The following is a 65,530-nucleotide window of genomic DNA, read 5'->3' on the forward strand; positions in this document are numbered from 1 at the left end:
TGAAGCTATATTTTAAACACTGAGGGTCCTGGGTGATCAGTGGTCAGTCCTGTGATGGTGTGTACTGTCAGAGTTGGTCAAGCAAATCCTGTGTGGCATACTTCTATGCTAGCAGCATTCCTGGGGTGCTGTAAGGAACATCAACCTTTGGGGACAGAGAACCTGACTGATCTTTATTGTTCTTTTAAGGAGTGTGAAAGCCAGCCATATCCTCATTTCTGTAGATGGGAAGGTGTACCTCTCTGGTCTGAGAAGTAACCTGAGTATGATTAACCATGGGCAGCGCCTCAAAGTCGTTCATGACTTTCCCAAATACAGCATCAAAGTCCTACCTTGGCTCAGCCCTGAAGTCTTGCAGCAGGTGTGTTTAAAAACCAACTACTGCTTATGCTCAGTAATACATCTTATCTCTGCGTAACTTCCTGAGGTTGTAGGGTATGTTCTGGGAAAAGTAAAACCAACAGCCACGGGGTTGCTTTTGCTCATGATGAGCATCTTGACTCTGTACTTTTTACCTTAAAACTACCCACAACAACAGACCAATCCTATATGTGGGTTGTCTAATTTCTGCTGGAATCGTTTCTGTTTGTTCTACACAGCGAATCATGGGCATCACCTGTCTGCATTGCAGGCCTACAGTTTTTATTTGCCTTGTCTTCTAGAATCTTCAGGGATATGATGCAAAATCTGACATCTACAGCATAGGGATAACAGCTTGTGAGCTGGCAAATGGACATGTACCATTTAAAGACATGCCTTCCACTCAGGTAAGGTTTAAAGGCACATCTTTCACCCTTTCGTCTCAGCATGCAGAACTGCATTTCAGCTCTGGGTTGTGGAGACAGGAGGGTCCCTGAATTCCCCCCTCATTGCTGCTTTTTCTAGAGAACTGCAGTGCTTCTGTACTGAGGCTTTGGTTAGAATGGTAACATCCAAATGCTGAGGACATGAGAAATTTTAATTGACTGCTGAGAATTTTTAATTGTTGTTTGTGTGTATGTGGGATGTTGATGTCCTGCGCTTCCAGATGCTCTTGGAAAAGCTGAATGGAACTGTTCCCTGCCTGCTAGACACCACCACAATTCCTGCTGATGAGCTGACTATGAAAACCTCTCGTTCAAGTGCAAACTATGGGCTGGGTGAGAGCATGGCTGTTAGCAATGTGAGAGCAGCCAACGGAGAGTCAGCCCTGCACCCTTATCTTCGGACCTTCTCCAACTGCTTCCATAACTTCGTAGCGCAGTGCCTTCAGCGGAATCCAGACTTCAGGTAAAGCCAGGCCAAAGCTGCTCTTCACAAGCCTGCTACAAGCACAGTTTTTGTGCTGAATAAACCATGAGAACCAGTGAAGGTTGTTTGCAGTTTTTCCAAAGCCGTGAGTGAGGATGTGCTTTGTGTGTTGAGAGCAGCACGTCAAGTGTGTGCAACAAAAGCAGCGTTAATGTCGTGAGGCTCTTTCCTTGAGAGTTCGTAGCCACAGTTTGCAGCCTCCTTTGGGAAGGTGGGGGTCCTGCCCTGTCCTTCCGCTGCCCCTTGTGCTCGTCAGGTCACCCCATCAGCTGCTAAGGGCGTGTTTTCTGCTGGGTTGGTGTGTTGAATCTTCACAGAGTCTGGGTGCCAGAGCTGGTGCGAGGGAGGGGATGGGTGGGACGGGGTTGTGATGATGCACTGCTGATCTGAGTGACGTGGGCATCTTGAATCTTGAAAGGTCAAAGTGCACTGACTCGTTTTCTTCTCTTGTTCTATTTGAACTTCCTTCTGCAGGCCAAGTGCGGGTGCTCTGCTTAATCATCCCTTTTTCAAACAGGTAAGGAGATCACTTAATGCACAGGTACAGAACAGTGGCTTTTCTGCAGTCATTACCTTACAGTGTCACCAAAGCTGAGGGTGGGAATTTTGAGCTGCTGAATTTTCTGGGACCTGAAATGATTAATTTAGCTTGGTTGATTAGCAGCAGTGCAGGTTAGGGAGCCTTGCATTCTCTAGGAAGGTGGCAGGGCTGTTCTCTGGGAGCACGATGTGGCTCTTCCAGCAGCTCCCTCTCCTGTGACACTTCAGCTTCTCTTACCCTCAGAATCACACAAGTGTTACTGCAACGACTGTGCGAAGCGCTGTTACAAGATGCAGGTTGTGCATCTCAGTGCAGACAGGAGGATGCTTGTCTTACTCGCTGCCTTCCTATGTGAAGAAGCATTTCAGAGCTGAGCTTTTTCTTCCACGCAGATCAAGCGCCGTGCTTCTGAAGCGCTCCCTGAGCTGCTGCGCCCCGTCACACCCATCACTAACTTTGAAGGAACTCGGCCCCAGGATCCCAGTGGCATTTTTGGGCTGGTGTCAAACCTGGAGCAGCTGGATGTGGATGACTGGGAATTCTAAAAAAACAGACTATTTTTTGGTTCTGGAGGAGCTTTCTGGACGCTGTAATTTATTGTTCCTGTTCATAAAAGGTGATGAATGTTACACGTAGAAGAGTTTACAGGTCCTTGGGAAGGAACTTCAGCTGCCTGTTTACTTGGAAAGAAGCCTGGAAACAAACGGACAGACCAGAGCTGTGGAGTGTTCTGGTTGGTGCAGTGCCCCATATCCCAGTTCTTTCAGCTGAGCACCAGGAGAACACTACAGTGGATGGAGTGAATCTGTTCAGTTATGGTCTCTTTCCCTGTGTTTCTAAAAATGAGTGGCTTCCTTGTATTGCAGGTGAAGGCTGCATGATTCTATTTTTTTTTTATTTTTATTTTTTTAAAGGGTGCCTTAGAGTTAAGAAGGGGAGGAAAGCAGTTCTTAGTTTGGGGCATTTTCTTAGAGCTAGTCAGATTTATGTTACAGTGTTGTTACTGGGTAACTTCTGAGGGTGGGGAAAGGAGTGCATTCTTAAGCTTGGTCACTTCTTTATGGGGAAAACAAGAAACAGGAGATAACCTGATGCTGGCCTGGGCACATTCACTGCACTGGGCATTCCTCTGCAGTCCTGAGCTGTGCTCCAGTTCTGGAGAGAGCTTTTAAGACTCCTCTCAGCTGATGCTGTGTGCTCTGAGCTCCAGGTTGGATGGCATCCCCACCTCTCCTCCCATGGCTGCCTGGGTCATCAAATTCTAGTGCATGTAGTTCTGTGCATGTACCAGCTTTCCTAACCTCCCAGAGCACATCCAGCTCAGCCCTCTGTTAGCTGGGCTGCTTTCACAGCATGAAATATTCATACCAGCCTGTTCTCAGTGACTTGGCATGAAGGAAAAGTAATTTTCACACCAACTCCTCTTATTCACAACACCTCTTTGAATGTTATGTACAGAATGATCTTAAGCCCTCTTACTATTGCTGTACCATCATCCCTGAATGAATGACAGATTTGAAAAAAATCCTCTGCTTGCTTTTCACAGCTTCCCTTGATCCCTGGCTGTGGCAGCTCTCCCCCAGCCCACAGCATTTGGTTTTGGAGGTGTGTTTAAGGCTTTCACTTTGACCTTTCCAAGGACCGTGGGTGCTGGAGCTCTTTCCATTCTCAAATGAAGCACTGAGACTCCAATCCTGTATGTGTGGTTGATGGGAGAGTGGTGCTGACAACAGGTCCTTCTTGTGTTTGTAAACTACTTGAACCCAGATAAAGTTTGTTACTCTAGTTTTTTGCCAAAACAAATAAAATATTTCTGAAGTTTGTAAGCCTGCTGTTTCTGCAGAGTGACAGAGGAGTGATGGCAGCAGTGATGCCACAAGCTTTGCAAGCTTATACTCTTCTCAATTCCAGACTTAGGAGATTGCATTTTGCAGTCCAGCCCACTATGAAGTGGGCTGCAAAAATTTGCTTGCAAAAATTCTCATCCCCATTCCACAGGCCTGGACAGAGATGGTTGCTGGTACTTGCAGCAAGGGAAAAATAATAAAGTACCAGTGACAGCATAAGACCTTGGGGACCATGTTTGGGATCTGCTGCAGCTGCTGGCTTCGTCCCCAAGGGATGATTCCACATCACCCACTTAAGTTCTAAACCCTGATTGATGTGACTTTTAGCTCTTGACTTCTAGAAACCAAGAGGCAGCAGAACAGACAGGAGGGAATACGCTCCTCTGAGCTGTAATAAATCACAACTAACTGCAGAAGTCTGGCTTACTTCCCAAACAGCATTTCCAGAGTGACAGATGAACTTGGTGCAAGCAACTAGTTTTCTAGTTTTCATTTCTCTCCCTGCTTTCTGCGTTCGACACGATCATATTTTATGGACTTAAATTTTGGGATAGAGATTACTCCCTGTAACTTCAGGATAGTTTTTCATGCTTCCAGAGCTAACTGGAAGGACACAAGCAGGATAATTGCCACAGCAGGAGTAAAATAAATGGCAACACCTCGTCAAAAGTAACTGAACAGAGTCCCACCCCTCCCTCCCCTGGCCCTCGTGTGGTCCCACTGCTGGCACAGAGGACAACTCTCTGCTCCCCCCTTCTGTCCTGTACCTTCACAGAGCAGCAAATGAAGGCTGGCACCACTTGTGCCCCCATTTTAACGACCCCTGGTTGGATGAGCGACCAATGGCTGCAGCTGCTGCCCAAGGGTGCTGTGATCAGTGCTTTGTTCCCATGAAAACTTTATTTGGCTCCATACAAAACAGTGCTCTGCTAGTGCGGGTCTTCTCCATGGTCTGAGTGGTCTGACTCCTCCTCCTCTTCCTCCTCCCCTTTGTGTTTTTCCAATTTTGCCATGAGCTCTGAAAAGCAGGAAGAGGCACAATGAGACTCCAGGTCTGAGGGATGTGCAACAGCAAAGCTGGCTGTCCAAGACCTGCCAACACAGCTCTCCAAGAACTGAAGCACCTACCAAAAATCACCTTCCTACACAAAGACTAAACCAGGATGTACCACCGTGTGCTGAGCCCGGGGCTTCAGATGCTACAGCACCAGGCTCTGTCAGCGGATTACTGACCTGCAAACAACAGTATCAGAAAAGCTACTGTCTGCACTCCCAACACCCCCATCAGAAATCAGTCTCCCCACGTTCCTCATCTGGGCAAACACAAATGCTCTTTTTACACCTGTGGAGGCACCCAGGCCCTGATGTGGTGCCTCCAGGCACTGAGAGAAGTTCTGCCTGTGAGCTCCAACTTGCAGCCAGGCCAAAAGCTGTGAGCATACATCAGCAGCCCTCTTTCCCACAGCTGGCTGTTACCTTTTGCTGGGTTGAAGACTCCATTGGTCTGCTTGTCACACACGTAGCAGCGCTGGGATTTGCGATAGTGCTGGAGGGCACAGCTCTCACAGAAGTAATGCCTACATCTGTATGGAGAAACAGAAGGCAGTGCCTGTCACCACATACAACTGCTGCATCCAGGAGTCAGAAATAATTGACCACTGAGCCCTGAGGAATGCAAAAGCAAGCTGGGTGCACAGCTTCCTATGCAGCATCAGCCCTGTGTTCTCTGCCGTACTCATAAAAGCTATTTCAGCATTGCTTCACTGCTGCTGAATGTCTGCACGCAGCCATCAGCCAGCTCTCCCAGAGACAGCACGGGTACAAGTGCTATAGTGGACGGGCTGTGGTATTCCCTGGAGGAAGCATGGAGGTAGCAGGCACCTGTCAGGACAGCCAGCAGTGTGGCTGCTGCAAGGTGATGCCATCAGGCAGCATCTGTGGAAATCTAAAAGGTGCTTGGACAACAAAGGCTTGAGATCCCTCAAGGAGATGCTTGAGATGTAGTTAGGAGACTCCCTGCATAGCAGAGGCTTTCCCCACCCCCCAGAGAAGCAAACAAGCATACTCCACCCACCAGCATGTAGGCAATGACAGTGTTTGCAACCATGGCGAATGGCTGACTGACCAGAGGACTCAACCCACCACAGATGTTTGGCTCCCTCACTTACTTGGTGACCACGGGGTTCTTGAAGGAACTTCTGCAGATGAAGCATTTGAAAGGCATATCCTCCTCATCACTGCTCACCTCATAGTTTTCTTCATCTGCACAAGAGAAAGTTAACCAGACTGGATCAAGAGAGGAAGCAGCCAGGCCAGCAGATGCACGGGGCATGAAATATGGAACATAGAGAAAGTACAGCAGGTGGGATTGAATCTCTGCTGGAAACAACAGAGTTCTAGCATCTGGGTGTCGCTGATGTCAGTAACATGTGTGGGACTGAGATATAATTAGGTCTAATGAGCCAACGTGCTTGTTGCTCAGCTCACAGGAGCATATTTTCTGACACCCGCTTGCTGCTATAAACAGACAGATCCTCCAATTTTTCACATTTCTTTCCAAAACAGCTGCTATTAAACTCTTCAACTCCAACTCACAGAACATCCCCTTTCCTGGAACTGCACAGGGGTTCATAAGCAACACTCAGCTGCATCCTTGGGCCACAGATGTGGATTCTGAGTGAGAAATAGGGATGTGACGAGGCATGAAAGCATTCTAGCTCCTGGGCATTTGTGCTGCAGGAAATGGTTCTATCTACCTCCCCAGCTCCACGCTGCTTGCTGCTGGGATTCATACAATAGCAGACTGCTATATTCTGTATAGACAGAGCAAATAGTCCTCCCTGGTAGCAGTCAGTGGAAATCTGAAAGCAGCAGATTTGCTCAGCACTGGCAGTGGTTACTGGTGCTAAGGTAATTCCACAGCAGGGAGTTCCATAGCTTTGTGGAATGAGGAATTCCTTCCATCTAATCGACCCATTGCTTGTGCAGTTTGAGACAGCAAAGTCTGTAAGTCACATTCACTTTCCAACATGAGAGAAGGCAGGACCTTGTGGCCTCGTGCACCATTAGCTCAGGGAGCAGGAGAGCAGAGGGGCTGTGCTGTACCATTGACTCCATAGCGGCCTTCATCCAGTTCCCGTTCTATCTGCCAGCCGTGTTTGTAGTCTGAGCGGTCGTGGAGGAATTTGCAGCTGTCTGAAAAGCACAAAGGAGGGGGGATGAACAATCTTCCCCCATTGCCCAGCTGTTCACAGGTCACCTCATGCAGGGGCAGCCTGAGATTTGCCAGCACAAGGTGAAACCTGATTGCTTCTCCACGCACCTACATTCCAGGGCAGGACCGAGCAGGCCACACTGCCCTCTCAGGATCAACAGGCCACGAGCATCACGGTCTGGATGCCACAGCAAGAGCTCCAGCATTCACCCACGTGGGAAGTGGGATAAGGACGAGGAAATCCCACCCCCACATAACCTCAGGTGAGGAAACACGAACTCTGCCCGTGAATCAGTAACTTAGTGCCACAAACCTGGGGTCACCCAACTGGGTTGGATCCCTCTGCAGGTCAGGGGCAGCACGTGCTCACCTGCAGGCAATGTCCACTCACCTCCAAAGCCGCAGAACCCCGTTTCTTTGTAGTCCTTACAGATGTCTGGCTGGTAATCCCACCGCACCGTGGCCCGCAGGTGCTCTGGAGCACGGATGGGTCCTTTTCTGAAAGGGTGGGAGAAGGCTCAGGCCAGCTGTGTCACTGCAGTGGAGAAGGGCCCTGGGGGCCCAGCCAAAACCAGACACTGCACTCATTAGATAGGAACAAGTTGGCAAAAACAGCAACATTTCGGCCCCAGAAAAATGCCTTTGGGGACAATGCCTGAAATTCTCTGTGGTTCCCCCCATCCCAGGCTCGTCCCAACCTACCTGACCATTCCTGAAGAGGCATTTCCCATTGATGTGTCTTTGGGCTTCACATACTTCTGGTAGTTGTTAATACCACGGTAAATTTTATCATCTTCTTTTCCTCTCAGTTCCTAGAAAAGAAAAAAGGAAAGGCAATTAAGGGTCAGAAGAGCTTCATGTCACAAACCAGCTTTCACCTCTCCAATACCAATCTCCCTTTCTGGCCATGCCTCCCTTAATACCAGGAAATTGATAATGCCAGAAGTTCCCCCATTTACACAGGCAACACTTTTGGCCTCTCAAATTAGCAGGGAAGAAAAGACTCAGACTCTTGGCATGCAAAAGGGGATGAGTTAAGCACACACACTCCCCCTGCACAGCGTTAACTCGTGAAGGTGAGGCTGACTGACCTCCTGGATTTTCTGGCTGCGCTCGAAGATGGCCTGGGCATCTTTATCCTTCTCTGTGTCCAGTTCATACACTGCTGTGGCCCCCATGTCTTCTGGGCCAACAGGTTTCTGAAAAGCAAGAACAACTTGTGACAACAGTAGAAAGAAAGGCTGTACAAGAGAGAAAGCCCCTGGGCTATCAGGTGGGTCAGTGACTGAACAAGTGCTGGGCACGGCCTGCTTCACCCTCCAGCAGTTTCTAACTTCTCTTAGCACCTGCCAGCATGAATCCAGCCTAATGCTTGTGGAAGACAGGATGCTAATTACTGACTACTCCCAGGTTTTAGCTTGCAAAGTCAGGACACACTGGTCCCCACTTTATTCCTTCAAGCTTCATCTTGTGTTAGCTGGAAACTGATCTCAGCTCTCCCATGTTCAATGCTTCAGTCATGAAGCGCCCAGCCCACACACAGCATGTTTCATCTGAACTTTTAACCCAGCAGCCCGCGCTCAGTTTTAATCCAGTGATTTGGTTTTGGTTCCTCTTGAACACAGTGAACAGACACCTCCTCCTAGGTTTTGTCAGCTGCACAGAAACCGAAGAATAATTACTACCAGCCTCAAATTAAAAACAAATCCAACTTACACACCAAAAGCCTCCACCTCCTCCTAAGAACATGCTGCCCTGCCTTGGCTTCCTCCTTACAGCATGAGCCTTCATATTGATCTCTAATGTGATAATGAGACCTCAGTCTGACCTTGCATCTTTGACTGAGGATAGCTGGACGTTATTCCCATTTTACAGAGAAAAAAAAGGAGACACAGAGAATAAGGAAGCAAATCTGGGGAGGAATAAAAAGCATCAACACAGCAAATGCTGGTACTTGCTTTTAGTTCTACACAAATCTCGATGAGACTCTTATAGATGGACACAATTTCACTGGATGAAGAGGAGAGCTTGAGAAAAACCCAATGGGAAGAACATTTTTCCAGCTGTGTCAAAAACTTAAAAATAGTGATTTCTCTCCACTTCAACTGTTAACAAGGCCCTCAGGTTTCCCCATGCCTCAATCCTAAGAAAACAGTGACCTCCCTCTAAAGCTTTTACCCTATTACTACTCACAAAAATAAAGATGGGAGTACATTCTATGTTACGTGAATACCTTATGGAGGAAGGTGCTATAAAACTGAAAATATGGCCCCAATAATCGAGCAAATCTGATTCTGGTGCTCCATCTCCCAAACACTTTGTGTGACTCCAGTCACACCTTGGGGTTTTAATTCCCACTTCTAAGAGGGAAAGACCAACTTTAATTCATAGAATCACAGAATGGCCTGGGTTGAAAAGGACCACAGTGCTCATCTGGTTCCATCACCCTGCTGTGTGCAGGTCACCAACCAGCAGCCCAGGCTGCCCGGAGCCACATCCAGCCTGGCCTTGAATGCCTGCAGGGATGGGCATCCACAGCCTCCTTAGGCAACCTGTTCCAGTGCCTCACCACCCTCTGGGGGAAAAACTTCCTTCTAATATCCAACCTAAACCTCCCCTGTCTCAGTTTAAAGCCATTCCCCCTTGTCCTATCACCATTCACCCTCTTAAACAGCCGTTCCCCTCCTGTTTATATGCTCCACAATGAGGTTTCCCCACAGCCTTCTCTTCTCCAAGCTAAACAATCCCAGTTTCCTCAACCCTTCTTCATAGGAGAGATGCTCCAGCCCTCTGAATTCCTAGTTGAACTCCTGATGATGCAGTACATCAGAAGAATAAACCTAGCACAAAACACTCGTGTGTTAGGAGGGAAGGAACACACATCTATGGATCAAAACCAAGACGAGCTGACTGCACATCTGCAGAAGCAGATTATTGAGATCAGCCAGCCCCCCCCCCCCCTCAGCCCGTGCTCAGTCCTTACCGCCGACCTTGTTGATCTGTAGGTGACTCCGATCTCCTTCGATGGATCATCCTCATCGCTGCTGCTCAGCGCGTACGAGGGCCGCTCCTTCGTGCACCTCCTGGTCTGAAGGGCAAACAGACAGCGGCTGTGAGGGATAAACGGGCCCCACGCAGCCCCCGGCCGGCGCAGTGCCCCGCAGGCTCCTCACCTTCTGGATCATGGGGTTGGGGGCCTCCCGCCGCCGCTCCTTCCGCACCACCGTGCTGCCCTCCTCACCGCTGCTCTCTGCGGGGCACAGCACGGGGCTTAAGGGGCGCCAGGGGGGCCGAACCGCGGGGCAGAGGGGGCGGCGGATCCCCGCGGCTCTGCGGGAGGATAACGAACGGCACCCCGGCACGGAGGCCCGGCCGCCGCAGCGCCCCTCACCCACACGGCCCAGCGGCCCAGGGCCGGGCCTGACTGAGGGGCAGTGCGGCCCAGGGCGCCAGCAGGTCTTCCCTCGCCTCCCTCGGGAACCGTAATGGACCGCCTCAGCGCCTACCGCCCCCGGCAAACCCCACGGCCCTCACCATGCTCCTGGTCGCTGCTGGGCCGCTTCCGCCGGCCTCTACCCGCCGCCAGACCCCGTTTCTTGAAGACGAAGCTGCACACCGAGCCTTCCTCCGCCATCTTGCGCCGTCGCTGCCGGCCAGAGCAGCCCTAGAGCGGCTCAGCGCGGCTCAGCGTCCCCTGCTGGCCGGGAGGACTCGGGCCGCGGGGAGAGCGGCGGCTCCTGGGGGCAGGGCGAGGGAGGGCGCCCCCTGCAGGCGGGGAGGGCGCAGAAAGGAGGAGCCGCTCTCCCTGCCGGAGGGCTGCCGGGCTGCCGGGGAACTCGCGCGTCTCCATAGCAACGGCTTGGAGTGCGCGTGCACCGGTGTGTGTGCGTGAGCGCGCCCCCCACGTGCACGCGCGTGCATGCGTTTGCATGTGCACGAGCACTTCAGCATGCATCCGTGAGTGCGCGAGCATGCGTGTGCACATAGCCAAGCGTGCACGCGTGTGGAGCACACAAGCGTCCAGGCGCACGAGCACGTCGGCATGCACGCACCGTGCACTTTCACGGGAGTGCCGGCACACGAGTGTCAGCGTGCACGCATGTTTCCGTGTGCGTGTGTGCGGATGCCGCTCTCCGCAAGCCAGGCGCGCTGCTGCAGCCCGGCCCGGCGTGTTTCCTTCTTCCATTTGCAGCGAAACCTCTACGCTGCAGGTGCTGCACGGCCACGCAGCGACGGCACCGATACGCCGCACCTCCCCTCCTGGTGAACGCCGCCGCCAGGCAAGGATGCGTTGCACCGAGGTCGATCGCCGCGCACTGCGCGCGCACGCGGCCAACAGGAGCACGGGGCCGCGCTCCCGACCCTGCTCCGCTGCCCCCGCTTTGCCCAGTGCCGCCCTTCGCCCTCTTCAGGCGAAACCCCGACCCCAACAAAACCCCGACCCCAACAAAACCCCATCCACCATCGCCGCTCCGCTCGCTGAGGGGCGGCCGTGCGGAGCCTGGGGGGATCCGCAGCCCGCTGCCTTCGTGGCCTCGAGCTCAGCACCGCATCCACGGCGGGTGGTGGAGGGTGGGGGGGGCGGGGAGTGGGGGGCGGCGGTGCGGTTTTGGGGCCGGGGGGCCGCCGGGTGAGGGAGAGGCGGCTGCACACAAAGGAGCGGCGCTCGGAGCCGCACCGCGCAAGGAACCAATCGCCGCGGCGGCCGCGCGATAAAAGGGGCTGCGGGGCGGCGGGGGGAGCGCGCACGGAGCGCGCCTGAGCGCGGAAGGGACTGAGGCGACCGACCGACCGACCGACCGACCGACCGACCGACCAACCAAGCGTGGTGAGGGCTGAGTCCTTCTCCTCGGCGGCGGAGCCCGGGGGTATGGTGGGTTTGGGTTTGGGTTTGTCGGGAACAATGGGGGAGGGGAACAAAGCGGGGTGGGAGATGGGGAGATGGGGAGAAGGCAGGGCTGCAGGTGGGGAGCCCCGAGAGCAGCGCTGCCAGCCGGGGTCATGCAGCAGGTGGGGGTTTTCCCCCCCCGAAAAATGCATGCGTGACCCCACAGAGAGGAACTTTTGCTTCGGGAAGCGGCTCGGTCGAGGGACTGTAGGGTGGGGGAGCATACGGGGGATGCTGTCTGGGCACTGGGTGCCTTTTGGGGTTGGGATTCTGTTGGGAGGGCAAGGAAGAGGAGAGGGATCTGCACCCGGTGCTGAGTGGGGAAGGGAGTGAATAGGGTCTGGGAGTGCGGTGCTTGGTGGGGGGGGTGCAGCATTTTGGGGCTCCCCAGCTGTGCTGAACTCCCTCTTTGTTGTGTGCTGCATCCCGTGCTCGGGGGTGTGGTGGGGTTGGACAGATCCATCTGCTTAAGCTGAGCAGATTGAGCAAAGATAGAAGAAAACCTGTTAGATCCCTGCTCCCCTATACCCCCCCTTTTACCCCCTGCCTTGGCTGCTGCCTGCTGCCTCTCCATGCTGTGTCTCCCAGCACCCATCCAGCTTTACATCCCTCCAGCCACAGGTCTTCCATCACCCTCTCAGGAGGCTGTTGCATGACTGTGAGATTTGATCCCAACATGAATGCACCCCCAGCCCTGGCATAGCCCTGAGCAGCTGGGGACCCCCTCAGGGCTTCACAAAGGGAAGCAGCTCTGCTTTCAGTAGAGAGAAAGGGAAAGGATTAAAAAAACCAAACCAAGATGTTGTCACCCAAGAACTACAGCCGGGATCAGCCCCAGGTGGCAGCCCTGTGCTGTAACCACTGGGTAAAGGGAAGATCTGATCCTTATAATTCCTTAGGATCTCTTGGACCAGCTAAGATACCACATAGATGATGTTTTTATTGGTTTTCAACTGGTTTCTGTTGATGGGTTGGGCATCTGTTTTGGTACACTGGAGTTGTGTGGCAGCGTGCTTCAGAAATGGGGCTTTGTGCACCGAAAGCATCACACGAGGGCTCTCCCAGCTGAGCTGCTGCGTATTTAGGGCCAGGGACAACATGCCTGCAGCATTATTAATGCTGATTAAAAAATAATGGCAGGGTAACTGATGTAGTATAGTCTGAAACAGCCTCGGTGCTGCTGTCCTCTCCCCATGGGGTCCCGCAGGAAGCAAACTCCCAGCTGAGCAGTCAGGGTCCACCTCAGCACGGGGTGTGCAGTGATTGCGTGCATCTTCGTTTCCGTAAGGCTCACAACAAAAGTGTCTTTTTTTGGTCCCCAAAGTCCCATGAGACTTCTCATTAGGGAAGGGAGTTCCATTGGTGGTTTCCTCCTGCAGGTCTGTGAGCCTGCAAGCAGTCCCTTCAGCCCAGCTGCGAGGGGTTTTCCTTTTCCTTTTTGCCCATCCTCAGCTCTTGCAGCCCATTGTCAGGCAGCTGCCATGTTCCCATCTCTGCCTTTGGCTTTCCATTAAAGTCATCTTTTCATCTGCCATCTGGGAGTGTTGCAGAGCTTACCTAGCTATTAGCAAAGCTCTGGGATGGAAAACGTTAAATCTGGGTGAAGGGATTATTGCAATCATTAAACACACAATATATTTCTCACTCCTCTGGTGTGCCCAAAGCCCACTCCATATGGCCAGCGAGCAGAGGGCACTGCAGGAGAGTGAGCATTTGGGATCAGTGCAGAGGTGACAGAGGAAGAGTGCATCAGCACTGCTGTGTGCTGCCAGGGAAGGGGTCCAAGCGGGACGCAAAGGTCTGAGCCCTCCTCTGGTGTAGGGATGGAGAACCTCTCCTATAGGAACAGATTAAATGGATTGGCTTCTCGTGGCCAAAAAAGAGGAGGCTGATAGGCCATGAGTACTTCTGGGAGGCAAACTGGGAGCAAAATTCCACAATAAGAGTAAAGGGATGAACATGTTGGTAGGAAACTGGGAGGTGGAGTTTCTGGGTAGGACGTGGGGGATGTCTTCTAAGACTAAGGAAGAACTGAGAAGGGGGTGGAAGGGGCATAACTGCTATAACTGTGCTCGTGTGTACTGCACTTAATTAGTACCATGCTGCAGAGCTTCCAAGTCTTCCTTCTTATGAAGCATTTGTGCCTGATGCCCAATCTGAACCTCCCAACCTGTTGTTGCTGCCTGCTCTATCATCTGGCTCTAATGAGAGAGATTTCTCTGCCTGGAAAAGAATCTCCTCTCCCCCACGTAGCAGCTCCCTACTGCATTCGTCCACTCTCTCCGAACGAGATCGCTGAACCCAGGGAGCAGAGATTCCCTTCATGATGCTTAATGGATGCCATAAAACATGGCTTTAGTCCAAGGGATGGGCTGCTCTGTGCTTCAGTTCCCACTGCTGGAAAACAGATGGATCCCAGCAGCATCCTCAGGGCATGGCTGGACCTGGTGCTCCCAGGGCTGAAGGTAGGAGAGCAGAATGGCTGGGCAGGGGCTTCCCTGGCTCGTGTGGGTCCTCCATTGTTGCCCTGACAAAGGCAGCCCTGTTCCTCCCCACAACTATTCCTTGTCAGCATCCCTCAGCATTTCAGCTGCAGATTTCCTGCCCGCTGGCAGCCTTTCAAGAGACGGCACGGAACGTGGATGGAAAGTGGATGAGAGGGGAAGCTGTGCGTGGTGGGGCCAGGTGGGGTCGTGGGGGCTGCGTGAGCGGCCCATCTGCTTCCCTCCAGAGCCCTCTGTCCTGGATTGCAGCAACAAGAACCTGGGTTGGGTCCCAAACACCGGTGTTGGCCTGGAGCCACGCAAGGAGCCCAGATCTGAAGCCAACTTAGAATCATGGAATCATTAAGGCTGGAAAAGACCACTAAGACCATCAGGTCCAACTGCCAGCCCATCACCACCATGACTTGAGGTCTGCCAAGGATGGAACCCTGACCACCACACTTGCTCTGTTGTCCCCCCACGGCTGCAGCTTGCTGCCCCTTTTCCTGAGAAGCTGCAGCAGTGCTGGTGATGTTGTGTTCCTGGCCTGATGCTGGCCTGTTTGATGCTGATTTGTTTCACAGCATGGGCTGGCCATGGCAGGTGTTTGCATAACCCTATATGTGGTCATGGGGACATCAGCAGTACCGAATTTCATGGGGGAGATGCCCGATAGCCCCTCTGAGGAGTGGAAGCCATGCCACGCTGCTGGGGAAAAGGCATCTTCTTGGGATGGAGAGGGAGGGGGCCTGGATCCTTCCCCTCCCTCCCCACCCCCCCCCACACACACTGTGCTTGGTCTTTGGGAAAGCCTCTGGCCATGGCACAGTGATCTCAGCAGTAAACACTGACTTCACAGGGCTGCTAATGGGAACCATATGGCAGAGAGGGGCCTCTCACCCTTTGCAGTCACGCTGCTTTCCTGTGCCGGAAAACCATCATCAGTTTTCAGAGAGGCTCTCAGCCAGCAGTGGGCTGCTTGGGGGCCCAGTGAAATGAGGCTGGTAGGCAGCAAAGGGCCGTGATGCTGAGCAGGAGAAGGGGACAGTGCTGTGTGTTGGAGGCAGGCCATGGTTATGGGGAGATGCCGTCCTCCTGTGAGTCGGGGAATTTCCACAAGGGGCCACTCCAGATGCTTCCCTGTCCTTACATCTGTCCCCAGGGCCAGGCAGGTGACAGGCTGTGAGACAAATGTTTTGTGACTGAGCAGCTTCTGGGCTGAATGCTGCCTTCTTCAGCCCAAAGAGCTCCTTGGTTAGTGCCAAAAGGCAGAGCTGCAGCACTCCTCCTGCTGTATTCCCATGGCAGCAAGTGCATGTGCCCTGCAGGTGACCTCCAGCCCCACTGTCCTGGGTCAAAGACAGCTTGCTGAGGTCACCAAGAAGCCCCCAGAGCCAGGCTGAAGCTGGTGGTTTGGGCACTGAATGCATCCTGCTGAATCCAGTGCCACTGAGATCCAGTTCTGCCACATTGCAGCCACCAGAGCTGCTGTCAGAGGGTGCTCCACCTCCTTGGGCTCAAGCCCAGATCCACTGGAGGACCATCAGATGCTCCAAGGAAGGACAGGAAGAGCAAAAGCTGCAGGGTGAAGGGGTCCTTGTCCCATCCTGAGCTGTATGATAAGAAGCCAATAGTCAGTCCTCCTCCTCCTGGGCTGTGTGAAGGAGCTTAGGAACGGAGGTCTGGAGAAATCAGGGCTAGCAGCTGTGGTGCCAGCATCCACCATGGAGGCCAGGACTGAGCTTCCTTGCTTTGTCACAGACATAACACGTGGTCTTCGTGAAATCAGCAAGCTGTTCCAGCACCAGCAATCTTGGCATCAGTGTGGCAATGTGTCCTGAAGCAAAGCCTGTGCCATGGGGGTTCCTCTGCACACAGAAGCATGTTTACTGCTTTGGGCTCAAATCCCCCCTGTGCAGACCAATGCCTCCTTGAAACAGTGATGACAGCAGCTGGAAGCCTCTTAGAAACACTCCTGCGGTCTCTAGTGTGCTCTGTTTCCTTTATCACTTCAGCACACCCTTCCCCTTTGAGATTTCTACCCCTGTCCTTGGGCAGGAAGGATGTTTAGCAACATCTACTCTTGTCTGGAGGGCAGCTAGACCAAAGGGGCCTCTCTTGAAACAAAGACCGGGGCACGGGGCTGCAGAAGGGTATGTGCATGGAGAGTGGGTCTGGATGGAGAACATCAAGATATGGGTTGGGATAATTGTGATGGTCTTGAAGGGAATGGGATTGGGGAGCTGCTGCATGCAGGAAAAGAGGGGAAGGGGAAAAACAGAAGCAGAGGGAGCCAGGGATCATGGGGAGGAAGGGGCTGGAGGAACAGGGGAAACTGAGGCAGCTGGGGTAGGGGAGGAAGATGGGCTGTGAGGGGAAGAGGAAGGGGTGGAGAGATGTTGGAGGGACGGGCGGCGAGAGGTGAAAAGAGGTGAGGAGATCAAGGGCTGCACATCTGTGCTGGAGGTACATGCAGGGTATGGGCCAGAGGGGCTTTGTGGGTTCTTTGGGTTCCCCATGGGGTCTGTGCACCACGCAGACCCTGGAGGTGTGGGAGGGATGGTGCTGCACCAGGAGGGGGGTGGCAGGAGGAGGGGGGTGTCTGCATGGCCTCCAGCATCATCCGCCTGCGTGCGCTGCATCGTGGCGAGCAGGAAATGACAGACAGACCGCAGAGAGGATGGGAAATGATTTCGGTAAAACTGGAGTTGTGTTCTCAGCTGGGGCTGGGAAACGTCTGCACCGAGGGCTGCCCAGCTCAGGTCTGGAAGCCCGGCTTTGCTGCTCAGGTGGTTGAATTCTGAAAGCAGTCGCTCATTTGGGGTGTTTGGTTGCAGCACCTCGAGCCTGATGGCAGCTGCTGGGTGTTGGGGCTTTCTGGGGATCAAAGAATTCCCCAAAGCCAAACTGTGGTTGCAAACGTCACTGGGAGATTGGATTGGCAGCACATCTCCATCATTGCAGATCTCCTGTTTGCAGCCAGGGCAGCACGGGGGGCTCAGAGGCCACAGCCATGGCTCAGTGTCCCCACTCTGCTCCTCCCTCTGCACCAAGAGCTCAGCTCCCCATCTGTTTCACATGTGCAAAACAGGGCTCATCAACCCTGACCTTTTATGGCTGTTTTGAAGGTAAAGCACAGTTGGGGAAAACCCCGAGGATCTGTCAGTACCTTTTCATCCGACTTTTACCAAAAGAGGTGGTGTTTTTTTTTTAGTGACTTTTTTTTTTCCTGTGCTGCATTAAAGCTGTGCTGGGAGGCATCAAACTCACCCTCACGGGTTGCTCAGCCTAAAGGCAATGTGAGCTCCTGAGAGAAGACAAAGTTTCTGTCACTCGCTCCGCTGAGCTGTGAGCCGCTCTGTTCAGCAAAGCTTCTCTGGGCTAAAATTAGGCTAAAATCCGGCATCACCCATCCTTTGGTGGCTGCACCAGTCTGGGCTCTGGGTTTGCTGCCTCAGCAGGACAGCAGCTCTGGCTGGAGGCTGTACCTGCCTGCTGACAGCTTGCTACCGCCTGCCGACCGCCTTCCACACGTGGTTTGGAGGATGCTTACAGCAGCTGCCACTTTGCTTCCTGTCCCTCTCCCATCCAAGCCCAATATCTTTGTATGGGAAAGCATCAGAGCCGCATGCTGTCCCCACCTCAATTCCTAACATTGAGCCCTATGCCAGATCTGGCGTGCCTGGAAGTCTTGGATCCCCCGAGGAACCCCTGTGCCCCACAAGGAAGCCAATATCACACATCAGCTCCTGCAGAGCTGTGGGGTTGGGGTGATGAAACCGGCCACGCTCCCACTGACATTTCCTTTCCAGGTGTTGCAAGAGGAGAGCTTTCAACACCTCCCCAGAAACATCGGCCCACAGACTCCAAGCTCAGGATTAAACCCACCGAGGAGGGGACAGAACCATGTTCCAGGCCTCGGAAGCCGCCAGCACAACCCCATCTCACGTATGTCGCATCCCCTGCAGTTTGCATGAGAATTCCAGAGCCAGTTGAGTTTGTTCTCAGAGGCTGAAGGCTGTGCATAGAGGACTTGGTGTTTTAGAGTGACTGAAGGCACAGCTGCTGCTCAGACAACAGGACCGGGGGGGTGGGAAGGTTCCAGCAGAAGGTGCTGTTTGCTGAGCACATTGCTGAGCACGTTGTCCAGGCTCTGGTGCATCTCATCCAGCGCTGCTCGCCCCTCTCGGCTCGGGTTGCTTTCTGTTTGTTTGGGTTTCCATGGCTTTCCGTGATCACAATTGCGAGCATGCGAGCTGCTTAGGATCGGGGCGATGGGAGATGGAAAAACATAAAGGCTTGAGAACATCCCCTGCTGGGACAGGATATGGCCCTTCCCCGAGGGAGGATATCTCAGCCATGGAATAGATAGCGTGCCTGGTCGGAGCCAGGAGGCTGCCGAGAAGTGACGAGCAGCAGCAGAGCACTGCAGCCTTGGGAGCAGATAGGAGGCAGGAGCCCTGCTCAGCATCCTCCTTAGCGCTGCTCACCGAGCCTGGAAGGAGCCCGTGAACCCCAACCCCAGCAGAGCACCTGTGGTTGCTTTGCTGGCGCTGAGGGATGCAACTGGTTTTACACAACCTGAGCCTCCTCTCTGCCTGCGCTGCTCTGTTGACTTTGGCTTTCTCTTCAGCCTTGTGCAAAAGTGGGAGGGAGAGGAAAATCATGTCCTCGACCTCAGGCGGTGAGAGCAGCTGGGAAACGTCTGGAGAGGCAGCTTGGTGAAGTGAGAGCTTCCTGTGTGTCTCTTAGACAAACTGTTTCCAAAAATACAAAGAAGAAATGCTGGGGAAGGACGAGGTGGGAGCTCACCCTGGGGACAGAAACGAGGCTGTGCTGCCCAAACAGAGCTGAAGCTGCAGCAGGGAGGCAGGAGGTGATGCTGTGGAGTCACTGCCTGATGGGGACCCTCTAAGGGTGCACTGAGACTTGCTCAGAGCCCCCAGGGGCAGAGGCTTGGGCACCTCAGAGTCTGCATCTGCTCTTCCCACAGCTGTGGGCTCTGAGTGACACCCAGCACGTCCTTAACTCCACTCTCCCCTCCGTGCACACAGTCTGCAGGGACTTGTGGAAGCTTTTTGGTCTCGCTGATGGCGCAGGCATTTCCTGTGCAGCACGAGGGCAGGCCTGGCTGCTAACAGGGGAACTCGGAGACAAAACATCTGGTGAGGGGCAGCCAGCACTGCGTGCTGCATCAGTGAGGGGCATCCTAGATACAGCACAGGGAAACTGCCAGCCCTCCTACAGAGCCCTGAGTGTTGGATGAGCCCAATGGTTTGTTGGCCAGGAGGAACCACGAGCAGCCTCTCATGCCAAAACAGAGCTGTTGTTAATAAAAACATCAAAACAATAAAAATAAAACCGGGGCAGCATGTGCTGGTTTGCCAGTGTAGGTCACAGGGAGGGTTCTGCTGCAGCCACTCTGCAGAGACCCAAGGGATGTTGAGGCAGGGATGTTTCCTGCTGCCCTGCTCAGCTTTGCTGAGGGGCTGATGTCAGCCCTGGAGCCTTGCTGGGCAGTTGAGGAAAGGAAGCACCGCCTGCAGATGGTGAGAGCTGCATGACCCTGGGGTCTGTGCTCGTGTGCTACCTGCACTAAAAAAGCAGCCAGTATGCTGTGACACCTTGCCACAGAAGCAGAGCCATGGCACGCTGCAACAGCCAAGCTTCGGTGAGCAGTGCGGAATGGCAGAGCTGGCTGCTCTGTGCCCATGACCCCACAGAAGCCCTGTGCCTTCCTGGTGCAGGTTTCAGAGCCCATCGCCGGCTGCCACGCGCAGCTCAGTGCCTCACCTGCCAGTCCCTAACTCCCATTTCAATTTCTCTCCTTAGGAGGCAAAGAGCAACTCAGGAGGCAGCACGGTGCAGCGCTCCAAGGTACCGCAATTCTCCTGCACCCGATTGCTGTGGGAGGAGGTGGGAAGGACAGGGATGGGCACAGGATCTCCAAACCCCTTTCCTCACCTTCTCTCCCTTTGGTTTCCCCTTGCCCAGTCCTTCAGCCTGAAGGCCCAAGTGAAGGAGATGTGCACTGCCTGCCAGAAAACCGTCTACCCCATGGAGCGGCTGGTGGCGGATAAATTTGTCTTCCACAACTCCTGCTTCTGCTGCAAGCACTGCCACGCCAAGCTCAGGTGAGCAGTGCTGGGTGCTGCTGTGATCCTTACTGGCAGCTACGGGGTGTGGGGAGGCTCTTCACCCAGCTGCCCATTGCAGCCCTCCTCTTGAAGGGCAGGGGAGGACCCTCCGTCCCCTTTCTGCTAAGGGCCATCTGCACGTTCCTTCCTCTTTCCTCCCTTCTCCCTGTGCTCCCAAGCCCTTGCTGAGCCCCACTAACCCCTCTCCTTCCCCAGCCTGGGCAGCTACGCGGCACTCCACGGGGAATTCTACTGCAAGCCCCACTTCCAGCAGCTCTTCAAGAGTAAAGGCAACTACGACGAGGGCTTTGGGCGCAAGCAGCACAAGGAGCTGTGGGTGCACAAGGAAGTGGAGAGCGGGACCAAGTCGGCATGAGCAGGGCACGGCCCACCCTTCCCTGGAGCCCAGCAGACAGCACGGAGCAGTGCTGAGCCAGCACTGACTGAGCTGATGTAAAGCAAAGGGGACCCAAGCAGTAGGGAAGGGGAGGCAGCTCAGCTTTTCCTGGGGCCTCTGAGGATGTCTAGAGGGGTCCTACAGATGGTAAGGATGGGGCAGAGGTGAGCGGGGTGCAGCCCCCAGACCCAGAGCCCTCTCTCCCTGATGAGATCAGACCAGAAGCACTTGCCCCCTGTGAAATCCCAGTCCTGTGCACACATTGCAGGCCTGCTGCTGTGGGAAAGGAGATCCGAGGGCTTTGAGAGCCCCAACCCAGCCTGTAAGTCAGAGCAGAGCTCCCGGTACCAATGCTGCCTTGCTGGGGCTCTGAATAAGGATGGTCTTTGGTTTACATCAGCTCAGTTCAGTTGGGATTGTTCAGCCTTAAGGATGTTGCCCTGCGACTGTTTAACAGTGTCTGTCTTTTTTATATTTGCCTTCCATTGGTACGTTCTGCGCTGGAGCCGAGTGCAGCTCCACGTGTGACACCTCTTTTATTTTTGTAATACAAGGTTTCCAAGCCTTCCCTCTCTTGTCCTGTGCTTCCAGGGGCACAGGGAGGTGGGAGCAGCGGTCAGCTCTGATCCATTGCTGTACAAAGAGCCCACACAGGACTGAGGAACCATTCCTGGTGATGCGCGTGCGATGCTGGGGCTGAGACAGACGTTATTTGGGGAGCAAACTCAGGATTTCACATTGCACACCAGTGAGCTACAAAGCTCTGAGCCGCGGCTGTGACCACAATTCAGCTTCCACGCAGAGCCCAGAGACCAGCCTTGGAGGCAATTCACCGTTGTGTGAATTCTGTCTGCCCTTTTGCTTACATGCACTTTGTGGCTCATTCGCTTCCCTTCATGCCATCGCTGTGCCCAGTCCCAGCAGGCGGGCAGGGATGGCTCCAAGCTGGGCTGGCTTCCATCAGCCTGTGAGAATCCTTGCTGTGATGTTTGGATGGGGGAGTCCATAACTAATTAATGAGCCTAACGAGACCTAATGCAGTGAACCCAGGTGGGTCTGTTTTTAGTGATCATTTACCTCCTTCCTCTGCGCGCATGATCTGTAACCCTCATCTGCCCAGCAGGTCAATGGCATCACAGAAGGTGACCAGGTTGGTCAGGCACGATTTCCCCTTGCTCAATCCACAGTGATTCTGATGACCTTCCTCTTCCACTTACAAGAGATGGGTGCAGGCTGTCCACCTGTGTGACCTCAGAGGGACGGGTGACCCCCAGTGTCCCTCCTGCTGGACATCACGTCTGCCCTTGTTTGTTATGAGGTTTCCTAAAGACACGTGTGAGGATATGCAGTGCACAGCAAGGACTGCACACACACAGCTGTGAGTGCCAGCCTCACAAAGCGCTCTGCCCTCCATCACACAGGTCTGCTGGCTCCTTACACCACAACAGAAGCCACTTCCTTGCCCAGCCCTGCAAGATTCATCACAGCACAACAGTGCTGCTCTGCACAGGGGCCCTGTGACCCTGATCAGGTTCCGGTCCTTTCCTTGGCTTAGAAAATGAAAACAGGCTCCTCGGTTTTGCTTCCTGTTTCTTGCTGGCTTCACTTCCCCATTCTCACACTGGCAGGCTGCTGCTCTGTTCTGCACAGCAGGGAAATTGTATGCAAGGGATTTTAAACTAGCCTAGATAATTTTCCATTCTGAAAACTGAAGATTGGGATTTCGCCTGATGACAGAAGCAATCCCTGTTCTCTACTACTCTCCTATACCCCCTTTCCTGCGCATATGGGCGCAGCAAACTCTTGTTGATGCAGCAGAAATGGAAGGAACACGAAATACCAAGAGGCACAAGGTCTTCAGAGTCTATCTGTATCTTTTCTACCGCTGCTTTCTGCAGTCCCCTTTTTCTCATTCTGAGAACAGAAAGCTGACCCAGACACCACAGTTTGAGGGGGGCATGGGGGGGACACAAGTGAACCTGATGAGCATCAAATTCACACACAGGGAGAAAAGCTTCCATCACTGCTGCATCTCCCTGGATGGACGCAGCACACAGAGCTGCTAATGGCAAACTCTGCTTCCCAGATTAACCTACCAGGCTCCGTGCACAGGGAAGCCCTGGTGGTAGAGTGCATGGGAAGATGTCTTAAACAATGCTCTGAGCTTATCTGATCTGCCTGGTGTGTGTGAAGGATGTTCTGCACAAGTGACAACACACACTTTCCCAGCGAATACCAAAAGCTGCAGCAGAACAGAACCCCCAGCTTAAAACTTCTCCAGCTGTGAGGTTTTTGTAAAGCAAAGATTAAGAAAGGGCCAAAAGCACTCCTTGCCCCTAATATTTCTCTAAGATCCAGCTGATTTTAGGATGAGTCTCATTCCCTTTCGAATCCTCCATCCTTCTGGCTGCCAGCAGCAATCTGCTGGTGCCGGATGCTCAAGTTCCTGCGATTCGGGATGCTCAGACCCACAGCTGGCTGGAGTAAGACTTAACAGCGTAAGTACCCATGAAGAAGAGAACCACAGGAGGTTCCCAGCACGCACAGCTGCCAAACACCGTCCCAGCTTTTATTGGAAGTTTCCGAGCGGCCAGGAGCCAGCCACCAGCTTGGAGAAGCATTCCGTGCTCCCCCTGGTGCGGCTCGGCAGCACCGCGCAGCGGCACCCGCAGTTGGGATGGATGTTTCGGAGCTATTTGGGGAGGAAACCGTCCGCACTGCTGGGCTCAGAGGGCAGCCCGCAGCCTTTGGGGTGGGGAGGAAGAGCTGGGGAGATGGCTGCAGCATCACAACTACTGGGGAGGCCCCACGGAGCTCGGAAGTTGTGCTTAGATGTAGCACTATGCCACAGTGCCACCTGCATTTCCTCTCCTCCACTGCAGAGATGTGGGCCTGCACTGGAGATGCAGAACGAGCACTAGGCAGAGCTCCACACCAGCAGAACAGGGGACGGGGCAGCGAACTGTGCCAGCATTTCTTGGATCTCGTGCAATACACCCACATGGTATAAAATCCAGAAGACGTTGTTCCTAGTTAAGACTTTACGATGCTAACAGAAATAGCCACAGCAGTCTAATATAACCAGCCTCTTTGAGGATTTGAAATTACATTTGCTTCAGAACTGCGTAGCACTGGATTTAAAGAGAAAACTTACCTTGAGTCACCTTCCCTTGAGCCACGTTACAAATATAACACCATTGAGGGGGGGGAGGGGGGGGGGAGGAGGGGGGAAAGCAGTTGAGGTTTTTAGGTTCATTCCTTTTGTGCACTGGTCACTCCTTGTGGCAGATCATTCCCACCTCCAACCCGAGTTTGCACTTTCCTCTCCCACCCCCTGCTCCAAACCACCCAAGAAGCAGCGTGGGGAAGATGCAAGGCAGGACCACACACTGCACTCACGGAACACAGCATTTTTGTGGAGTGTGTTGCTCCTGAGAGGGCAGCCCAGGAGTGAACAGGCCATCCTGCAGCCCTGACGCATAAATCTCACGTCCATCCTTATAGCAAATGTCACAACTGATCAACAGAGCAGTTAGGAGAGGGAAAGCCTCAGCTTTGGGAAAGGCGTCCCAAGGCAACAAGTTTTCAGAGCCCGTGAGCTTCTCAACTTGGCCTGTGGCACAAGTGGGAATTTCAGGTTCTAACATGAGGAGAAGTCAGGAAGCAGCAGGAGATAGAATCATAGAATCATAGAATCACCAAGGTTGGAAAAGACCTAAAAGCTCATCCAGTCCAACCGTTCACCTATTGCCAACAGCTCCCACTAAACCACGTCCCTCAACACAGCATCAGCACAGACGGCGGTGCCTGGTCCCACAGGACATTTTGGCTCTGATGCAGCTTCAGTTGTCTGCTTCTCATCAGTTCTGGAAGAGCACACAAGAGGCACACGTGTACTTGTTTCACGTGCAGGGGTTCCTATTGCATCAGCCTGTTAACCCATTTATTCTTAGTTGTTCACATTTAACATTAACAAATATTTCTGCGGTTAGTGGACATAGAAACAAACTATGTGCTGACCTGGGAAACTGCAGGGAAAGTCGTGGCTCTGGCCCAGCATCTCAAGGGACCACAGTGGCATTGAATCCACTGCTCAAGTGACAATGGCACTCAAGCCTAGCTCATAAACACAGAACAGTACCAGGAAAAAATGAGTATCTGAGCAAGCACTGCAGACTGACTTTACAGGAACACTATTTCTGTCCTTTCCTAAGATAGTATGCTGGAAAAAAAATAAAGCCTGAAAATATTTGGAAGTGTGGGCACCCATTCCCTGACTACTTCAGGACAGCTAGGCTTACCCTGCCCAAATCCTCAGCACACTCTATGCAAGAGCTCCCTTTTGCTGGATGGCATCAATTCTGGCAGCAGAGCTCGTGGTGTTTCACATTTACCTGAAGCCCACTGGCTTCACTTCCCCACGTCCTTGCTTTATAAAATGACCCAACAACACAGCCAAGGGAGAAACAATTCAGGAACAGCTTCCAGATATTTGGAATAAATGCTTTCAAGCAGGCTGAGCTTCACAAGTTGGAGCTGCAGTTATTCACTTAGCAACCTCTCTGGGGAATGACTCCCACGAGCTCCCAGCTGAAGCAAAGCATCCCAGCCAGGGCAAACACCATCATGCAAACCATCTCCTCGTGGTCCTGCTGCCCTTTTGCCTGATGACAATCCAACTCTGTAGGCACTGGTGAATGAGGACCATTTACAGACCCATGTCTGGACTAAAGAATTCACTCACAAAGCACGATCCAAAGCTCAGCTTCTGCTCTCCATCCGCAGACTCTCCACGTGCAGAGCCAACAGAGCAGCCCAGCTCCCCTCCTGCAAGGTGAAATGAAGACATTGCTATTTTTACACTCTAACAACAACAGCAGTGAAAGAAAATATCTAGACAGAGCCATTCTACCTCTTGGAGGAGTGAGAATGGATGGAGGTGACCTTCCCCAGAGGCAGCGTTGTAGAGGACACACTCACCTGATCCAAGGAGCAATGCTTCCCAAATAGGACACTTCTCCACCTGTCCCAAACAATACATCCCTGAGAGCACAGAATTCATCTTTCAGTTAAGGTCCTTGGTTAAAACTAGCTGTCCCATCCACTTATCCAGAAGCACTGTTTGCATAGGAAGTAACGGACGCTGCACTGCAAACAGCCACTGAAAAGGCTTTCATATAAATGATAATTTTATTGTAAATAAAACGATACATTGGCCTGGCTTTGCACTGCAAGCCCCCGGTCGGTACATATAGATACTGGTTCAAGGTCTTCTGCACAATCCAGGTTACAGCAACTTCTGCCTGCTCTGCACAGCTGATGTCAGGCAGGCATTGATGGGCAACTGTGTCCTTTTCCACATTTCAAAACCACCTTTAGGCCTTTCCTAGCTGGGGAATTCAGAGCTGCTGGTCAATTTGCTCCTGAATAAGGTTGGGGTTGAAAGACCTGAAGCCCAAATATCATTAACCCACAGAACATTGACTGAATGCTCCCAGCTCCACAGGCATACAGGTGACAGGGCAGCAGATATTCAAATACATAAAATCTTCCCACCCAGCAGTATTAACCTAAGCACCATGGGGATCTGATCCAATCCTTTCCCTGTTGAGCTTTAAATATCTGAGCTTTGCCCACACCTGCCCAGCTTTCACAGATTATCTTTGCTCTCTTGGCATTTGGAAATACCCACTCACCTGAGCGGGTACCAACGTCCCTCTGGGTCAATTTGTTTTGGTAATTAATGGCAAAGGGAAATCTTTGGAGTATCTCCAAGTCCTGTGGAATATTACTCCAAAAACGTGAAAATTGCTGCAACGTGCAGCAATCGGAATAGGCAAATATTAGATTTTACTGGAGAAGAAGCCAGTAACCTGGAATGCACAGAATCGTCGCGCCAAGACCAAAATGCCAACAGTTTGCTTCCTGACAAGCTCACACTTTGCCAAATCCTCTGTTCCCAAAGCTCCTCTCTGATGGGAACCTCCAACATTTTCCTGCTAAGTTTCGGCTGTTCCAGGATAGCAGCAATCTGATAAAATACATTTGGTTAAAAAAAATGGATCTTCTCCACTTGTGCAGCACCTCCCATCAAGAAGCACTTGCTCCATCTCCCTCCCAGGCAGGAACAGCTGAAAACACAAAACGACATTTGGAATGGACGCAGCATTTTGCTGTTAGCCTGGCCACCCTCCTCTGAACAAGTTTATTCCCATTTTTTCCCAATTCTGCCAGGATCAAGAGGCCGGATGTAACTCAGTTCAGGGCTGTCATTACATTTATGTCTGCTTGTATTCTTTTTTGCTGTCAGGGCTGCACGAAGAGACTGCAGGACAGATGCCAGCCTCAAGCTTATTCAGTGCAGCAGTGGACATCAGAATCCAGATCTCCCCATAATCAAGATGGCTGTGAGGAAACAAAGAAGGCATTTTGGCTTGGCTCTACTCGTTATAAACCATCAGCAAATTCTCTGCAAAACCAGCTGCTTTTTTTTTCCTTTTTAAATTCATAAAGGCGTCAAATTGATTTCCCATCCTCCCCCCAACCCCATAACAGTCGAGTCGATATATATAAAAATCACCAAATATGATCTTTTACGATATAAATTAAAAAAAAAAAAAAAAAAAAAGTATGAGGCATCACCGTTTACATGATGTAAAAAGAGCTAAAAAAGAGCGATATAAACTACATTCATAAAAGTGCATCTCCAAACACACAAGTAATGCTTTGGCTTGTTCCTGTGCCGAACGGGTGGCATTGGGTCAGGGACTGGAATACAAGAAGTCCAAGCTGGCACCCCATGTTCTCTGTCGCTGTACGATTGCTATGGGCTTTCATTAATACAGACTGGAATACAAGTGTATACAAGGAGTAGGCACATTTCAGCAGAGGTGGTGGGAAGGACCAGAAGCTCTGGCAGGGAAAGGACTGAGCCCATCAGTCCGTGATGCTCTTTGCTTTGCTCTGGAACAGCCTTCCATGATGCGTATGAGGTAAAAGCCACAACAGATCCTGAGGATTTCGTTGCTTTGAAATATTAAAAGTGACACCATTTCCTCATGCCCTATTCTCCCAAATTGCAATGTGTGGGACAGCAAGGAAAGACCACGGAAGGGGGTCTCTGTTTGGTGAGGACAAGCCAAGGGAAGAGAGAAGCCTGTGTGGAAAGGATCGACATTGCTCCTGTGCATCTGCAGGTTCAAGGGGGGTAATTAAAGATTCCAATCTTTGGTATATTTGTAGTTGCAAGGCTTGAAGAGTGCTACCGGGCTGCATAGGACTGCTGACCACTCCTGTCAAGGCTGCAGGAAGGCCTTGGCATCCCTCTGAAGCCATTTACAATGCAGCCAAGTGGTGTCAGATGCTCCCCAGAACAGAACAGCAGCGTCATGCCCTCACTTCCCTCTGGCGCAAGCAATAGTGAAGTGCAGGCTGAAAGTCAGGCCACGTGTTGGACAATTTGGAGTCAAGTTCCAGGCTCTAAGGAGATCAATAGAAGTGCTCTCACTCAATAAATTACAGAACAAGGGCTTTCATGAGAATAAAATCCCCCTAAGTGCCTGAAACTGAAACAGTGCATCCTTGTAGCAGTGCAGGAGAGCCCGAAAGTGAAACCAACACTAACTTGCTTCCACCCATTACATATTGCTCTGAGTTTGGCACAGAAAAAAAACAAGATTGTTAAATCCTTTCCAGGCTTTTTTTTTTTCTCCTTTTTTTCCCCTCTTCTAATTCAATATCCTATTATTCGTGGTGTGTTCAAGGATCCTAAGCTCACATTAAAACTTGCTTTATCCTGTCAAGAGCTTAACATGAATTCCTGTTAATTTTGCTGCATCATGAAGCAACTTTCAAGGTTTTTTGGGGGAAGAGAAGAGCATGTGGGCCCTTTGGAAAATGGTTTCCAATACAAGAGGAGCACACCTTTAGTGTTGCTCTATGAAGCAATACTTTAGCTAGTAATTTGCTTGCTTCTCTTAGTTTTATTTCATGCAGGACACTTTTAATTAACTCAGGAACCCCCAGCACTTAAAAGCTGCTGCTCTCCTGTGTGAAATAAGGACCACTGGTGTCCCAGTGCAGGATTTGAGGGCAGTAAGCCATCAGGAACTCTGTTACCAGAGGTGTGCTACACACAAATGCAGAATGGCTTGGATGTATCTGTTTGTAATATGCCTGTATGGGGATCTCTGTAACTCTCCTCTTGGTCAGATACTTTCAGACATCTGCTAGCATTACAAGTGTTCTCTTTGTTCCACTGACTTAACTTGTACAAAAGCTTATTTAAATGGGGTCAAAACATTTTGTGGGAACCTTAAAATGAACACCTGCATGCATATAGAACACAATGCACACCGTGAGGGGATGAGCTTGACTCTGACTTAATGTGCACAAGCAAAATTGCTGTCCAGCAAATTCTCCACGTGAAAAAAGGCAATCCATTTCCTTAATTTTCCACTAGGCTGGGCCACCAAAGGAACACCTAAGCTTTTCCTGAAGTAAATTCCCAGGCACCAGGTTAACTATCTTTGGTTTAAGGGATAGTAAAAATGTTACCAGCCAAAATGATTGGTGCAACAAAAAACTGTTCTGCACGACTCCCTTCCAGCAGGGCTTTCTTCAGACCCAGCAACCTCAGGGAGATGAACCAGGAGCACAAACTAACCAACACTGCTTTAATGCTAGGACAGATCAAGCCTTGGAAATCAAGCTCTGGATTTTCCAACGTCGGTGGGAGAGCCCTTTTCTCAGGCTCTGGAGCGATTGCATTCTGCTGCAACATTTCTGATTATCCTGACATTTAGCTAGAAAGACCTCCCTCGCCCCTGCCCCAAAATCCATGGTTTCATTATAAAATAACACTATTCACATACTTTTGAATCAATATTTTCTGAACACCTTCAGATGCTGAATACTTAAGAAGAAAAATATATAATATAGCGAGCGCATGCTCAATGACACATGGCTTTTTGCTGGATTCATGTACTCCAGATATCTCTAAAGCCCTAGAAGTCTGGAAAACAGTGACCCACACGAGTAACCACTTGTAGAAAGCTGATCTTGAAAGCTGTAGCACGTTTCTGTGATGGAGAGGGTAGCTCTTCCAGTTCCCACACCGGTTCAGATTTCTTCCAGGTTCAACCAGCGAGACACTTCTTACATTCCCACTCTTGGGCCCGCAGAAAACACGCAGCCAGCTACAATTTCACATCAAGGTAACTAGGGCAAAACGCAGCTCTGTTTGGACAGCTGTCGGTAGAATAAACATTAGTCCAGCAAACAAAGGTATCAGGCACAAGGGCAGACCCTAGGTTCCTTGGTATAACTTCCCCAAAGGACTAGGACAGCTGAGTTGGCATTCTGAAGACGCAGCACCACAATGGGCAGTTGCAACTAGACCAGATGGAGCACTGAGAGCCCAGCAGGAGCCGCTAGCAAGGGAGGTAATTCAGTACTGGAGCTGTGCAAACTGATGTCTGAGCAGCTCTTCAGCAGAGGGTCTGTGCCTGGCTTCCACAAAGATTCGCTTTAGGAAGTCCCGGCAATGTTCTGATATGTGGGAAGGGAGCTGGGGGTTGGTTGGCTGGGTGGCAATTTTGAAAATGGCTGCCATGGCTTCGTACTCTGCCCAGGGTGGTTTCTCTGTCAGCATTTCCACAACAGTACAACCGAGGCTCCTGGAAAAGCAGATGGGAAAAAAGAAGTGAGAACCGACTCATACAGTAAAGCACAGTGTTCAGAGAGGACTTCCAGGCAGCCAACATCAAGGTACAGCTCTGCTCTGACATAAAATGGCTTTGTGCTCAGCGAGTGCCATGTGTGCATAGATTCTGAGCCAGATCTGCCAACTTTGCTGCCTTTACTACTGTCAAGCTAGCAATAAAGTGCTGAGACAGGGAGGCTGGTTTCCACTGTGGTTCTCTGTGAAATGCCGTCTGTCCAGCTCTCCTTTGCTCACACTCCACTCTCTTAGCAGTTGTACTAACAGTAAGGGTGCACATGAGAGGCCCCTAAAGGTGCTGCTGGACCTCAATGGTATTTCAGGAGCTGCTCATGCTGCTGCCTGAAAAGCACTTGCTGGGTTGCAAGGTTAGAAAATGTACTTTTGAACTAAATAAAGTCCACCTTTATGAATGAATCAGAGCTGGTTGACCCCAGAGAGCCATTTCAGCAAAATCCCTTTCCATTGCATTGTCTCAAAACATCCAGGTGAGAAAGCTGTCATCTCCACAAGAAATCAAGCATCCTAGACAGGCAAAAATTAACTGCTGTAAACCCAGAAGGCAGCAGGTTAAAAATGTCAGCAGAGCAGCTGCACCACCGTGTGAAGGCAAAACTCCTAGTGAAGTTAGTGGTGCTCTGCAGGGTAACTCAAGGCAAAAACGTGACTGTGAGGATGGACGTGGCTGGGCCACCTTTCTGCAGCAAGTGTGACACCAATGCTTTCACAAGAAAGATGGGTTTCTGTAGTACAACAGTGACCATATTTTGCTCAAAAAGGATTAACTGCTTCCTCAAGGCCACAGATTAAGCAAAGGCAGATAGTGAACTTGAACACCCACTTCTGTGTTCTGTTCACATCGCTCCATTAAATAAGCAGGATTGCTGCTTCTGCCTTTAAACTAAACCCTCTTTTGAAGTGAAATACAAAGAAAAGACATTTTCAGAGGCAGACTTGCATCACTTGCCAAGACAAGAGAGGAAAGGAATTAAATCCAATGAATATGCAAGAAATGACTTTTTGACAACATTTAAAATCCAACGTGAAATTTTTACACTGATTTCCAGCCATTTAAGACTTACTAGAAGAGAGTACAGAAAATGCAAACCATGTGTGCTCAAGTGCTGGGGGTTTGCACAAGAGCAGGCAGGGATATATTATTGTTTAGACTGATTTATACCGTTTAAGCAGATCCGGTTTCTTTAAGATATTCAGCAAACAGCAGGAATGTTTTTCATGTCAAGTCACTCCAGCAATAACAAATAGCTCACATATTCTGCTGTTTAGGAAAAAGAAAATTGGAGAGGGGCCTGCAGCAGTGGCGGGAAGCCAGGTGGCTGGATTTGTTACGTCTTTGAGCCTCCTGGCCGTACGCTTCCACCCTGGGACTAAAATTGCACTGGAAAATTCTGGGGCCGCGGCCCCCCCCCTCCCCCCAATAATTATTGGGATTGTAGCAACTGGAGCCCAGCCAACAGCAGCATCTCTTTGATGGGAATGGACTGTCAGCACCAAAAGGAAATCCACAACTCCATCAATCCAGGGGGAAGGGCACGTGTTCCATTCTCTCCCAAAGAATCCCAACTGGGAGACTCTGAAGTACTTAACTCTTTGCATACAAGTTAACTTCCAGCTATGCTTCCATTCACTGATTGTATGGGAAACAGGATAGGCCTTGCCTGACTGTGGAGACACAAACATACTTTATGCTGCTGTCGTTTAGCTTGGTTTTATAATCTTACCTTCCTGAGGCCTCCAAAACCAACATTTTGACACAGGACCATTTTGCTTTTTCCTTTCAGTAGAGGATATTTCCTGGCTATGCCAATAATAGCAGGGCTGCAGTTTCCATTCACGCATACTTTAGATCACCTCTGATCTGGCCCATATCTTGTGTGTTATTCCAGGTTTGGGCATCTTTCCTTTCAGGCTTTGTCAACATACTCAAATTCTATTCCTTTCATTTCCAGCGTTATAAGCATACCTCTCATTTTACAATAAAATGAATGGACTCTCTCCAAACAATCTTCAGTCTCTTATCAACATAAAGGACATAAGAAGGGTGGAAACCTCACGCCAGAAAGTCAGAAAATTAGCTATCAGCTTGAGGGAGGAATGAATGGAAAATTTTACCTACGCATTAAATGAGCAGTAGTGTATTGACATGGCAAAGCACAGTCTGCAGTGGGTCTAGCCTTAAGTTCAAGCCAACTGCTCCAGTTCACCTTAAACTGCTCTCACTTTCGATCCAGACAAACTCTGAATTTGGATATACTGTTAACAGAATGCAAGTGTCCAGAAAAGTTGTAAATGGATCCATGGGCAGAAAGTTAAACCCTCACCATACATCTGCTTTTCTTCCATAGCCCTCTCCGCTGATCACCTCTGGGCTCATCCAATATGGAGTGCCAGTGACAGAGCGGATGCCTGTTCCAGACATACAGATTGTCTGCAGCCGTTTGCTGGCCCCAAAGTCCCCAAGCTTCACATTCCCAGCAGAGTCACGGAGAATATTGGCTCCTGGACAAGAAGGAGAAAAAGAAAAAGAATAGAGACAGCTGTTTTCATGCAATCCAGCTGTTGGATCTGCAGCCTACAGAGTTGATATCTAACCCAGAAATACCCAGGCTCATGCTAAGGCTTTCTCCCTGTTAAGCCCCAGGTGACCTGCTAAACATCATTTCTTTATTTCAGGCTGTAGACAAGCCAACTGTTAATGGCTGCAAATGGGAAAAACTTCAGGGGAAAAACATAAGGAAGCGAAGGGGGAGGGGAAATGAGAGCTGAGTCAGCACTGTCATTGTTACACTGCCTGTAAACAGTTCAGACAAACTATAGAGGGCCCCTAGGCCAATGGCTTAGATAGTACATAGTTGTGTAGAAAAGGATTTTATTTGGATACTGCTTTGATGAATATACCCAGCTGACCAGAAAGCAATGGTTAGCAGATGTATCTAATTAAACCACTTTGAACTCCTACAATAAACAAGTCAATCTCCACTTTACTTGGTCAGAGGTCCTGAACATGAAACGCAGAGGGAAAAAAAGCAAACTAAGAGGATACCTTATGTGTGGATACAAACTAAGGCTTAGAGACATACACACAACAAACCTTCCTTCAAAGCTGCGATAGGATCAAGAACTCTTTTTTGCCATTATCTGGTATATGCCTATGTGAACTCGTCTGCTCTCCAGTAAAATTTGTGTTCTGAGATGGCTTTACCACTTCACTTTCCCACTGGGAGAGCTGAATTCAGAATAACAACACTTTCCATCCTGCACCCTGGAGACAAATTAACAGTTTGCTTTAGAAGATAGGTGTAGACTAGTGAATAATCCATTGGTAGAAAATCATTTGGTATAGAACACCATGTGAGCAGTATACAAGGTGTTATTCATGAATCAGCAGCTCATTTCCCTTTGCCAGCCCTAGAGGGAAGGCAATGAAGATTTATAGGCAGGAACAAGAAGATATTTTTCTTGCAGCAAGCAATGCTTCTGTCCCCCCAGAGCACAGAAAAAAATTGTGTGGTGCGTGCCACAACTGTTGACATTAACTCTTAAGGAGACTGCCTGGCTCCATCAGGTTGTACTGGGAAGAGGAAGACTAAAGTCTAATCACACAAGCTCTACAAGCAAGGTTACAGAGGTCTCTTAGATAGAGCAGGTCACAAGAGCCTGAGGTAAGCAAGACTGACAAGAGAAGGCATAGGGCTCTTGCAGCAATTGTACGTTTATCAGCTGAGAAACAGTACTTTGGTCAGAAAGGAAATTAGAAGAGAATCCACAAGGAAACAAACGTGTTACGAGGGCAGTGAAAGTTAGGAGGCAACTTAACCTCATTTTGCTGAGGAGACAGAGAAAGAAGAGCAGTCCTAAGAATGAATTAAAGGCTTGCAGTCTTCCTTACTATAAACACCAACTGCCCTGCTCTCAGGCTCTGTGCAGGAAATATCCCAACTTCCCTCACCCAGCCCACAACACCCCGTTCCCTAAGGCCTGGTCAGGACACAAGACAAATGGATACTGATACAAAGCAACAGTTCAGAAGCCCCAACGAGGATAACGAATCCTTAACATTTGGTTTCTTTTTCTGAGTTCCTTTAGCACGTGGCGTATCCATAAATCACCAGCTGATCTCACCCTTTATGTCCCTGTGCACAATCATGTTGCTGTGAAGGTATGAGACTCCCTCGAGAATCTGGCGAGTGTATTTCCGAGTTACATTTTCTGTGAGAGCACCATATGCCTTCAGCTGGTCCTTCACTGACCCCTGTGCCAAAACCAAACAGAACAGACTGGTAAAGAAAAGACATACCACAAATCTTGCAGTCTCCATTCAATTCCCAGAGCTGAGACCATGTTATCTACCCAACCAGCACATGAAGGAATTCTGGCCCCTTCTAAAGCCTTTTTTTGTGAGGCTCTCAGAACCTCTTGCTCTGTGAAACCCCTTTTGAGAAAAGCAAAGACATTACAGCAAAAATATCTTGAGGAATGTGTGTGCTTTCTGCATCCCTTCGCTGTGTTGGTACAAATGTCTGTGGATACAAGCTACAAATCAGTTCAGCAGACAGATCCAGGTCGAAGGTTTCCCTTTTGCAGGGTCAGTTTTATGCTAGTTTGCTGCAGTCCATGATTTTGCTAATTCAGTTAGCCCAATTTACAAGTTGGCTCAAGTTCTTTCAATTACTTTGGCACAACGAATTTACACTGGAGGGACAGAACTGGCTTTAGTGATTGACAAAGAGAATGTATTTCAAGTACAAAACACACTGGATCCCACAGTTTAAGCAAAACTTTCGTCCTGACCAACAAAATCACTCATCTGCCTTTGTGTCAGCTCTCACCCCTGGCATGTACTCCATGAAGATAGTCAAGGTCTTCTCTGCTCGATCCCGCAGGCATCCATAATACTGCACAATACGTTCGTGCTGGAGGTTCTTCAGCAGCTGAATTTCACACTCCAGGGCACTCACTTCCTACGGACGTTGGAGGAGAAAGTAAGGTTCCAGCCCCAGGAAATATTTCATCTCAATAAATCCATCCACGTCACTGGCAGGATGAGACCACTGCTACAGTGATGCAGTCTATTGCATGACATTGGCTCACCTAGCTCATGCTCATGGGAAAGTCAACCAATACCAGTGCTTCATGTTAACCTTTGCTGTATAATAAGCTGGTAATAGTGGTGCAGAAATAAAACAGAGGCAGTATCATCTTTGAATTTACTACCAGAAAACAACCTTTCTTTGTTGTCTTGAATCTGTCGGCTGTTTACTGAATGGCTTTAGGCAAGGTGACAGAAAGCATTCTTCAGGGACAGTACAGAAACAACCTCAGTCCTCAGCACTAAGCTGATGGCAGCGAGCTCTAATTTCAGCTATGAAAAAGGTCTAAATAGATCATTACAGAATGGACAGGAATCTTTCTGTATGAACCTGAACCCATGAGATACCTAGAATATGGGTGCTAAGAGCTCCTAACTTCTTTTCTCACCTAGTCCTGCACTGATTTGTGCTGATGATTTTATTTGGATCAACCTTAGAAACTGCTTCCCCTCTTATTTACTTCAAAGAATCTGCAGGCATGCACATGAAACTAATTCTCTGCTCTATTCTTGCCACAGACAACAGGGTATCATAGTGCAAAGGCAAAAAGGCTATCCAACAATTTCAGACTGAATCAGAGATGTTTGTTGCCCAGGAAAAGTATCAGGTTCTTGCTGAATCCAAGGAATGAGCAGGCTGTACATCAAAGGTGCTGGAGAAGGAGGATTTATGGAAAAAGGAATAATGGCTTTCCCCAAATTAGTCCCACTTAACTCCCTCCAGCCCTGTGTCACTAAAAGCTGCCAGAATTGCTTCTCTCACCTCAGGAGAGAATACAGCTCTTCAAGAGCAAGGAGCTGGCTGCAAGTAGCTTAATGGGACCAACTGATAGTTTGAAGTCTGGAGTTCCAGTGCCTTCAAAGTATGTCCCAGCCTGTTCCTTGGCTCAGATTTACTGACAGATTTACAGCAGAGACATGTATAACTTACAGTGCATCAACTGAGGCCTTCTCTTGGCACCAATATTCCACACGAAACCAGAATAATTAAATCTTCATGGATTAGTTCTTTCGACTCAAAGTGGATTTGTTTAACACAGGGAAACAGGGTATGTTGTTCAAACACTACAGGAGAACCCAACAGCCAACTCATTTGCATTCACTGTGCAAAAGCTGTTTGCTAGTGTATAATTTCAAGGTGCCCTTTCCCATCTCTGCTGTTCCTACTGCATTGTCACATTATGTTCCTATTAGCTTACAGTTCAGTTTATTTTGAGGATAAGGAGAACTCAGTAGTGGAAACAGGCAGCTCGTAATTAGTACAACTGATGCAGGGACTAGCATATAAGCTAGGAAACGGGTTTTCTAAGCACACACACCTTTTTAATAAATTATTGTCATTTAAAAAAGAGAAAAATCCTACTCTTTCTGGATTTACTTTCAATCACACTCCATGTCTAACCAGGAACACAGGGCAGTCTAGTATTCCTCAAGTAACCTGGCATCAAACCAAAAAGCTGTGAACAGAGAGCCAAAAGCGAAGCCAGAAAATGGATTTTAGTTGCAAGCTGAAGTTAACAATACGGAAAAGTAATTCTTAAATGACTCCTATTCCTCTCCACATGACTTGAAACACTTGCACAAACTGAATAGTGATGCCAGCTTTCGAGGACAGACAGATACAGGCACATTACAAAGTCTGCAAGCAAAGTTTAGCAGCTGCAAAGAGAATTACCTTGCTCGTTTCAGGACTCTCTGGGTCAAACTGGACCTGCTTAGCTGCCAGCTCTCTGCCCGTGTCCACATCGTAGCACAGATACACACGACCAAAGGCACCCTGGCCCAGCAGTTTTCCTCGTCGCCAATTTATCGGAGCGCTTGGAGCTGAAAAAGAGCAGAAGTAACAACTCTTCTTTTTGGCTGTGCTGTTTGAAGACAGCGGTGAGCTTTTCAAAGATCAATTCCCACTGTAGAGAGCTTGAAGTGCGTACTGTGCAGATGAAGAAGTGGACATAAAAGGGATTCTCCCAGGATCAGAGTGGCAGAACTCCAAACTCAGATCCCCAAACAAGCCCCCGTGTCCCATTAAAAAGAAATGGTGAAACATTTTATAGAAACACACTACACAGCATTTTATGTTATTCCGTAAATGGGCACGAATATGAAATCTCATTCCACCAGCAGGGTGGATTCTACAACATCACAATCTTAAGAGATGGAGCAGCAATTAAACACGACCTTCTGACACCTGATCTGTAGTTACTGCATGCATTAGATGAGAAGAACTGGATCAGCCTTGTCCCATCAATTCCATCCAGCTAAGAACGGCTGCTAAGCTTCTGGGACAACTTGAAGGACATCCTTTACGAGCACCTGGCCAATTATTGCTTAGACTGAGGTCCCCTCTCCTGCATGAAGGATTTTATTGCAAGGCTATCCCTAGAGCAGAAAAATTAGAAGTCATAATTCTCTACAAAATCTGGTACGGTAGGAACCATGATGTGAGGACAGTGCAGGTACCTTCATCACCAGCTGAACAATTAAGCCTAAACAATACACAAGAGAACCACGTAAAGCAGCCACCTCCAGCACCCCCAGCAGGAGGCTGTCAGCAGGGAATTACCAGCCCTTGTTCTGCTGTGCTGCCCAGCTTATTGTACAGGTGGCAGTCTCCTGACCCAGAAAGCCTTGAGCCCAGTCTTCCAGACTGCTCTCGATAACAAAGCATATTATTCAAAGGCCACTGCTGTAACTAACACTGAAAATGGCACTACCAGACACATGCAGTGCAATGCATCCAATTATTTCGTATATAACAAGAAATTGTAAAAACAAAAACAGGAACCAGCCATCTGGACGGTGAGGAAACGCAGAAGAGCTCAGAGATTAGCTCTGCCATGTCTAATTTAATCAGATTTACTGCCAATCAGTGCTTTAGTGTGTTGCTTATTCTGCTGGCTTTATGTCTTTATTTTGATCTTTAAATTACTGTACGGAATGGCTCAAGTTCATTAGTAATGACTTATGCCCTATTTCTTTCTTTTATTATTTTTTTTTAATAACTTAAAGATCCCCAGATAGCAACTCAGGCATGTTATTAACATAGAAGCAAACCTTTTTACCAAGGAGCAAGTGAAATAAATACAGTCCTTAACTAGTAAAGTAACTGCAATATGCAAGCTTGACTATAAATGTTAATGTATTCAGAAAATAAGTTTGTCTGGCAGTTTTAAGAATCCTGTATGCCATCTAGATCAATCAACTTACACCTTTTTATCTCCTAGCTGAATTTCCAGTGTTTTCTAGAGGAGAGGCCAGTTCCAGTGCAAGACTACATATTCTTACCTGACAACTATTTCAAGCACAATAAACTCCCAACATCTTTCTTACACACATTACTGTGAGCTGTAATACGATTTGTTAAACCTTACAACCAAAGTAGGAAGTAGCAGAAAACAGCTTGGTTACACAGATCTAGACAAGCTTTAATAGCAGTACTTGCCTTCCTGGACACTGCTAGACCAAGGATTATCACCAGCTTCTAAACGAACTCAACTGAGGAAAAAAATAAAAGACCTCTCAAAAGTGAGTCAGAGTGGTCTTAAAACAGAGCCACACGACAGTGTGGTTTGGAATGGCTTCTTAAAAATCCAGCTATGATCAAATTGGATCTGGAGTTAATCTCTAGCAGACTTTCTTGCCCGTAGGCCCAGCAGCCTTCCTCCAGCATCAAGGTGATCACTTACATTTAGTGGGAATGTTCCTCTCCTGCACAGCAAGGGCATTTTCACTGTCAGCACTCCGCAGGCGCCCCCGGGAATCCAGGTACTGCAATGCCAGGCCCAGGTTTTCCCCATTGGTGCTTAAGGAACGACTTGAAGGTACCAAAGTGAAAAGATTCCCTTGGTGACGCCGTATCCGGGGAAACGTCCGCCGCCCTGGAGAGGAACAGTAACATCTCTAAATGACATCCTTACAACTGGATAGCAATGGCCAGAAGGTAAGCAGTGAAGAGAAATAATAGACAAAAAAGAAGTTTCGTTCTTTTCCCATGAAGTAGAATCTACTGCTGATCAGACAACACACATAAATCTAATGGATCTGATGTTCAGCACTGCTTTGGACCACTCCCCCAAAGCAGAAGGGAGATGTTTGGTAATGCACTCAGTGCAGTACTGCTTCCAAGCAGCCTTACGTGTCAACCTAAACAGAACTTGCCTTCCACAGCAAAAATCTGGTCTACAAGCTACCACACAAACACCAAGGCTTGCTAACATCCACACACAGAATGACTTTCAAGATGCCTGGACTTGCGAATAAAAAACGCAGGCAAAGATTGTGAGAATTTGTGCTCCTTATAGAACCTGGAGAAATTAATTTCCATAAAGCCAACTAGCAGAGATGTGACTCTACAATGCTGGTATCTTCATTTTAAAGACTCAGAAGCACATGTGCATCGTGAACTAGGAAGCATGATGAATCCTTGAGGTAGGAATACACTGGAGCACTGCTCAACCCCACCACTCACTGATCAGCCTGGGTGCCTGCAGTAAGCCCAAAGTAAACAAAGAAATCTTCCCTTTGAAAAGGTGGCACCGTGCATGGTTGCAATAACTCCAGCACTACCTGCAAGGCCCAGGGCACTCCAAGGCTCTTCAGCTAGGTGTTGTGCTTGTCCCTGGAGGCTGCCATTGCTCCAGTTTCTTTTTCAAGACTGGAACAGAAGACCTGAAAACAACTCACCGTCATTGTAGTCCTTGTGCTGCATGGAGACGTTGTAGCGCCGCGGGTAGGTGCCACCTTTCCCAGCTTTGTCATAGATCTGATTCTCACGGTCTGAAAGTCGATGCAAAAAGAGGAGTGAGGCTCTTCCAAAAAGAACACGTTTTCTAAGGACAGAATTTTCCTGTGGCAGCAGAATTTTTAGGAAGGTGTAAGAAACAAATGAGCTTGGAGCTTTTTAATCAACGCATCCCCCGGTCTTCCATTTTTATCACTGCAGCAAACTTGGAGGCTAGCCAGCAGACAGCAGAACGTGTCTGGATCAAGTGCTCTTCATACTGGACACTGACATACCTGAGAACTCCTGTCTATTATCAGGAAAGCTTTGTGCCCTTGACATCCGTGACTTCCGAAATGAGGGACTATTAAAGAAAGAAGGCAACAGTAAGTTTTGCTAGCTACTGCAGAGAAACCTGCAAGGACTTGAAAACACAAGCTAATACATTTGCACATCGGTAGCAGTGATTCTCACATCAGAGTCCTTGCGATAATTTCATGTTAAAACAAAATCAGGCTGAGCCCCTGACTGTTTCCCAATGTGGGAAGTCATCCTTTCTGTTCAACCTGTGCCACTTTATCAGTGGTTCTCTGCCTGTGGTTTGAGACCCAGTGCTTTTTTCTGCAGCCATGCAACATGGAAGGTTAAATCCAAAACTAAGAGGAAGAGAGAAACAGAATACAGGCTGTAGCACATTGCTCATGGGGCAGCAGATAATGAGGACTGTTGTCCTGAGAGGTTTACACGATGGCTAAGAGTTCCTGTCATGCAAACTTCTGTTCACTTTTCTCTCTACCAGCAGCAGATGAACATAACCACAAATGTTGCTGATAATACTGATCCCCCATGCTACTCCTTGATTAGCAGGACTCCTCAAGGCAAGCCTAATTACGGCTGCTCGTTTGGCAGCAGGCCTTTAGCATCTCTTAAGAGATGACACAAACTCAGTCTGTGCCAGAGCCACGTTATCTGCATCTTTTGTAAACTAGTGCAAATGGAGCGAGCCTTATACAGCTTTTAGGCTCCCACACGAGATTCCTTTCCTACTACACAAAGGAAAACAGCAGCTTCCCCAGATGATACCCACCCCAGCAAGAAACAATCTGGAATTTTTCTTTCCTTCACGCACTGTGACTGCTTCTCAGTGACTCGATAAACTATGTGGAGGATGTGGATGGATACAAAACCAAACCTCAGGCATTCAACATAAAGGCACACACTACCTACAGGAATCAGCTTGGGAAATCGTAAAAACTTGCAGAAGTCCTAAATTACAAGTGCTGGAAAGCCACAGTTGCTATTCAAGCTAATGGGACCTATGGCTGTTCACCAACAGCTCCAGTTGCGAGGGCCCTTCCTTCCCTCACGGAATCAAAGACTGCAGGAGGGGAAATTCAATTCTGTGGATTTTAGATTCCCCAGACTGAGAAAGTGACTGGTCTTTGAAAAACACTTCTCTTAGGGGGGGCCCATATATAAACATAAGTAGGACATTTCAGTTTATGAATTTCAGGTTATTCCAAATCGTTAATTTTATATGTGAAGCACTTAAAATTCATATCCTTTCACATGCACACTTTAAATATTCGAAGGCAGCACTACTCCTAATACCTGCATGAGATGGGCAGCAGCAACAGCAAAGGAAAGGAAGAGAAAATCTAAACCATCAGACTATCAGCAGCAGCAAAGAGACTCCCCATTTATCTTTGGAATTAATACAGTATCTTGCAGAACACTGGAATTTAATGTAATGATATATTTGTGTAACCTTAGAATAGGTTGTTGTTTTTTTTTTTAAATGAACAAGTAGAGCCTTGTCTGAATGATTTAAATACCTTGAAGCCAGATGTTCTCTGACTCTAGGCTCCACACAAACAGCACACTTCAGAACTCTGTATTTATAACATAGAGCTAATCAAGCACCAGTTTGCTGGGCTATGTTTTTGCCAGAAAATAAACCCACCTTAAAATGCAGTTAGTTCTTTTTAAGAAACATTTTGGGCTGTAGGTAGGAAATAATTTCCTAGATCTCTCCAAGAAAATTTGAGATGGAAAACACACTTTTGCATAAGTACAACTGGCATATTGACTTTAAGCCCATGAATTCCTACCAGCCCATACATTTGTACCTGTCTGCTGACCTGTCCAAGGACTGACAGCTTCCTGACACCGAGTTCTCAGCACTGCTTAAAGGGTCAAGCATCTGCAACATAAAAGAAATCACATGGCAACATCAGTCTGATGCCTAAAATCGCCTGTGCATGATGATTAGAGTCTACTACTGCTTGCCTGGAGGATGTCCAGTCGAAGAGGGAAGCTATTTAGAATGTACATTTTTCCTCTATCTTCCACATAAACCGTTAAGCACGTATCAAATTTGAGCCATTGCTTTGCTTTAGCTGATAAAGAACTCTGCTGTGAAAACGAAAGTAAATCAACTAGTGTGCTGGGTTCCATCCCAAGTGACTTCAGGAACAGAAGGCCTCAGCTGGTGCTACTGCATTGCTGTCTCCACCTGCAAGCTGCCCTTTGGCCTTACTTCCTACTTTTCTGAATGGAAACTGCAGTTTCAAATGCAAGAGGGTCAACATGAGCCTGATAATAGGAAACCTGAGCATACACGTGTAACACCACCAACACTGCAGGGTTCATGCAGAGGGGGGGAGACAATGACCAATGTGCACCACAACTGCTGCTGGCAGCTCAACAAAGGCACTGAATGCACACATCTAAAAACAAGCTTGATGTATGGTAAATCACAGAATGGCTTGGCTTGGGAGGGACATTAAAAATCACCTAGTTCCAACCTCCTGCAGCAAGCTAGCTGCCACCACCAGAGCCCCATCCAATCAACATCTCTAGGGATGGGACATCCACAACTTTTCTGGAGCAACTGTTCTGGTGCCTGTTCACACTCTGGGTAAAAAAATTCTTCCTAACATCTAACTTAAATCTTCCCTCTTTGGGTTTAAAACCACTCCCTTTTGCAGAATCACTATCTCCCTGTGTAAAAAGTCATTCTCCCTCCTGTTTATAAGCTCCCTTTAAGTACTGGAATGCTGCACTGAGGTCTCCTGGAGCCCTCCCTTCCTCAGGCAGAACACCTTGCACTTGGCTTTGTTGAACTTCATTTGGCTCATGTGGGCCAACTCTCAAGTCTGTCCATGTCCCCTTGGATGGCATCCCTTCCTTCTACTACATCAACTGCACTACTCAGCTTAGTGTCACCAGCAAACTTTCCATCAGCAGAGGGGTGGCCAGCAGGGACAGGGAGGTGATTGTCCCCCTCTACTCTGCTCTTGTGAGGCCCCATCTGCAGCACTGTGTCCAGGTCTGGAGCCTGCAGTACAAAAAAGACAGAGAGCTGTTGGAAAGGGTGCAGAGGAGCCACAAAGATGATCAGGGGACTGGAGCACCTCCCTACAAAGACAGGCTGAGGGAGCTGGGCTCGTTCAGCCTGGAGAAAAGAAGGCTGTGGGGTGACCTCATTGCAGCCTGCAGTACCTAAAGGGAGCCTGCAAACAGGAGGGGAATCAAGTCTTCGAAAGGGGAGATAACAGCAGGACAAGGGGAAATGGATTGAATTTGAATGAGGGAAGATTGAGGTTGGATGTCAGGGGGAAGTTCTTTCCTATGAGAGCAGTGAGGTGCTGGAACAGCTGCCAGAGAGGCTGTGATGCCCCGTCCATCCCTGGAGGTGTTCAAGGCCAGGTTGGATGGGGCCCTGGGCAGCCTGGGCTGCTATGAAATGTGGAGGTTGGTGGCCCTGCGTGTGGCAGGGGGTTGAAGCTTCGTGATCCTTGAGGTCCCTTCCAACCCTGGCCATTCTGTGAAACTTGCTTAGAATGCACTCAATCCCACTATTCACTGATAAATGAACAAGGAAACAACAGCAGCTGCTAACAGCTACTGCATGTTCTAGGAGTGAAAAAGAAAGACCAGAGAGCAGCAGCAAACTCTTCAACTCTTTACTTTTCTTTACCCTGACGTTCATACTCACACACTGCTCGTTGGTTTCGGGGATGAATTCGCCTTCACTGTTGATGCTGGTGTAGGAACCCTGCCGAGCGATGCGCTGCTGCCTCTCAGGAACGTACCCAGGAGGTGGTGAACTCCGGCCTGTGTTCTGGGAACCTGGGCCAGAAAGAAGGAATGTGCCTGACTTTGGTGATTACCGAAATGAGGCGACGCATGCATGTACACAAAATCCAAATGTTCATCTCTGATGCTAGGCCTCTATGAGCAGCACCTTACAGCAGCTATGATTACAGCAACTCTGGAGTGAGCATAATAGTATGGATAGAAGTGGAACCAGGAGGTGTGATGCAAAAAAACAAAACAGTGAATGAGCACTTGTGCTACCATTTAAGACACTACAAGAAAACTGCCGGTGAAGCTCCCAACAGAGCAGTTACTTATCTCTATCCTCTTCTGCTCAACCCTCCAGGCGTAAGCTCAGTACCTCAGGGAAGGCAGAGGACTTCAGAAACTCCTGGCTTTCTAACAGGGGCATGAACTTCACCCATATGCACTAAACAAATCACTCGTCAGAGCAACAAGCCTTTTGTCTTGGCTATAACTTCACCATCTACTTTGAGTGTCAGAACTCTCTTTCATAGTCATCATCAGCTGAGCTAATCATACTGATGCTGTAAATTCAAATATCCCATGGGAGGACTGTCAACTTTGCAAACAACCCTAAAATTGGTTTTATTCTGTGAAATTGAAGTAGCATGACTAACTTGGGTGAGAACACACGGAGATCAACTCTGCAATTTCCCTTGATCAGATGAGATAGCTGGATGGACGCTTTGTGTGCTTAGAGGCCAAAAGATGAGAAAAACATTTTACTCATCTGTTTTGGTGCTGCCTAAGGAGATTCTGTTGTGAGAGAAATGTAACACCTGGGGCTTGTTTTTCCCTTGTGGATCTCAAAGATGACACACTAGAAACAGGAAGGAATATAAAATCCTCTTCTGCAGCAACGTATCCACCTGCAGCTCCCACCAAGTTCAAATGTGAGCTCCAAGAAACTCTGTGGTCCAGCCAACCTACCCAAGGTCACCCGTGAAGTCAGAGGCAGAGTTTGAAGATCAGCTCTCAAGCTGTGCTCTTTACAACACTGTCTTTAATTAAGTGTGTGTACTCAGGTGCTGTGAAAGATGGGTAAGGATCAGCAAATACTCTCCCAAGAAAAATATTTTCAACAGAAATTATTATAATAAAGAGTGAAGGCAAACACTGGCAGTAGCAAACTGAAAACCTTGCATACACCTTTCAGAGGGCAGAATGAAAGGAAAAAAACACACTGCCGCGGCTGTGGGTGCACGAGGTGGTTTGCATGCAAAAAGGCAATCTGCAGCTCCGAGCTGCCACCTGATTTTCCGAGTAGCTCTGCAGGGCTCACGTGGCAGCACAAACCAACTGGGGGGAGATAAACAGGAGAGTGTGCTGTGTGGCTGCACTGAGGCATGGGAGCATACTTTCACTCCTTCCGACCCGGTGCCACGGCTGAAGGAAGCCCACGTCCTGCTGGCAGCAGCTCAGCTGCTATTGTGGAAAGGCCCCCATTGCTGGGCAGGAAAAGGAAGTCGGCACTAAATCAATGTATATCAAAGGAAGCGAGTGGAAAAAACACAAGTGCTGCCAGAATGCTTAGCAACTATTTTTTTTCTCTCTCTCTCTCTCTCTTTTTTTTTTTCCATAATAAAACGTATCTTTACTTCCCCCCGATTGGTGACAGCAGGCTCGAGGCCCGTCCACTTGAGAAGACAGGAACTACACAGATACATATTCTGCATGCAAACAGTTTCTGCTGAATGCTGCTCTCAGCTTTCATTTCATGATGTGTTACGAATAGAGAATTATCTCTGTTTGAAACACTAGAAAACAGGAGTACATTCTTTCCCCAGAATTAAAGATAGGAAAAGAGGAGGAAGAAGGAACTAACTTAAGGCTGAGCTACTGCCAAATTACCACCAGACCTCCAACAGAACTGGAACCCTTCTGGATCTCTTACTAAGGCAGCAGCCTGGAACCAAGACATGTTCAGAAAATAAAACCAAAGCCTTCTTAATTGATGACAGGCTAATCAGAAAGTGTCCATTAGCTGGCATAAGAGGAGAGAGCAACAGGGATACAGGAGAGGCCCCTTATTACCACACCATTTACCCACGACAGACACTCCGTACGGTCTGTTAGCTTTGGCGTCACTATTTGGATACCTCAGCATGCCAACAAAAGAACAAGATTTTTTAAAATGAAATGCTTTTGGCACTGAATCTGTCTGAAAAAAGAAACGTGGTGTTCAGACAAGCATGGATACCACTGCTTGCCTTATAGGAGCAAGGAATGTTGCTCTTTTTACGCAGATTAACATCAGACGATAATGGATGGGAAAACCCTTTCTGTACCAGTTTCAGACTATTTCTGATCATTTCAGCACTTCTCTATTTGGTTTGCTACTTCATAAGAGTAAACTGTGTAAAAGGGGATCAGCAGACTCTAGACAAGATGCAAGCAGACTTGCTAGACAAGTCTAGAACAGAGAACGACTGGTTTAGTTCTTAAGCCCTTCTCTACTGAGCTTCCACTCAAGTACGCATTGGTCACAGCAGCGTGGATCCAACTTGAATTTAGAGCCACCAGCATGGAGAGAGCCTGTTGGCTCCAATTTAACTGCACTTGTTATTTGACAGTACGACTGCTTCACTAACATCAATCCAAAATCCAGTTAAGATCATGCCTGAAGGTTACAGTTAATCAAACTGAAGTACTCCTCCTCCATAGAGGGAGCTGCTGTAGAACTTGGAAACAAAACAGCTCTGAGATTCCCAGCTCCCAGTACTGCCCTCGTGATTTGCAGCACCTGTCATCTGCAGCACTGGGTCTGACAGGCCCTAAAATAGCTGTTCTAACAAATGCAACCACGCTCTGCTTCTGCTTCCAGCAAATTTCAGCTTTTCTCACTTCCAAGGCAAAAGTCATTTCCACACACTACCACCTCAGGCTGTAGCCTTCAGATCCCTGTTATTGCCCTCCACCTTTTCGCTCCTTCACACCTTACTGAGGTCTCACACCATGATTCTAATCCGTGAAGTTGCAGGAGCTTCAGGCATTTTAGTTTTTCATAGAAAACCATCACAGCTTTGTGCATCTTTCAACCACAGATTTGAACAGTGCTTCACAGTTACACAGTGAGATACCACAGAGAAATCAGGCAGCTCAGCCAAATCTACCACAGGTAGAAACAGTGGAAATAAAAATGCATGCCCGTGGCTGCTCTAAGCCAATGCACTATGTGGTGCACCCTGTGTTCTGTAAGGTGCACACATATGGTCAGAAAGTTCTTCCTGCAAAATCATGCACACAGTCGGAGAGAACTGACAACGCCTGTCAACTTACAGGGTGAGATTTACATTACAGGAGTCTTACATGGACCTTCCCACTGAATGTGAACTCACTAAGCTAATAAGCACAAAGGAAATGAGACAGAATTACATACTACTGACTCTTTTCCTTCTCTTCTGTGCAGCTGTCTCAGTCACCTGTCCTATTTGCCCTGTGTGCTGCAGATGTGGTAATTACAAGTGGAAGGTAAGGGAAGTCGGCAGTGGGTAGCAGTGGCAATTCCTGTGCTCCCAGTAAAATACTTCATTCCAGGAACAAGAACAGGTTCAAAAAAAGAAAAGAAAAGAAAAGAAAAGAAAAGAAAAGAAAAATCAAATGTAGATTTCATGAAGTGAAATTGCCAATCTAAATACAAAAGCTTCACGGGCTCACGTAAGCTTTCCAAATTCCTAACCTCAATGAATCTGGCTTTAGCACATCCCCTTTAACAGCTCCTCAGCTGTTCAACAGCTTAGCAAGGAACTCTGAAACTTACAAATGTATTAGGAGCTTTTGAACATGAACTGCCTTGTCCTAGAATGACCTTTCATTTTCTCATGGTTTTCATCAACTCTACACAGTAAATACTACTGTCCAAAAGAACATTTTCAACCCCCCAAAAGTGACAGAAATACTCACTGACAGAAAGGTGCCTGCTTCGGGGCTCTGCCTGCTGGTAAGGTGTGTTCACATCCCCCACAGATTGGGAGGTTTTAATCCTGACTTGTTTGGGCAGTCCAGAATGGGGAGAAGAACTGGTCTGTTGGGTAAAATGAAAACAAAATAAAATGATACTGTGAAGCTGAAACAGTCTGGCCACAGATTAAAAACATCATTATGTTTAGTATCAAGAAAGCAGCTGAAAATCAGTCCTAGAGCCTGATGGCTTATTACTTCATATTACTTCACAGGACACAAACAAGAAAGGCAGCAAAAGAGGAAGCTTTGCAATTGTATTGTGAAACAGGAGTCAAACAACTAGAGCATACTATCCTCCAGCCTCAAACCAAACACAGGGTTTACAAGTCTCAGTGCTGTCTCCCATTAGCAGCTACCTGTGAAAGCAATGGGGAAGGGGCTCAGATCATGGACGAACCTACAATTTCTACCAGCCACTTCAGCCAGCATAGATAAATTGGGAATCTTGCACTTTCAGAAGCAGTTACCCACCAACGTGGTACCCTACAATTGTTAAAAGTGCAGTGACTACTCAGAGAGCCTAAGCAAAAATACTAGAATTTAAGAGTTTGAAGATACCAAGGTGAATGCTGTCTTCGTCCTTTCCTGAACCTACACAGACATAATGTAATTAAAGATCCTTTCTCTGTGGTGCCCTCATTTCATTCAAAATGGAGCAGTGAAAGGAGACACGTCATTTGAACAGGACTGGCAAATGAGATGTGAGACCACGCATCAAAAAGGCACTGAACTGCTGCTCAATCAAAAAGCAAAACCTTTTGCACTCAGTGAGGAGGGAGTCAGATTGAAATTGCAAAACCTCTTGTCATGAGTACATTGTACAGGAGTAGATAGGAGCTGAATAAGGTGCACAGGTCACACTGCTTATGTGGACAGTCTGGCTTTAGTGCTCTGGGTGTTCAACTCAGCCAGTTCTTCCCATTAGTTTCCAAACAGAGAGAAAGGACAAAGGATTGAGTTTCTTGAGAAAAGGAAGAGCACACGTGAGCCACAGCAAGAGGCACAAGGCAATTAATATAAACAATGTTCACAAACACAGGCTCTCAGTACAAATCACACAGCTACTGCTGTAAAGTTAAGATGGTTTATACACATATTAGTGCCAAAGTCAGGGCATTACCTTTCCATCCCCAGAAAAAGAAAAAGCACAACCAAAACAAAATCTGCATCCTGTACTTCAGGAAAAATAATGCTTCCCGCTCTCTCAGTGGGATGAGATCATGCAGCCAAGAATCCTCCTTCAGACTTGTGGGCTTTTGCTTTATCACATGGAGGACTCTCCTGTCAGACAACTAAGAGACGAAAAGGAAGTCGGAGAAGAGGGGGAAACAGTGGCACTTAGTGAAGACTTCACTGTTTGCTTCTGCTTTGAGCCAAAGGGGAAAAAACAGCTAATGAAAGGACATGAGCACAGCACAGGCTACTGGCTGCTATAGGGATGAGACTTGCTGAGCATTTATTGTAGGAAAGTTTTGGTGGCTTACGTAAAGTTTAGACAGTATCATGTAAAATCTGGTTAGCAGCCTTAAGATACTGAAATTTAGAGGGTTGTAAAAGAACTGTTGTGCTGTGTAATACCAAAAGGAGAGGCCACCTTTTGCAGAGCGTTTCCTGACAACACAGAGCAGTCTGACTGCATCAGGTCACACCAAAGGTCTTCTTGCCAAGCACTGTCCTTGGAGCAGCCAGTTACAAATGCTCAGGGAAGGGGCACAGGACAAAGAACTGCATCACCCCCCCCAAGCCCTTCCAGATTCTGGCACCCAGACACTTGGGAAACTGCTGTTAATACACCTGGAGACATTTATTTGTCTGTTAACACGGATTATCAACTTCAAAAGTTGAAAATGAAAAAAAATCATTCTTCTGACAGCTCTAAGAATTACAAGGGTGATTATTCCAACAGCCTGAGCTGACAGCCTGCAATCCTGAACAGAGCTGTACATTCCAGATCAACAAGCCACCATCAGCAGAGCTTTCAAGGCAGAGTGGTGCTTTGTGTCACACTGTGCAGAAGGATTTAATAATTTGCAAATAAAATACCTCAGTTATCAGAGCCTTTGGCATTATGCTGTGTGACATTAACTCCAAAAAGAAGAAAACAAATAAACCTAAACACTTTCACTCCTCTACTTCTCATGTTATGGTCTTTTCTGCTGAAAAGTGCAAATTACATTGAAACTCACTGCCACAGCCCCTTGTGAGCCAGGACAGTGAATCAAGACACAGCTAAATCCATCTTAGGTGCTTATGTGCCATCATGAGCTTAAAAGCAACTCAGTTTCTAACAGTAAGACTGGATCCAAAGCAGTAAGCTACAGAGCTAAAAAAGTCATCAGGAGACTTCCCATCCAGAATAGAAGTGCTAATGGCTTGTCATCAAGAACAACTTGTGCTTTCTTAAAGACAAGCTAATTATGTGCAGTTTTGACACTGTGTCATCAATCAAAACTAAAAAAAAAAACAACTCCTCTCTATGATCCAAACTCATTATGAGTTTTCTGCATAGAGTCATTGGGTTCTCTGCATAAAACGTCCTTCATAATTACAGCTTGAAAATCTCCTTTTAGTGTTTCAGTCCCTAAACACCTCTGTAAGTAGCAAAAAAAAAAAAAACAACCCCAAAAAAACTCACAGAACAAACCCTAGAGGTAAGTCAAAACAAAGAGAAGAAATATATTCGTGTGTATATCTGGGAAGCAAAGCAGTCTTACTAATTCCTGTTGGCTAAGACTACTGCTTTTCAGAGACTTGAGGGTAAAGCCCTTCATTTTGTTGCAGTCATAGGAGTTGTTACCTACATGGTTTCTGTCCTGAGAAAGCAGTAATATTCTAAGGCTTTTCACATTAGAGCTTCGGTCTAAGAGATCTACTGCTTTATCCAGGTCATCTTGGTTTTTCAAAGGAATAGAAAGCTGCAAAACAAACAAACAAAAAAACATTAGAAAGGACAGCAAAAATGAATCTATTTCCACAAGAGGAAGGTAAAGAAACTATAAAAAATGAAAATAAAACCACAATACAAGCTAGGATTCTGACTGAGCTTTCATCACAATACTCTCCCAATGTCTTTTTGTTCAGGGCTTTCCTTCCACACCATCAGAGCTGTGGTTGACCCTGTGCAAATTTCCCTTAGGCAGCTATCCAAGAACAAGTCAGAGTCAGGCCCCAGCCTCCCTGATGACAGCAGTCTCAGAATATGCATGAATCCAGATCTAAGATCAATTGAAAGCTAGGTTTCACCTAAGAGACTGATGTAGGGAAGATTTAGACTTTGAAAGAGGGGAATTCAAGAGGAATTTAAAACTTGCCAGGAAAATCCCATGAAATTTTCCTCAGATACCCTCTGTTCTTACCCCACTCACAACTCAAAATTTGGATGCTGTTAAAAATGAGGAACCACTTTTATTTTTGTTGAGCTTCTACTGGTGAATAAGGTTCGGCATCTCCTTCGTTAGGGATGCAGTCTCTAACAATGCAAGAGCAAAACCACAACAAAAAAATAGGGAAATGAGTGAGAAATCCTGAAATACTTCCTCTTATTTGCACAAACTACCCAGCTCCTCAGAGACAAATGCAAACTCCCCATTAGCATCTCCCAAATAACCCCAGCAGGAAGAAGGGAGACGATGCCTGTACAACACTGACACCAATGTGATGCTCTGTCAGCACCAGCACGTCTTCCTCAAGAGCACAGAATCTGGGATGGAAAGAGGAGGCATCACCCAGAGAGCCTGCAGCATGTTTTGAACGCTCACAAGGATGCTCTGTACCTCATTGTTCAGGTAGTGGAGGTCCAGAGGCTGCCCAAAGGCTGTTTTCACTTTCTGTTGCACATCTTCATAGCGCACGGGACGGACAAAAGGGATAATTCTGAAACAAGAGCAGAAAAAAAACACTCAGATCAGACATGCATCTGACAATGAAATCAAATCAGATGGCCGAATCATTCAAAGCAATGCCACTGATTCTCGATCTGAGGTGCATTTGCAGTTGGTTTGTCAGAACACAAAATTCAATCTCAGATTTATTCAACTTTGTAATAGAATGCCTTTGTTCCTGGAGAGAAAAATATCCTTTACTGAATCCATTTCTTCCATGGAAGAGGATACAAACGTGCTATGTATGTTGGCTTAAAGCACACCGCCTCAAGCAGTAAACACAAGCAAATAAATGTAGTGAGAGTTGCAATAAAAGCAGCAGAAGGCCCAAAAAAACAAAAGAATGTTTTGATTTAAATACTCTGATACCTGAACTAAAAACACTTCCTTGTATTTTCCAAAACGTGTTCCAACTGAAAGGTTTCAACAAACTTTCCCACAGCAAGTCAGTGCTGAGCTCCTGACAGCAGGCATCGGGGAGGAGGACACAAAGGCCTCTGAATGCCCTCATTCCCTGATTCTCTGATTCACAGAATCACAGAATCACCCGGGTTGGAAGGGACCCCAAGGATCATGTAGTTCCAACCCCCCTGCCTGGCAGGGCCACCAAACATACACATTCAGATCAGGTTGCCCAGGACCCCGTCCAACCTGGCCTTAAACACGTCCAAGGACGGGGCATCCACAACCTCCCTGGGCAGCCCGTTCCAGGGCCTAACCACTCTCCTAGTAAAGAACTTCCCCCTAACATCCAACCTAAATCTTCCCCCCCTCAACTTAAAACCATTTCCCCTAGTCCTGCTGTTATCAGCCCTTTTGAAGAGTTTACTCCCCTCCTGGGTGTAGGTTCCCTTCAGGTATTGATAGGCTGCAATGAGGTCACCCCGCAGCCTTCTCTTCTCCAGGCTGAACAAGCCCAAATCCCTCAGCCTGTCCTCATAGGGGAGGTGCTCCAGCCCCCAATTTGATTGCTTGCTCTCAGCCCAGACCTCCAGCCCACTCACATCCCAGTCCTAACACTCAGCCATTTCCTAGCCAGCTGAATGGCTCCGTGTCCTAATCTACAATGGCCTCAAGGAACCCACAATGGCAACAGCCACAGCTGCCCTAGGAAACCCTGATGAACGCCATGGCACAGGCATGCTTTCCAGAAAACGGTAGCAGAGCTTTCTTTGCTAGGTATTTATTACTGTTTTGCCTACATAGGAATAAAAACTATAATGCTTTAGGCTAAGTAGTAAAATGAAGTACCAGGAAAGCTTCTAAAACTGCTTATTTTGCTGGAACGTCCTGCTGTAGGAAGTTGCCAAGTGCTCTGAAAGTTGCTACCTTGACAGTCAAAGAAAAAGATTATTTTCTCTCTCCTAGAAGAATACCCAGTAAATAAAATATGCTGGGTCAAGAACTGGAGGAGTCAATGGTAACTCCAGCTTATGACCCATTAGACTTCATTTCAGCAAGCCAGTGATGTCCAATGCTCAGGACCTTATTGTTAATCAGTCCATGCACCACATCCAGATGGTCGTCAGCTCTTCTGCCTTGGAGCTCTTCTGCCTCGCCACCTCCTTCCAAAATGCTTAATTGCCAAAATTAAGCATTCCATTCGCCCAGCACGCTTTGTCAGCACTCAGTATCCTTGCACTGCATGCAGCTTTTGTTCTAAATAGCTGTAGTGTTAGTTGATTTTCCCTGCCCAGGAAGGGTTCATCTTGCCACCAGACCTACAACATCCAGCAATCTAGCAATAATTGTCCCTGCTAAAAAAGCAGCCCACAATAACATTTTCTACATATTAGTAAGAAACCCATCCATGAAATTACAGTACTCTGGCACCGTAATTTAGCTCTCAGCTGGACTGAAGTCCCTTATAAAGGCTTCCATTCTACACTCAAGGCATTAAAAAGCAGAGCTGTTCTCAGGTGCCACAAATTCTATTAGTTTAAAAAACTCTGTGCACTCTTCTACCACAAAATCCTGGACTGCAGGGTTTAAGGAGCCCATTCCTGCCTGACCACCTTAAATATCTGTGGTCAGATCTGGCAGCTCCTCTGAAACCAAGCACACACACTTACATTCTCGGTGCAAGCTTGCTGTCTGTAACTGCATACCACTTTGGGAATGGGGAATTCGGGGAAGCGTAGCTGCATAATTAGACTAATGCACAATCAACCTTTTCATTTTAACATCACTCGAAGAAAAAGCTTTCTTCTCCCCTGAGCTCTAAGCCATCTTAAACGCGCCCTGGCAGAAGACACAGAAGATGTCAGAAGATGACAGGACAGTGGTGACGAGTTTCCGAGTTGCCCTGTCACAACACAGCAGCATGGGGAGCCGTGCAGCCACACAGTGCCTCCATCACTGCAGTGCTGAGCAATGGGCTGGCAGAGGCACTTTTAAAATGCTCCTCTTGAGCACCAATTTTTTTCTTCTTTTCTGTAAGCCACAGAATTCATTATGCTCCATTATTTAAGGAGAAGTTTACAAATCGTTCTTTATTGTCTGCTTTACCCACAGAGAAACGCCTCTGCTCTCCTGTTTTAAGAAAAATGCCTACGTTTGATAAAGCTCTCCTCCAATAGAGAAAAAGTCAGTGGCTTTTTGAGGCCAACCTCTGAAATTTCCAGGTGATCATTGTATCTTCCCACTGATATAATATTTGCACCCCATCGCTTGTTCCAATGCAGTGAGCTTTAACAAGCTCTGGCATTGTGCTCCAAACTGCACTCATCAAGGAGAATGCTTCACACTGAAGGCTGACCATGAACAACAAACTATGAACAAGAGGGGAAAGCTTTAAGTGCTTATTAACACTGTTGATTGCTTTGTTTCATTTCCAAACGTTTTCTAGCAGCCAAGGTTTCACATGATGCACTAAATCAGGAACATCCCTTTGTACTTCACTACGAAAACCTCATGAACAACCACAGAGAGCTGAATTTTACTCCCTAGAAACAATATTGTAAACACAGAAAGTGCTAATTTAGCTGATTTTTTTTTTTTTTTGGACAATAGAAAGTATCTGAAAACCAAATAAAGGAAATAACAAGGAAACAAGGAAAGAAGTGAAGACAGACTTACCGTCTTTCCCCATTATATTCAAACTTTATCCTTACATCATTCTGTATAAAAGAAAGAACGAGAGGTTAGTTCACAATGAAACTCTGACCAACAGAAAATAAAGCAAATGAATGGCCCACATGATGGCTTTAAGGCCCAAACACAAAGCAGGTGATAGCAGCAGGCAGGGACTCCTCAGAAAGTGAACCAGAACACAGCAAACGTGGCCACTTTCTGCATGGAAGCTGAAGTAGATGGTGGACACTTAAGAGGATGAGATGTGAACACAGCACCATGAGGAATGGAGAAATTGCTAAGGGAGAAAGAGAAGGAAAGGGGTAAAAACTAAATTGTAATTTTTATCATTGTCCTATGGAAGACACAGATGTATTTTAGTGATAAGGAAAATGAATCTCTCTTAAACACTGTGTGACAAAAGCCTGCAATACCATCCAGCTGCACATTCAGCTGAACTGAAGCTCATTTTCTTTGAAGTCTCAAGATGTGGGTTGTTTTTTGTCATGGCAGAAAGGAGACACATGCAGGGAATAGATGACATTCTTCACACTGCAGTCAATCTCTGCTTTTGCTAAAACTCAGCTCCTGGCTCAGCAAATAAGCAAACCTCTGAGAGTCACTTTGAGAGTGCAAAGTCACTCCTCTCTGGCACATGGTTAAAAACAACAACTGCACGACCTGGGCATTTCCCTGCAAACTCAGAAGATGCTGCATGACACAGAAGGGTCAACCTGCTGAACTTTCAACTCTGGAGCTCAACGTTCAGATCCCAATTTAGGCCTCACAGATCAAAATGAAAGGGAAAAATCTGCTCTGGTAAGACTCCATAATTTCTGCTGCACGATTTGTGTGATCGGGGTGGATGAAGCCATCTGTGAAAGCCTCAGACAATAGGCAATCACACATCTAGGAACTTCAAAACAAACGTGGCCAGGAAATGCTCTTCAGTGAGAGGAAATATCTGGCAGGCCTAGTGGTCAAGAATGCAGTTCAAAGGGACCTGTGCAATTAGTGCCAGCACACAGCACTCCTGCAGCACCACAGGTACGTAACTGATGGTGACAATCGAGCTCCCCACTCAGAGCAACAAGAACCTGCAGGTGCCTAATTTGCACATCAACTCTACCAAGGACATTTTTTCAGATGTGGGAAGAAAGACAGCAAAATGAAGCAAATTTTAGACAGGTCGTTTTAATTGAACAGTAAAGGAAAAACGCAGCAGCGTAGGAATGAAAAGCTGCAAATGATGCCCACCAGTCAACTACTGATGAAACATTCTTTTCTGGAGGGAGGAATGATCCCCCTGTAATAGGATTAGCTGGGAAGGAAGGCTCTCAATTATCTTCCTCTCTACTATTTGAAGTAGTCTGGTCTAAGTGAACTAAATGGATCTGTTTGGATGAAATTAAATGACAGTCATTTTATAGATTAAATTTCTGACCTCAAGAGGAGTTTTAGGTTATGAAACAGCTAAGTTTAACATATTAACAGCTAAATTCTTGCTAGTCAAGATTAGGCAGCACTAAAAGCTCTTCAGGGCTCTACAGAAATCATTCCTCAACTTGCTGCTATCTGAACAAACTAAAATATCTTCCTCACCTCACTGCATCCTTTCAAAGCTGTCATCTGTAATAAAGGGGAAAAAGGGGACTTGGGGACCGACAAAATTTGGTATCTATCTCCTGATCATGCTTTCCAGAAGCATCACACACCGGCCATTCGTGTTCACTTTCCTAAGACCTATGGAGAGGAATTTGAAGTGATCTTCGTGTTTACATTTCAGAGAGAACCTGGAATAGTTAAATGTCCAGCACTGTGTGTTTCCTTTGGAAGCATGGGGAACCTATCCCCCATACAAACTGCTCTTTGAAGCAACTCCCACAAACTATCCTAAGAGATGAGCAAGAAAACAAATCCAAGTTTGGGGTTTTAGTATTCCAGTTCTGTGGTGTGCCATCATAAAGACTGATTACAGATTTTGATTTAAGACTTCCCTGAATTTACATTTCAACATGACTTGGAAAGGGCTCCGTACTGCTGTGTCTGTGGATTTGTCCAGCACACTCGAGGAAATCCCAGATCTCAGCTGAACCAAAAGATTACGAGCAGACAAAGCACAAGGAAGAGACAGACACGTACTTTACAGCCTGCTCCAGCAAGTTTAAGCCTGTAATAAGTACGTAACTGGAAACAGTAAGTCTACTGACACAGTCAGCTTCTCGTGTTAACCTGAATCCAACTGCAGCTAACTTAATTCTTTAAGACACTACTGGACAAACACTTCCTGACTGAAGCTGTTGATTTGAAGTATTTCATTCAAACAATAAGCAGCATATAGTGCCAGAGCTGGACTAGTCTGCCTTGTGTTTCTACCAGAAAGAAAATGAAATAGTTTACAACAGACTATTTTTTTGTAGAGAAATGTAAAATAAATCCAGATAAGCTTTGAAGTATTGATGGTGCCACTTATTACCTTGGGACAAGTATTTCATTTGGAAAATAGATTTTGCATCCCCATAGTCACATAAGGGCTACTTTCAGTTCTCTCTTCACGTGACACATATCTGGGTAACTCCAGCCAATCCTCAGCGTTGAGGAGGATGCTGTCTCTATTCAGACACCTGTAAAGAGCTGCTTCCTTTTTCACAGAGGCAAGATTTATTGCACCTTAACTAAAGCCAGGCCTCTCAGAGAATCCCCTTCGCTGTTCTTGAATCAACTTCAGTCTGACTCATTTTTATCAGGCTCCTCATTCTGTATTCGTACGCAGTCTGACTCATGTGAAGATGAGACATTAGTTCATTATCCAACAGATTGCTTTATGCAGCTTTAACCTGCAGTGACCCTCTGTTGAATCACAAGTTGAAATACTTGTTTCCTTTTCATCGTTGCTGCCTCTCAGTTCTCTGCTTCCCTCTGAGTTTAAGCATTATTTTCACTCCAGGGAGAACCACATGCTACTACTGTATCACGACAGTCAGTAAAGAAAAGCTCTCCTGGCCCTCACATCTACTGAAGTGAACCCTGTAAAGGTTGCCACACACAATTTTAAAACAGGTTCCTAATTTATAATCACTAATATTGAATAAGAAGCAAACTTTCTTACCGGAATTTTTTTTTCTTCCACTGCAGAGGCACACTGGTTTGTTATTGCAGGGCTGCCCAAGAGGGGTGGACTGCTGGCATTGTGCTTTTTCTTTAAGAATAAGAAGAAAAAGTCTCTTCAATAAAAAGGCAGCACAGACCAGAAAACCACTTGTTAAACTTCTTAGCTAATCTACACAGACCAAAACCCATCAGAAACGCACGTGGGAGGAAGATGGAAGGCTGAGACATTGCAAAACACCCAAACTGCACCTTCCTTAGGCCACAAAGGTAAATAAATGAACAAAGCTACCATGCTGGCAACACCTGAGCAAGAGTAGGGACTGTTCACTTGTAATGCTAAAAGCACACGGCAGCATGCAGTCAGCAGGCCCACTGTCAGCCTGCTCTGTCCCTTCTGCCTCCAGGTACCGATTCCAAGCACCCATCAAACATCCTATTACCTGTTTGTTGGAGTGAGAGGTGTCTTTATTCTTCATGGTATCAAATCCAGTCAGTCTGTGACGTCGACTCATCTGGAGTGCTACCAGGTCCTTCATGATGGAGTTCAAGGCCTCTTGTTCGTCTGTGGGGCACAGGAATTTTAATAGTGAGCAGCTTGTGTGAGCATCAACTGTAACGCTTCTGTGCCTGTTTTCTGCTGGCTCACAGAAAGACAACTCTTTTTTTAGAGATCTCTGCAAACACACTGTGATTTCATTTAGTCATACAAAAAAACAACCAACCAAAGATCCTGAAGTAGTAAATAGACCAATTTTAAGTCGCTTGTCCAATGTCACGAGAGGATCTGACGTGGTGAGGATCAGATCAAATCACAGAATCAAACATCCCAAGGGCCCTGGTTCTGTTAAGATGCCTTCAGAACAAACAGTCCCACTTGGACAGCTTTGCTACATCATCACAGGTCATTTAGGAAGAGCAGTCTGATGTGCTTCTGCCAAGGAAAACCCGGTAAGAATCTCTTCCCTCCAACTGTGCATCCCATTACCTTCAAACTCCTGCTTGCCATTGTGACTGACTACGGCCAGTAGAAAGAAAATGAAAATTTGGACAAACAGAATATCTCAGTTCAACTCTGCAGTGATATCCTCAAAATGGTTCTGTCCTTCCCCAGAAGAAGCTGATGGGCCAAAGTTCAAAGTTTCTTATGAAACTCCAAGATCTATTTAACAGATTCAAACTGCACATCAAGAACGCTGTCTGCTGTCAGAGCGTGATGCAGCAAGCTCAATTCAAGGCCCCTGCAAATGTAAGAAAATAAAAAACGTGCACAGAGATATTTCAGGGTGTACTACAGCCTGAAAATTAACTTTGGATGCTAAAGATTCCTGATGTAACCAATGTAAAGAGTTCTTCCATTGCAAAATGCACAGGAGCTGTGGTGGATGCCAACATAGAGGTCTTCTAACTGAAGGTGCTGGCAGTGGGAGGTCTTTGAGTCTCCTGGGTAGAGCTGCATGGGGTGACTTTGAGCTCATGAAACATCCCTCACTCTTGCTTCAGGCTGGCTTGTTACACAGGTGACTTGGCTTTTAGAATAAAAGCTTGCACAACATGGGATGACACCATTCAACCTGCACAACCAGGAGATGCCACCAGCTCTGCCACCTGAGGTTGAACAGATTACCTTGTTTAATCAGCCACTGCCTGTTCAGAAAGCACAGCAAGGCCAGGGAAAGGAAGACTTGCTAATAGCTGCAAAATGACTCTGATGCTCGGATTGAACCTCTGGCACAAAAAACGGGGTTCAGTGACGCAATTCAATCCAGATCTGTTTTACATGACTAAAAAATACCGTTTGGCATAGATGAGAATGGAGGTGGCACCATTTGGGTTGAGCTTCCAAATGGGAAGTGTGTGGGATTGCACTTTTGGTCACTTGGCGTGCCAGGGTAGAGGTGGCACTGAGGGACGAGGTTGGTGGTGTGGTGGTGGGGGGCCATGGTTGGTCTTGGTGATCTTAGTAGTCTTTTCAACCTTGATGATTCTATGACTCTAACAGCTACTGAAAACAATCCTCTGCTTCTGCAAGCATAACAAAATCCTGTATTACTCGATGCTGCATAGAAGAGAAATAAATCAAATTTGGCACGCAAAGTCTGGTTGTAATGGGACAGGACCAGTCACTCTGCTTGTACAGCAGGCATTTTTGAGACGTTAGATTCCTCCTTTCTCTCTGAGGTCCTTACACACATCAGTTTGACTGGTCTGAACTGAAATGAGCATTTTTAGGCTACACATTTATTCACAATTCAGGACTCTGACTGGGATGGGGAAAGGCGCTGGAAAAAGCAGTGGCAGACTGGCCTGCACCTGCATTCCTCTGTAAGGAGACTCATCGGCAGTAATTGTTCCTTCAGTTTCAGCTCATGCATTTGTTCATGGGTGTCTCTCCATAAAGACAGCTTATGTTTTATGCAGAAGACTGGATTCAGAATTAAACAATGTCTGAACAGCAAATTAGATCTTTGCAACGCTTAAAGGTGCCAGATGTGGGATGTACGCAGCTTCTAAAGCATGCAGGAATGAATGCTACCAACATTTAAAAGCAAGAAAGAAGAAAACAGGCCTGTGTGTATGGGGGTAACATCTAAACCCGTTCCAGCCTGAACAGAACCACGCTGATTTTCTCTCCAGCTCCTGCCCAGAAGGCCTCTCAGTGCTCTGCAGGGAGCAGCAGTACTTGCACTGTGCCTTCACCTCGTGCTGCCAGGCAGTGCAAACCCTCCTCTGCTTTGCTTTTCCTGAAAGACAGCTTTATTCCTCCCCCAAAAGCAAGAGCTATTGTTTAACCATTAAAAAAACAGGACTGCACTGCCATTAAAACTCTTCTAGTTAATTTAAACCCGGCCTTCTTGATAGCATTACGGCTTGGTAGTGCTTTGACACACTGAAGGGACACCAGGTGAACAACTGGAGGCATTCAGTATCCAAGCAGTGCGTGTGAGCTCATCCACTGGAACCTCTCCACACAGAGCAGCTCAACACCAGGGTTACTCAGCTCTGGGGCTTCGAGGGACCACGAACAAACAAACTCATTGTTTCAAAGATTCTGATCGTATCAGGAATTAATAAATGCAACACTGTGCTTCTCAGAGCTGAAGCTCACTTAGGGGCAGGTTTGGAGTCCACATTCTGGGATCTTGCATTCACCACATTTGCTCTCAGCATCACTGAGAAAAAGGCTATTATGGACTACTATGGATTTCAACGAGGCATTCTATCATTTATTAAGAGACAAAACCGATCAGGTTATGGAAATTCAAAGATATGCTGACGTGAGCACAACTGAGCACCACCATCAAAACAGCAGCATCAGGCAGGCTGGCTGGAGATGGGGATGGAAAGAACTCCCATCCCACCCGCAGGAGGTGTTAAGTGAGAATAAAACTCTTAAAAAAAAGGAAAGTAGAGCACAATGAAGTTCCTTGGAAAAACAAAACCAACCCCTCCCTACCCCCCAAATCTCTGCTTTCCAAGACAAGCCAGATGGGACAATAACTACACTGTCTCTTATACCAGGGGTGTAAGTAACACAACCAAGGCAAGAGATTGCTTTTGAAGAGCACTGCAGCCAAAGGAAATAATTGCTAGGATCCATCTCAGCACTCAGTAACCCCTTGTGGGAGAAAAACGTGAAAAAAAAGATTGTGAAAGAATCACAGAATGGCCTGGGTTGAAAAGGACCACAATGCTCATCTGGTTCCATCACCCTGCTGTGTGCAGGTCACCAACCAGCAGCCCAGGCTGCCCAGAGCCACATCCAGCCTGGCCTTGAATGCCTGCAGGGATGGGGCATCCACAGCCTCCTTGGGCAACCTGTTCCAGTGCCTCACCACCCTCTGGCTCAAAAACTGCCTCCTCATATCCAACCTCAACCTCCCCAGCCTCAGTTTAAAACCATTCCCCCTTGTCCTATCACCATCCACCCTCACACACAGCCATTCCCCTCCTGTTTATACTCTCCCTTCAAGCACTGGAAGGCTGCAATCAGGTCTCCCTGCAGCCTTTTCTTCTCAGCACAGTTTGCTTTTTTTTTTATATATAAAATTGTTTCCAACCTTACATCTGAACGCTTCCCCTTTTACCTCGCTGGAGCATCTCCAGTTTACTCTCATTCCTTCCTCTTGTTTGGTATTAAGCATAATCTTTGAGCAAGGCAGCCAATAGAGGCCACACAACAAACTGTGACACCGATGGAGCGGTGAATTGCTGAGCTGCAGCACCCAAGGTGCACGGCAAGGGGCAGGGATGCAAGGGGCAGGGATGCAAGGGGCAGGGATGCAAGGGGCAGGGATGCAAGTTTTCCACTACAGCACAGTTTGGCTGACTACCAGAAGGATGAAGAAGAGCTTGTCTTGGCAGATGGTCAGGGTTCCTTTGGGCAGGCAAAACAGCTATGAAAACAGCTTCTAACTGAACGCTCATGACACGAAATCAAGTCAATCAAATAATAAGTCTATGAATGAAAAACTGCATCTAAACACCATGGCACCTTGCTGCAAAACAAGGAGCAGCAGTTAAGATGCACTCACAGGCTGTCGGTGCTTGGTGCCAAAGCCCAGCTGTGCTCATGGTGGCTGATTTTCAAAGTCTCTCATTTGCTGGAGGAAGCAGGCAGAGAGGACACGCATCTGACCAGCTATCTGCATCCTATCATAGAATCATGCCATAGAATCACATCATGGAATGGCCTGGGTCGAAAAGGTCATGCTCATCTGGTTTCAACCCCCTGCTATGTGCAGGGTCACCAACCAGCAGCCCAGGCTGCTCAGAGCCACATCCAGCCTGGCTTTGAATGCCTGCAGGGATGGGGCATCCTCAACCTCCTGATGCAGGCTGTAGTTCAGCTGTACAGAGAATTACTTACTAGCTCACTTGTGGATTGACACAACTCTGAGATGTGAAACTCTTCATGGCAGCACCTGGGAAGCAGCAGAACGCTCTGGTGAGCAGCAAGGGCTGCATCAGTGCTGGGAGCTCCATTCACCTGCAGGCAAGTGCTAAAGGCTGTGATCTTACACCACGCAGTACACAATGCCACGCAGCAGCAGGTGGAGCTTATGTGATGTTAGTAACCACACACTGGGCTATCAGCTCCCCCATCTAACAATATATACAACAGAACTGATCCCTACGTTGGTTTGGTAGGAAACTGAGTGATTTTGTGTTAAAAAACAAGAAATAATGTAAAATATGGATTTGCTTAAGGAAGAAATGTTTCCATTCAGGACAATGCTGTGATGGATTTAAGGTTGCCAAGCACGAATACTTCTTTCTATCCATCAAAAGAGAGGATTTCCACAGATTGGTTCTGAGGAAGTATCTGCAGCAACATGACATTAATCACACAATGCAAAAGTTACCACAAATAAAAAATAAGCAATTTTGGAAGCTCACTGAAGGACCCTGTGCTGCTCCGTCTCCAGTAGGTCTGGGAAACACAGCTCTGCTTTGTGCGCAAAGATGTTGTCCAGGAAATGCTTCTCATGTTTTAAAAACTACACTTACGGGTTTTAGACCATCGATAAAGGGGAACTGCTGCTCACAGAGAAAACCTTCATCCGCATAACGCGTTTATTTCAACCAACACAGGGTTTGCTGTAGGGCACAGCAGGTCAGTGTGTTTGCAGTGGCACAAAATAGGAATAGGGTTAAGAAAAAAAAAAGCCCCGAAGTAAAAGCATCTGCAGAGTGGTAAAAACAGGAAGTCTATAAACCTCTATAAAGCAGGATGCTATTTTATATAGCATGATAATAGAAGGCACGATGCTGCAGTTGTTTGAGAAGAGCAAACATCTTCGTGTTTGGCATCTGCTGCCGGCTACAGCCACGCTGCTTGCCATTCCACCAGCAGAACCAGGGCGACAAGTCAGATTTTTCAAAAGAGAATCTGTTTTAAAGTTCGGAAAGCAGATTTTTGGAAAAGCTGAGCTCTGAGCCCTTCACAACTGAGCAGAACTGTTTTATGACAGAGCGTTAAAGGTAACAAAAGGCTGTTCTGTTTTAAGGAAATCTCAAGTGACTCGCTCTGCAAGGAAGCAAAATCAGAGCATCCCTATGAAACCTGGGATACGTATTTGAGGTTCCTCTTCTTGCTGAGAAATTCCCCCCAGATGTGTGGATTTCAGCTGGCACTGACCGGCCCTGGGCTCAGCCCCCTCCCTCCCCAGGCCGTGGGGGCTGTCACTGCAGCGCCGGGCCATGAGAGCCAAGGGAAGGAAGTGACACAGGCAGGAAAGCAGAGCAGGCCGGGGAGAGCCTCGGCAGCAGCAGGCCTGCAAGGAGCACTTCACTCTGGGCCTGAGTGCTGCTCTCCCCTTTGCTTCCCACATAAATGCACATTTCTCTGTCTTAGAAGCAAGTGTCCCTATTGCTGCCGAGGAGCCCTAGTTTTTGGAAAGCACAGGTTTGGAAATAACTGCTGTAGCCCTTGCTGTGAAGTGCCTGAGATCCTCCACCAGCCAGTTGTGGTTGCAACCTTGCAGCACTGACCTCTCATCGGCAGCATTCCTCTGTCAGAGAATCTCATGAGAAACAAGGTGGGAAAAAACTCAGAGTCATACAGCCCGTTGCAAAACAGTCTTTAAAAGATCTGCTCACAACAGCCTAACGAGTTTCGCTCTCTCCTTTCACATCAATCAGAACTGCAGTTGCAACACTATGCTGCAGCGCTTTGTGGAAACATTCTTCTTCACACCGAGCTCACGTGCTTACAAAGAAGCATCCAACAGCCCCAGAAAGCACTTCTATGGAAGCTCTGTTGCGAGTTATGCAGCATCAGGTTGGCTTCTGCAGAAAGGACACTGCCTGGATATCACAGAACGGCCAAGGCTGGAAGGGACCTCAAGGATCTGAAGCTCCAACCCCCTGCCACATGCAGGGCCACCAACCTCCACATTTCATAGCAGCCCAGGCTGCCCAGGGCCCCATCCAACCCAGCCTTGAACACCTCCAGGGATGGACGGGGCATCACAGCCTCTCTGGGCAGCTGTTCCAGCACCTCACTGCTCTCATAGGAAAGAACTTCCCC

At 47.8% G+C, this 65,530-nt stretch overlaps 4 protein-coding genes across 16 annotated transcripts in view; 2 read left to right on the forward strand and 2 right to left on the reverse strand.

Annotated features, from left to right (window-relative positions):
* STRADA (STE20 related adaptor alpha) overlaps positions 1-3,657 on the forward strand; it is a 10,992-nt gene extending 7,335 nt beyond the window's left edge. For all 6 annotated transcript variants that reach the window (XM_042886570.1, XM_042886571.1, XM_042886572.1 and 3 more), the window contains 5 exons: positions 190-361; positions 663-767; positions 1,028-1,269; positions 1,765-1,807; positions 2,224-3,657. In XM_042886570.1, coding sequence (XP_042742504.1) covers positions 190-361; positions 663-767; positions 1,028-1,269; positions 1,765-1,807; positions 2,224-2,376 — 715 coding nt within the window. In that variant the 3' untranslated portion in view covers positions 2,377-3,657. The remainder of the gene's footprint in view (positions 1-189; positions 362-662; positions 768-1,027; positions 1,270-1,764; positions 1,808-2,223) is intronic.
* A 902-nt stretch (positions 3,658-4,559) lies between these two features.
* On the reverse strand, positions 4,560-10,558 carry RNF113A (ring finger protein 113A). 2 transcript variants are annotated; one of them, XM_042886561.1, is made up of 10 exons: positions 10,427-10,558; positions 10,066-10,142; positions 9,876-9,980; positions 7,984-8,091; positions 7,595-7,704; positions 7,284-7,390; positions 6,784-6,873; positions 5,847-5,940; positions 5,155-5,261; positions 4,560-4,696 (listed from the first exon to the last, which is right to left on the reverse strand). In XM_042886561.1, exons 1-10 carry the CDS (start codon positions 10,524-10,526, stop codon positions 4,608-4,610), a joined length of 987 nt encoding a protein of 328 aa, XP_042742495.1. In that variant the 5' UTR covers positions 10,527-10,558; the 3' UTR covers positions 4,560-4,607. The 2 variants fall into 2 exon arrangements, with proteins under 2 accessions (XP_042742495.1, XP_042742496.1); XM_042886562.1 differs by lacking the exon at positions 4,560-4,696 and adding an exon at positions 4,775-4,911.
* Positions 10,559-11,636: 1,078 nt separating this feature from the next.
* Positions 11,637-21,365, forward strand: LIMD2 (LIM domain containing 2). Of its 7 annotated transcripts, XM_042886605.1 has the most exons (5): positions 11,649-11,760; positions 18,076-18,211; positions 20,096-20,140; positions 20,258-20,397; positions 20,617-21,365. In XM_042886605.1, exons 2-5 carry the CDS (start codon positions 18,170-18,172, stop codon positions 20,774-20,776), a joined length of 387 nt encoding a protein of 128 aa, XP_042742539.1. In that variant the 5' UTR covers positions 11,649-11,760; positions 18,076-18,169; the 3' UTR covers positions 20,777-21,365. The 7 variants fall into 7 exon arrangements, with proteins under 7 accessions (XP_042742537.1, XP_042742536.1, XP_042742532.1 ...); XM_042886603.1 differs by having other exon boundaries at positions 11,637-11,720; positions 20,096-20,397; XM_042886602.1 differs by having other exon boundaries at positions 11,648-11,765; positions 20,096-20,397.
* A 4,603-nt stretch (positions 21,366-25,968) lies between these two features.
* MAP3K3 (mitogen-activated protein kinase kinase kinase 3) lies at positions 25,969-59,506 on the reverse strand. The gene is made up of 17 exons (XM_042886607.1): positions 59,486-59,506; positions 58,941-59,174; positions 58,499-58,588; positions 55,396-55,436; positions 52,210-52,309; positions 51,238-51,351; positions 48,377-48,497; positions 44,349-44,482; positions 42,478-42,551; positions 40,645-40,712; positions 40,312-40,404; positions 39,315-39,506; positions 37,304-37,452; positions 35,369-35,500; positions 34,662-34,791; positions 32,861-33,038; positions 25,969-30,474 (listed from the first exon to the last, which is right to left on the reverse strand). Exons 1-17 carry the CDS (start codon positions 59,504-59,506, stop codon positions 30,246-30,248), a joined length of 2,100 nt encoding a protein of 699 aa, XP_042742541.1. The 3' UTR covers positions 25,969-30,245.
* Between the last annotated feature and the right edge of the window lie 6,024 nt (positions 59,507-65,530).

Source organism: Lagopus leucura, unplaced genomic scaffold (genome assembly GCF_019238085.1).
Source record: "Lagopus leucura isolate 7727_CA_CO unplaced genomic scaffold, USGS_WTPT01 Super-Scaffold_100059, whole genome shotgun sequence".
NCBI lineage: Eukaryota > Metazoa > Chordata > Aves > Galliformes > Phasianidae > Lagopus > Lagopus leucura.

What these genes read in the sequence shown, in the direction of transcription:
- RNF113A (XM_042886561.1), bottom strand. Translation starts at nt 10,526, where the DNA reads ATGGCGGAGGAAGGCTCGGTGTGCAGCTTCGTCTTCAAGAAACGGGGT. An exon ending in GCCTCTTCAGGAATGGTCAG is followed by an intron (nt 7,391 to 7,594) that starts GTAGGTTGGGAC and finishes CCACCCTTTCAG; the next exon opens with AAAAGGACCCATCCGTGCTC. An exon ending in AAGAACCCCGTGGTCACCAA is followed by an intron (nt 5,262 to 5,846) that starts GTAAGTGAGGGA and finishes TTCTCCATACAG; the next exon opens with ATGTAGGCATTACTTCTGTG.
- LIMD2 (XM_042886603.1), top strand. Translation starts at nt 18,170, where the DNA reads ATGTTCCAGGCCTCGGAAGCCGCCAGCACAACCCCATCTCAC. An exon ending in CCAGCACAACCCCATCTCAC is followed by an intron (nt 18,212 to 20,095) that starts GTATGTCGCATC and finishes TTCTCTCCTTAG; the next exon opens with GAGGCAAAGAGCAACTCAGG. An exon ending in CACTGCCACGCCAAGCTCAG is followed by an intron (nt 20,398 to 20,616) that starts GTGAGCAGTGCT and finishes CTCCTTCCCCAG; the next exon opens with CCTGGGCAGCTACGCGGCAC.
- MAP3K3 (XM_042886607.1), bottom strand. Translation starts at nt 59,506, where the DNA reads ATGGCAAGCAGGAGTTTGAAG. An exon ending in TCCACTACCTGAACAATGAG is followed by an intron (nt 51,352 to 52,209) that starts GTACAGAGCATC and finishes TTTGTTTTGCAG; the next exon opens with CTTTCTATTCCTTTGAAAAA. An exon ending in TCATGGAGTACATGCCAGGG is followed by an intron (nt 34,792 to 35,368) that starts GTGAGAGCTGAC and finishes GTTTTGGCACAG; the next exon opens with GGGTCAGTGAAGGACCAGCT.